This window comes from Chiloscyllium punctatum, chromosome 26 (assembly GCF_047496795.1).
Source record: "Chiloscyllium punctatum isolate Juve2018m chromosome 26, sChiPun1.3, whole genome shotgun sequence".
Classification (NCBI taxonomy): domain Eukaryota; kingdom Metazoa; phylum Chordata; class Chondrichthyes; order Orectolobiformes; family Hemiscylliidae; genus Chiloscyllium; species Chiloscyllium punctatum.
The window spans coordinates 45,008,549-45,069,496 of NC_092764.1; the positions used below are offsets into that span (position 1 = coordinate 45,008,549).

Consider the following 60,948-nt stretch of genomic DNA (forward strand, 5'->3'; position numbering starts at 1 on the left):
TGGAATAATAAACAGGTTACATTAATTTTTAGGTATAATAACTAGGACGAACCAAAGATTGGTAAGACTCATATGTCTGAAACATTGATTCTCCTGCTCCTCAGATGCTGCCAGATCTGCTGTGCTTTTTTCAGCACCACACTCTGCAGTTTGACTTCTTAGTCAACAAGTGGACATGTTGCATGACTCTTTGTCCATTGTCCGGGTGCCTGCACCATGCCCTCAATAAAAGTAGCCCATTTTGAGTAAGCAAAGCACAATAATTTGAGGTGCCAGCTTTGAACATGTTTCCCACTCAAAGTCTGATTCTGTAATAGATTCTGGAATACCTATTAAAATAACAATGACAATGACATCAGATGACAGGCAGCTTGAATATGATGCTTACAAAATGTTACTTATATAAACCATTCAAAGAAACCAGTTAGATAAATAGGCCTGAATAACTTATAGTGAATTATAGCATACTGCAGACCCAGATATTTGAAAAAGATATAAAAGTTTATTTTGATTTATAGATATTTTAAAACTTAAATATACCTTACTACATAAACAAAGTTTTTTTAAAAGGCATTCTAAATAGGCAAGTTATTTGATAATTTGTAAAAGAATTCACACTTCCATTTTTTTTAACATTCTACAGTATTATGAATTTCTAATACATCAATGAAAAAAAGTATTTCTCAACCACAAAAGATGTCATAAATAAGTGCTGAGAGTGCTCATGGTGTTAGATTATGAGTAAAATAGTCTAGGTTAATATTTCCAACTGTCTTTGTAACAGATAAACACCTAGTGCAAAATTCCAAGGCAACTGCATTTTACACAATTTTTTAAAATTTGTGAACGAAGTCAAACATCTAGCTTTCTGTATTTTGAACTCACATACTACAGGTGCAGCTGAACTCTAAGGGAGAGCCATTTCCAAGGCAACTGGATTTTATCACACTTGAAAGCATGAGGAAACAAAAATGACATTGTACATGATCTTTCTGCAGTTTCAAAAAGTGGAGTTTAAAGTTTATATATGGATAAATATATTTTATAACCCTGGCAAATGTATCAAACTTTTAAGTATATTTCTACATTGATCCAATGGAAGTGGCACATTACAATTTGGGCCTAATTATCCAGTCATTTAGCTCAAGTCACCTGATTTATTGGAAATGCTGTTTTTATCCACTGCAAAAGGAGATTGAGTTCCTAGTCCTTAAAATAAACAAGTCACCTTCACAGAATTAAAAGACAAAATACAATTTAACTCTACTTTGAAGCCTACATTCTCAAATGATAATATATTATAAACCTTCATCACAATGGGTAACAGTGGAAGCAAGTAAAAATAGTCACAATCAATGGGGCAAGTGGAGAGGAATTGTAGGAGGTGAAAGATGGTGTGATTTGTTGTATAAGGGTAGGTGTATAAAAAAAGATCAATCTGACCTAACCTTGATCTATCCACTTTGATATATATATATATATACACACACATATACAGCCTCTGGATGGAATGTCAGGACATCAGGTCATTAAGGTAGTCTTGGACAGTTCAGGCAGAAGATTGTTGGTTCCTGACCTAATTTACTCATGGGCGAGTGTGCATGACAGGGACAAAGTGAGGACACTAGATGCTGGAGATCAGAGTCAAGAGTGTGGTGCTGAAAAAGCACAACAGGTCAGGCAGCATCCGAGGAGCAGGATGTTTCAGGCAAGAGTCCTTCATCAGGAATGAGGCTTGTGAACCAAGGGAGTACAGACATAAATGGAAGGGGAGTGGGGCTGGGAGGAAAGTAGCTGAGGGTGCGATTGGTAGATGGAGCTGGGGGTAATGGTGATAGGTTAGAGAGGAGGGTGGAGCGGATAGGTGGGAAGGAAGATGGACATGTAGGACAGGTCATGAAGGCAATGCCGAGTTGGAAGGTTGGAACTGGGATAAGGTGGGGGGAGGGGAAATGAGGAAACTAGTGAAGCCCACGTTGATGCTGTGTAGTTGGAGGGTCCCAAGACAGAAGATAAGGTGTTCTTCCTCCTGGCGTCAGGTGGTTAGGGTGTGGCATTGGCGATGTGTAGCCTTAAGATGTCTTAGAATCATAGAATCCCTTCAGTGTGAATCAGGCTATTTGGCCCATCAAGTCCACATGATCCGTCTGGGTGTGGACTAATCCACCTAGCTTGCATATGTCTGGACACGATGGGCAGTTTAGCATGGCCAATCCATCTAATCTGCACATCTTTGGACTGTTGGAGGAAACCAGAGCACCTCGAGGGAACCCACACAGACAGTCACCCAAGGATGGAATCATTCCCACATCCCTGGCACTGTGAGGTAGCAGTGCTAACCACTGAGCCACTGTGCTGCCCAGTATGTCTTGAAAATGATAATAGTGGAGTTGTGCTTCAGGAGGCAGGACCACAGTAAGGAAATTATCAGACTTTTTTGTGCTATCTTGAAGGATGACCTGCAACTGACCTGAAAATGCCACACTGCTTTACTGTGGTGATGATGGTCACCATTATCCTGATTTATTTTACACGAGTCATTTCAGTCTGGCACTGGTGACATATGCAACATCCCCCAGAATGCTACATGGGCCTGGTAAGGTAACCAGGAAAATGAAACTATTTATCATCGAGCTTCCAGCATGTCCCTCCTAACTGTACTATGGTTGCAGTGACACTCTGAGCAGCAGTTCAAGAAGACAGATCATAATCAATTAACTTCTAACACCGCAATTAAGGACAGGCAATATCAACTACTAATAATAAATAGTAATACTACTAACCTACCAATACCCAAATCCAACAAATGAATAAAGGTAATGTCCTGACTTTCATCTTTCAGGGTATGTCAGTCTCCGATTTGGGAAACTGAGGAATCTGGACCATTGTTCCTTAGTAGACGCTGGCTAAAATCTGTCTTCAAATCAGTCAAGGTTTGCTAAAGCAAGTTAGAATTGGCCTGACTGCTCTCACTACTTTGAACTGGTCCTGACATAAAAGTTGAAGGAATGTCAGACCATTTCTATTTTGTTCATTGCCAGCATGGTACTGATGCTGTCTACTTGCTCATGGAGATGCTGAAGTTCCTAAAGCTGCAGTGAGCTCCCCTCCTGACGATTCTGAGCACCTCCCTTCCCCTAAAATGATATAGTGTCACAGGCCTTCCCTTCCTCACAAACCATTATATTGAGTGCACCAAAAGTCTTGCTACTGTTTAAACCAGAGACATCACTCTCCATCCTGCACAGAAACTGCCATGCCACATGGCTGTGAAGGATTCACCTCTGCATCACCCTCTTCAGGAACCCCAGATGTTACTGTCAACTCACCTCCATTGCCATGGCAACAGGCACATCTACTAGTGGAGAAAGGGTTGCTATCGTTTTTGGTTAAATAAATTAGCTTTCCCCATGGATTAAGCTCTCAGCTGATGGTATCATCTTTTCTCACCCCACATATAACAATTCAGTGAGCATGTGCATGGCCAGCACTGGTTATCATGGGGTTGGAGAGGTGACTGCACCATGAACTATTCCTGCTTTGACAGGCCTCCTCCAGGTAATATAGGTATTCCCTAGCATTCTGGGCTAGCTTTGCCTAAGAAATAAAATTGCATCTTGTGACATATATTATGAGAACATAGAACATAGAACATAGAACATAGAAGAATACAGCGCAGTACAGGCCCTTCGGCCCTCGATGTTGCGCCGATCAAAGCCCACCTAACCTACACTAACCCACTATCCTCCATATACCTATCCAATGCCTGCTTAAATACCCATAAAGAGGGAGAGTCCACTACTGCTACTGGCAGGGCATTCCATGAACTTACGACTCGCTGAGTGAAGAACCTACCCCTACCATCAGTCCTATATCTACCCCCCCTTAATTTAAAGCTATGCCCCCTTGTCATAGCTGACTCCATACGTGGAAAAAGGTTCTCACTGTCAACCCTATCTAACCCCCTAATCATCTTGTACACCTCTATCAAGTCACCCCTAAACCTTCTTTTCTCCAATGAAAACAACCCCAAGTGCCTCAGCCTTTCCTCATAGGATCTTCCTACCATACCAGGCAACATCCTGGTAAACTTCCTCTGCACCCATTCCAGTGCCTCCACATCCTTCCTATAGTATGGCGACCAAAACTGCACACAATATTCCAGATGCGGCCGCACCAGAGTCTTATACAACTGCAGCATGACCTCAGGACTCCGGAACTCAATTCCTCTACCAATAAAAGCCAGTACGCCATATGCCTTCTTCACTGCACTATTTACCTGGGTGGCAACTTTCAGAGATCTGTGTACATGGACACCAAGATCCCTCTGCTCTTCCACACTACCAAGTAGTCTACCATTAGCCCAGTAATCCATCTTTTTATTACTCTTACCAAAGTGAATCACTTCACACTTAGCTACATTGAACTCCATTTGCCACCTTTCTGCCCAGCTCTGCAGCTTCTCTATATCCTGCTGTAACCTGCCATATCCTTCCTCACTGTCTACAACTCCTCCGACTTTCGTATCATCCGCAAACTTGCTCACCCAACCTTCTAACCCTTCCTCCAGGTCATTTATAGAAATGACGAACAGCAATGGTCCCAAAACAGAACCTTGCGGAACACCGCTAGTGACGGCACTCCAAGATGAACCTTTGCCATCAACTACTACCCTCTGTCTTCTTCCAGAGAGCCAATTCCTAATCCAAACCTCCAACTCACCCTCAATGCCATATCTCTGTATTTTCTGCAGTAGCCTACCATGGGGGACCTTATCAAACGCCTTACTAAAATCCATATATACCACATCTACCGCTTTCCCCTCATCTACCTCCTTAGTCACCTTCTCAAAGAATTCAATAAGGTTTGTGAGGCACGACCTGCCCTTCACAAAACCATGCTGACTATCCTTGATCACATTATTCCTATCCAAATGTTCATAAATCCTATCCCTTACAATTCTCTCTAAGACTTTGCCCACAACAGAAGTGAGACTCACTGGCCTATAGTTACTAGGATTATCCCTACTCCCCTTCTTGAACAAGGGAACCACGTTTGCTAGCCTCCAGTCCTCTGGCACTACTCCTGTCGACAAAGAGGACACAAAAATCAAGGCCAATGGCTCTGCAATCTCCTCCCTTGCTTCCCAGAGAATCCTAGGATAAATGCCATCAGGCCCAGGGGACTTATCTATTTTCACCCTTGCCAGAATTTCCAACACCTCTTCTCTACATATCTCAAAGCCATCCATTCTACTTATTCGTGCCCCAGTATTCATATCGACAACAATGTCCTGTTCATGAGTGAATACTGACGAAAAGTATTCATTCAGCGCCTCCCCAATCTCTTCAGCCTCCACACGCAACTTCCCATTACTATCCTTGATTGGACCTATTCCTTCCCTAGTCATTCTTTTATTCCTAACATACCTATAGAAAGCCTTAGGGTTTTCCCTAATCCTACCCACTAAGGACCTTTCATGTCCCCTCCTTGCTGCTCTTAGCTCTCTCTTCAGGTCCTTCCGGGCTACCTTATAACTCTCAATCGCCCCTATTGAACCTTCACGCCTCATCTTTACAAAGGCCGCCCTCTTCCATTTAACAAGGGATTCCAACTCCTTATTAAACCACGGCTCCCTCACACGACCCTTTCCTCCCTGCCTGATAGGTACGTACTTATCAAGGACACTCAATAGTTGCTCCTTGAACAAGTTCCACATATCAATTACGCTCTTGCCTTGGAATCTACTTTTCCAATCCACACATCCTAAATCATGCCTCAACGCATCATAATTTCCCTGCCCCCAGCTATAACTCTTGCCCTGTAGTACACACTTATCCCTCTCCATCACTAGAGTAAAAATCACCGAATTGTGGTCACTGTCCCCAAAGTGCTCACCTACCTCTAGTTCTAATACCTGGCCTGGTTCGTTACCCAGAACCAAATCCAGTATGGCCTCACCTCTTGTTGGCTTATCTACATATTGTGTCAGGAAACTCTCCTCCACACATTGCACAAACACTGACCCACCTAACGAACTTGAGCTATAGCTTTCCCAATCAATATCAGGAAAGTTAAAGTCTCCCATAACAATCACCCTATTACTGTCACTCTTCTCCTGAATCATCTTCGCAATCCTTTCTTCAACGATTCTAGGACTATTAGGAGGCCTGTAAAAGACTCCTAACAGGGTGACCTCACCTCTCCTATTCCTAACCTCAACCCAGAACTCGAGACAGTCTTTGACCTGCATGCAAGGGACTTTTTAAATTAAAGATAACACATGACATTAGCTGTGCAGGTTGAAGAAAGGAAGTGTGGAAGTGCAATAGTCGTTGTTAATTTGATAATATAGGGAACATTGAATAAGAAAAGATGAATTAATAAATTTGTTTTAAAAAACACCCTTCAGTGCATAGTGACCATAGTATGGTGGAATTTTCTGTTACTTTTGAAAAAGATTAAGTTCAGTCTGAAACTGGGATCTTCTATCTAAACAAGGACAATTATGAAGGTCTGAAGAGGAAGCTCACTGCGGTGGATTGGAATGTTGCATTAAAAGGTTTGACTCTCGATAGACAATGACAAGGATTTAAAGAATTCATGCATTTCTTTAAAAAATTCATTTTTCCAAGGCACAAATAGTGAACAGGAAAATTTGGAGAGCCCATCGCTAACAAGGAAAGTAAAATATTGTATCTGTTCAAGGGAGAAGGCTTATAAAGTTGTCAAGGAAATTGTCCTGTGGAAGACGAAGTTGAGACTATTTTTAGAATTCCCAAAGGCAGACTGAGAAATTTTAAAGAGAATAGAATGAGTGTAAAATAGAAAGAAACATTTTTAAAATTGTAAACGCTTCTATAGGTACGCAAAACAGAAATGATTCAGCAAGAGAGTTGTGAATCTATGGAATTCTCTACCAGAGAAAGTTGTTGGGGACAGTTTGTTAGATATATTCAAGAGGCTTTTGCCCGAAATGTCAATTTTCCTGCTCCTCGGATGCGCCTGACCTGCTGTGCTTTTCCAGCAGCATTCTAATTTAGACTCTGATTTCCAGCATCTGCAGTCCTCACTTTTGCCATATTCAAGAGGAAGCTGGACATGGCTCTTGCAGCAAAAGGGTTCGTGGCATATGAAGAGAAAGCAGGACTGGGATACTAAAATTGCATGATCAGCCATTGAATGATGGGCCAGGCTAGAAGGGTCAAATAGCCTATTTATGCACCTATTTTCTATGTTTCTATCTATTTTTCTCAGAAAAATGCAGGTCCATTACAATCAGGGACAGCTGAATTTTGAACAGTAAATAGAGAAATGGCAGACAAGCTAAGGAAGTGTTTATTGAGTGTTGAAAGAGTTGGCTACAGAGATAGTGGATGCATATGTGATCATATTTCAAAACTTTATTAATTCTGCAACAGCCCCTGCAGATTGCAAGGTTGAAATACAACTCCATTATTTAAGGGAGGAAGAGAGAAAACTGAACAACAGACCTGTCAACTTGGCATCAGTATGGGAAACACTAGGATCTGTCACAAAGAACGTGAGTACTGGATATGTAGAAAATAATTGTCTGATTGGATTATTCTCAGGGTGACAGACTATGACTAGTGGCGTACAATAAGGATCTGCACTTTGGCCCCAGCTGTTCACAACCTATGTTTGGTGTGGGGTCAGTAGTAATGCCTTCAAGTTTGTAGATGATACACATTTTGGTAAGAATGTTAGTTGTGAAGAGAATGCAAAGAGGCTTCAAGAGGATTTAGACAGGGTGAGTGAGTATGTAAGCGCATTGCAAATGGAATTTAGTCATAAATTTAAGAAACAAAAACAGAAATTCTGCAGACCTCAGCAGATCTGACAGCATCTGTAGAGAGAAAGCAATGTGAACTCATTTCCAAAACATTTCCAAGCCTTTAGAACAAAAGGATTTGAGCACAGGAGAAAATAACATTTGCTTCACTTGTATAAAATCTGGCGAATAGCATCCTGGACTGTTGTGCGATGTTCTGGTCCCCTTGAAGTTTTGTGAAAGGGAAATCCTGTTTAACCAATTTATTAGAATTATTTGAAGGAATAACATGTGCTGTGGATAAAGGGGAGCCTGTTGATGTATTATATTTGAACTTCCAGAAGGTGCTTGAAAAGGTGCCAGATAGGAAATTATTGGGCAAGGTGAAGGAACCAAAGGACATGACTTCAGAAGAAAAGGGAAGCTATGAGGACTGAGATGCAGAAAAATTTCTTCCCTCAGAAGACCATGAATCTTTGGAATTCTCCAACACAGAGGTCTGTGGAAGCTCAGTCATTAAGTCTATTTAAATCAGAGATTATTAGATTTCTCAGTATTACTTACATCAAGGGATATTGGGGTAGCATGAAAATTTTGCATTGAAATAGATTATTGGCCATTAGATTAGATTAGATTAGATTACATTACATTACAGTGTGGAAACAGGCCCTTCGGCCCAACAAGTCCACACCGACCCGCCGAAGCGTAACCCACCCATACCCCTACATTGACCCCTTACCTAACACTATGGGCAATTTGGCATGGCCAATTCACACAACCTGCACGTCTTTGGACTGTGGGAGGAAACCGGAGCACCCGGAGGAAACCCACGCAGACACGGGGAGAACGTGCAAACTCCACACAGTCAGTCGCCTGAGGTGGGAATTGAACTCGGATCTCTTGCGCTGTGAGGCAACAGTGCTAACCACTGTGCCACCGTGTCGCCCGTGTCGGCCATGATGTACATTGTGGAGCTCAAGGGGCTCTATTCCTGCCTGTATATTCTTATATCCATACAACAACATGTTACATCTCATTAAACTATTACACAAAAACATTCACGTAATACTTCAAAGTTTTTAACTAAAAGGGTAGGATTTTACATTTCAAGAATTAACTTGCATAATACATGTAAAACCTGGCAGACTGCAACAGATCACTAAGTTTCTTCCTGCATTGATCCACCATTTCTTTGTGATCAGTGTCAGATGTAATAACCCTGATGCTGATTGGTAGATTGGGGGGCCATGAATCCTTTCCTCTAACAGATGCACAGGTGTCCATGCTGATGGAGATGAGATGGCAGCAGCATCCAGGATTGGGATGACATTGAAAGAAAAGAAAACATGACAGCAATTTGGCATGGCAGCTACAGTGGAAGAGGGAGAATGTTAGGGAGGATGATCTCTGATTTGAAGAGTAACCGTTATGTTGGTAAGACTTCTGTGGTAATGTTAAATACCGTACTACAGTTTGTGAGGAAGGGAAAGTCTGTGATGCCGTGGCTATCGTGGGGGAGGGTAGTGTGTAGAATGGCTGGGAGGTGAGGAACCCACAGATCTGAAAACAGTGTTATCTCCACAAGCACAATGGACATCATCAGGCCCATCATGGTGGTAACAACATTTTCTCCATAGTTACTACTTTTAATATGCTAGGACACATCCCGACAGATCCAGTGTACCTGTCAGCCTTCAGCCTCATTCATTTCCACCATACTTTTTCTCTAATAATAGTTATTGTAATTATTTCCTCTCCTCTGTTTGTCTTTTGATTATTTAGTTATTTTTGTAATGCTATGAGTGTGTTCTGTGAAGACTGATGTGAAGTATTTATTCTACTCTTTTGCCCAGTTTGCCATGATTGTTTCCATAGCTTCATTCTCTTAGGGACCTACATTCACTTTCTTTAAAAATATTTGAAAACAGTCTTGCTGTTCAACTTAATATTCCATGCAGGTTCACCTCAAGTTTATTTTCTCTTCATTTTTTGGTTATCTGTTGTTGGTTTTTAAAACTTACCAAATCCTCTTAGCTTATTACTGTTCTTTACCACATATCCTTTTTTTTTCAATCTGATGCTATCCTTAACTTCATTGGTTAGTTTATCCTATTCCTACAATCCCTCTTTTTCACGAGGACATATTTTTTGTGAGCTATGAACTTTTTTTCAAACATTCTCCCATTGTTACTCAATCATCTTTTCTGCTAAACTCCTTTACTAGTCCATTCCAGCCAGTTCTGTCCTCATTCCTTTGTAATTATCCTTCTTTGGATTTAGCAATGTTGTTCCTGACACAAGTTTCTCCCTCTCTAAATTCTATCATTTTATGGTCAATGATTTTTTGGGGACATTTCAGTTTGAGATAGTTTAATTAAACCTTATTAAATCTTGAAACTCTTCCCCCTTCTACTGAGTTTGAAGCTCATTCCACAGTCGTTGTTATTTAATTTGTCAGGATTTATGAAACAAAAAAAACAGGATTTATGAAACTAGAAGGTCTATGATAAATAGTCTCATTTACCCAGTAAATGCAGATCCTTGTGGCAGTCTTAAAAATTGTTGGTGGATGCCTCAAGTACCATAGAGTCATAGAGATGTACAGCAAGGAAACAAACCCTCCAGTCCAACTTGTCCATGCCGTCCAGATATTCTAACCTAATCTAGTCCCATTTGCCAGCACTTGGCCCATATCTGTCTCAACCCTTCCTATTCATATACCCATCCAAATGCCTTTTGAATGTTATAATTGTACCAGCCTCCACCACTTTGTCTGGCAGCTCATTCCATACATTTACCACCTCTGCATGAAAATGTTGCCCCTTAGATCCCTTTTAAATTTTTCCCCTCTTTCCTAAACCTATGCCCTCTAGTTCTGGACTCCCCCACCCTAGGAAAAAGACCTTGTCTATTTACCCTATCCATGCCCCTCATGATTTTAGAAACTCTATAAGGTCACCCCTCAGCCTCTGACGTTCCAGGGAAAACAGCCCCAGCCTATTAAGCCTCTCCCTATAGCTCAAATCCTCCAATCTTGGCAACATCCTTGTAAATCTTTTCTGAACTCTTTCAAGTTTCACAACATCCTTCCAAGAGGCAGAATTGCACAAAATATTCCAAAAATGGCCTCATCAATGTCCTGTACAGCTGCAACATGACCTCCTAACTCCGATACTCAATGTTCTGTCCAATAAAGGAAAGCATACCAAATGCCTTCTTCGCTTCCTATCGACCTGTGATTCTACTTTCAAGGAACTATCTAGACTGAAATGATTCCCATGCAAAAAAAAATTAACACTGGTGACTTTTGTTGGCACTGTTAATATACTGTCGCTTTTTCAGGTTGATTTCATTTCATCTTTAACCTTACTGGAAATGTCTGATCACTTCCTTGCTATAACTTTGTCTCCTGACACACAGCCCCTCCAACATCATTTCAGGGGACATCCTCTGTCTGTACATTCTCTGGGGTGGGTAGTTCATCTTCTTGGTCAGCAAGTAGATATGTTGCTTGACAGCTTTCTGCTTATCCCAGTGCCTAAGTGGAGCCTTTAGCATGAGTTGCACAGTTCCAGTAAAGTGATCTGTGATTTCAAGGTGTCGAGGGTAAGGGTGTTTTGTGTTCAAAGTCTTATTCTATAATAGATTCTTGAATACCTGTTAAAGGAATAGCTTACACCAGCTTACAAATGGCTCCTTAATGTCATTTATGAAATGCTGTATTTATATGAAAGATTTTAACAAGTCAGGTTATATAAGTAGACCTTTTATAATGATTGTAACATGCTGCTCTTATATCACAGCTAAAACACTTCCGAAGATTAATGTTGTATAAATAGTCTAAAACATGAATGCATCATGTTGCATAAACAAAGCTCTTTTAAAAGGCTTCTTAGCAATCAAATTGCATCAAAAATGCAAATTAATTCACATTTCCATTCTTTTAATTCTTCAGAGTTACAAACAATTGGAATATCTCACAATCTTCAACTAGTTTTCATTCACAACTATTAATTGTCTCGTAAAGTGTTTTGTGATAGGCCATAAATGCAAATGTCTAAGCAGGTTCCTTTAACTGTTTCTTAATATCCAGGTATTGAGCTCAAGTCTAGGAATTTATGAGCTTGACAATGAGAGCCTTGTTTCCAACAGTGGAAGGAATAGGAGGAGGTGGGTACTGCAGATGCTGGAGATTAGAGTCAAAATTAGAGTGGTGCTGGAAAAGCACAGCAGGGCAGGCAGCATCCGAGGAGCAGGAAAATTGATGTTTCGGGCAAAAGCCCTTCATCAGTACCTTGAAGAAGTTCTCCTCCTCTCTCTACAAGTGGAAGAAATAGCACAGCTAAAAAATACAATTGGAATTTTTGAATTCTTGTGAATCCTTTGCATATCTCTCTATATTGCAATATTAGCTGGGTCCCAATTGATAACTGCTGACTATCCCATTTGTCTGCTGATCTTCAGCTCCAAAGATCTAGGCCAGTAGTTCAGCTGAAGCTGTACCAAGTTCACGATCACCGGTTCATGCTTGTACTCGACACCGTTGTTTACAGGGCTTAGAATCCAATATACCTCATGATCTTCTTTCTCAATTTGCCACTTCAATGATTTTTGTGCATATAGCAGCAGGTCTGTCTGCTCCTGCACCACCTTTAGATATTGTATCCCTTATTTTCTGATGTATCTCCTCCCTAGACTGTATCAGTTTAAACTACTCTGTATTAAATTTAATTATGAAAGTGTCTGCTCAATATACAAGCCAGACAATATTCTTTTGCTCTTTCTCACAGTTCACCATGCTTCCAAACTTGAAGTCAAATTTTATACACTTTTGAAGGTGGAAATTGAACCCGAAGCCTCCTGGCTCAGAGATAGGTACATTACTACTGCACAACCACCCCATAGATATTTTTAATCAATGCATTCAGACATGTTATGGTGCACAACCCTGGAGAAGGTGGAACTTGAACCTGGATCTCCTGCCTCAGAGATAAGGATGCTACCGTAGCATCACAACAGCTTGCCAACTATTCGCAACTACTCTACATCTTATCACTCAATCAATTTTATATCCAGGCTGCTCGGGCCTCTTATTCTATAGGTTTTAATTTTGCCAAATACTCTTGTGTATAAATCATACTGCATTTCTCTTTGTCTCCAATCACGTTTGGCATTATGCAATGCAATTTTTTTTAAAGAATCAGGTAACAACTTGGACAGAAAATGCTGACATAACACTACTGAACAATTTCTACTTGCTTAGGTTTTTTAAAAAAATTCACCATTACCCAGGATTGTCATGTAACCACAAATGTCCTCCACAGCTGAGGGCTCATGTGCATCAATCTTTGAGGGCAGCAGGGCACTGTGTGAATCAGTAACAAAGTACGTGGGGTCCAGTCTTTGATAAATTGAGTAAAAAAAGGAAACTTATGCTGAATCTTTGCAAAACACTGGTTAAGTCACTGCATCAATGAGGGTCACCACATATTGAAAAGGATGACCAACCGCTGACAGATTTATCAGAGTACCCTGGGGATTCTTTCTAGGGTGAAAGGATTTCGCAAGAAAGTGAGATTGGAGACATTAGAGTTGTTGTCCATTGAAAGAAACGGAGGGAAGATTTGTTAGAGGTATATAAGATTATGACAGGTTTGGCCAATAACTGGTACAATTAGATGATGACAAGGATTTGGAATGAAAAGATTTAAGGTTTTGCATAAGAGCTTAGAGCTATGAGCAATATCAGGCTATTGGAAGGGGGAAGATAATCAATCATTGACAGCGAACTGAAATTGGACAGGCACTTTTGATGGCTTTCGGGATAAAATAAGGGACTGCAACTCACTGGCGTGGTCTGCAGTGCCTGCATGGACTCAATGGACCAAATTCTGTACTGCAATGACTTCAACTTAAGCACTGACCATTTTTATCACTATCTTTTTTACTGTGTATAAACTTTCAGATTTCTAAGTTCCAGTCCTAAATAAAGGTAGTTGTTTAGCCTGCAAAGTAATCCAGACTTGGAGCATCTGCAAAATTAACTAATGTTTAACACTGGATCTTGAGATCTTCTCAAAATCTTGTTGTCTATTTACTGTCAAATAACCAAGTTTTGTTAACCATACATAACACAATGATCAACTCTGCATTTCTGTTGATTACAAATCCCACAAAAGTTAATGTTGATAAAAAGCAAAACTAATTTTATCTAAAATTACACTGTACTGTGTAAAGCTAGGGAAAAATCAATAGTTACCAACATCTGGTGCACATTTTCTGAAAGATGGTTTTTGTTTTATCTTCAACAATAGAAAGGGTGACAAGAGAGGAGGGGGGAGTAGCATTTTTGATAAAGTATAGCATTGCAGCTGTACTGAGGGAGGATATTCCCGGAAAAAAAATCTAGGTAGTTATTTGGGTGGAACTGAGAAATAAGGAAGGGATGATCACCTTATTGGATTGTATTATAGACCCCCTAATAGTCAGAGGGAAATTGTGAAACAAATTTGGAAGGAGATCTCAACTATCTGGAAGAATAATAGGATGGTTATGTTAGGGGATTTTAACTTTCCAAACATAGATTGGGACTGCCATAGTGTTATTGTGTTTAGGGTTTAGATGGAGAGGAATTTGTGAAGTGTACACATGAAAATTTTCTGATCCAGAATGTGAATGTACCTACTAGAGAAGATGCAAAACCTGACCTACTCTTGGGAAATAAGGCAGGGCAGGTGACTAAGATGTTAGTGGGGGAGCACTTTGGGCTAGCGATCATAATTCTATTAGATTTAAAATAGTGATGGAAAAAGGATAGACGAGATCTAAAACTTGAAGTTTTAAATTGGAGAAAGGTCACTTTTGACAGCATTAGGCAAGAACTTTTAAAAGCTGATTGGGGATAGATGTTCGCAGGTAAAGGGACAGCTGGAAAATGGGAAGCCTTCAGAAATAACGAGCCCAGAGAAAGTATATTCCTATTAGGGTGAAAGGAAAGGCTGGTAGGTACAGGGAATGCTGGATGATTAAAGAAATTGAGGGTTTGGTTAAGAAAAAGAAGGAAGCATATGTCAGGTATTGACAGGATAGATTGAGTAAATCCTTAGAAGTGTATAAAGGCAGGAGGAGTAAATTGAGGAGGGAAATCAGGAGGGCAGAAAGGGGACATGAGATAGCTTTGGCAAATAGAGTTTAGGAGAATCCAAAGAGTTTTTACAAATACATTAAGGACAAAAGGGTAACTAGGGAGAGTATAGGGCCCCTCAAAGATCAGCAAGTCGGCCTTTGTGTGGAGCCGCAGAAAATGGGGGAGATACTAAACAGGTATTTTCCATCACTATTTACTGTGGAAAAAGACATAGAAGGTATAGAATGTTGGGAAATAGATGGTGACATCTTGAAAAATGTCCGTATTACAGAGGAGGAAGTACTGGATGTCTTGAAACGCATAAAAGTGGATAAATCCCCAGCACCGAATCAGGTGTGCCCTAGAACGCTGTGGGAAGCCAGAAAAGTGATTGCTGGGCTTCTTGCTGGGATATTTGTATCATCGATAATCACAGGGGAGGTGCTGGAAGACTGGAGGTTGGCTAACGTGGTGCCATTGTTTAAGAAAGGTGGTAAGGACAAGCCAGGGAACTATGGACCAGTGAGCCTGACAGGGGTGGTGGGCAAGTTGTTGGACAGAGTCCTGAAGGACATGTATTTGGAAAGGCAAGGACTGACTAGGGATAGTCAACCTGACTTTGTGCGTGGAAATCATGTCTCACAAACTTGATTGAGTTTTTTGAAGAAGTAACAGGATTTAGGAGGGCAAAACAGTAGATGAGATCTATATGGACTTCAGTAAGGGGTTCGACAAGGTTCCCCATGGGAGACTGGTTAGCAAGGTTAGATCTCTCAGAATACAGGGAGAACTAGCCATTTGGATACAGAACTGGCTCAAAGGTAGAAGACAGAGGGCGGTGGTTGAGAGTTGTTTTTCAGACTAGAGGCCTGTGACCAGTGGAGTGCCACAAGGATCAGTGCTGGGTCCACTACTTTTCATCATTTATATAAATGATTTGAATGTGAGCATAAAAAAGGTATAGTTAGTAAGTTGGCAGATGACACCAAAATTGGCGGTGTAGTGCACAGTGAAGGAGGTTACCTCAGATTACAACGGGATCTTGATCAGATGAGCCAATGGGTTGAGAAGTGGCAGATGGAGTTTATTTCAAATAAATGCGAGGTGCTGCATTTTGGGAAAGCAAATCTTAGCAGGACTTATACACTTAATGGTAAGGTCCTAGGGAATGTTGCTGAACAAATACACCTTGCTGTGCAGGTTCATAGCTCCTTGAAAGTGAAGTCACAGGTAGATAGGATAGTGAAGGCGACGTTTGGTATGCTTTCCTTTAATCGGTCAGAGTATTGAGTACAGGTGTTGGGAAGTCATGTTGTGGCTATACAGGACATTGGTTAGACGACCGTTGGAATATTGTGTGCAGTGCTGGTTTTCTTCCTATCAGAAAGATGTTGTGAAACTTGAAAGGGTTCAGAAAAGATTTAAGGATGTTGCCAGGGTTGGAGGATTTGAGCTATAGCGAGGGGCTGAACAGGCTGGGGCTACTTTCCCTGGAGCATCAGAGGCTGAGGGGTGACCTTACAAAGGTTTACAAAATTACGAGGGGCACGGATAGGGTAAATAGGCAAAGTCTTTTCCCTGGGACTGGAGACTCCATAACTAGAGGGCATAGGCTTAGGATGAGAGGGGAAAAGATAGAAAAGAGACCGAAGGGGCAACTTTTTGACGCAGAGTGGTATGTATATGGAAGGAGCTGCCAGAGAAAGTGGTCAAGCCTGGTACAATTGCAACATTTTAAAAGGCATCTGGATGGGTATGCGAATAGGAAAGGTTTGAGGGATTTGAGCCAGGGATTGGGTTGGGATATCTGTCGGCATGGACAAGTTGGACTGAAGGGTCCATTTCCATGCTGTACATCTCTAACTCTGACAACATTGATTTGTTGATTTTGCAACAACCTATAAATTGCTTAACCTGGAAATGGAATGATCAGGTAAACATTAATTCATTGATTTATATTCCACTCATATCAGAAAGCCCATGATTCGTGATTCACAACTGAGGAAGAAACCAAAGCATGGAAATATGAGCATGGTGTATTCCAGTATAAGTAGAAGCTGGACTCTGAAGCATTGGCGAAAAGTCCACATTTATCATTGTCAGGAACAGTTGGCATTTTTCCCCCCCCAAAACAATGAACATTAATGTCTTGCCCATAAGTCTATGCTTCAGTTGTTTAACCACTTAGGTTATTCTGATTCTAAGCTAATTTTGCATGCATCTTAGAGCATTGGGAAAATACTAGTCCATCACAAAAGGATAGTGGCAGGTTTAATAAGTCATCTCACAAATGTCTCTAGAAAACGGAGCATAATATGGTAGAATTTAGCATTTAGGGTGGGGGGGGGGTCACACAAATTGGAAACGACTGTACTAAACCTAATTGCATGGGAATGAGGGCAGAGTTGGCTGAAGGAAGTTGAACAGAAAAGATGGTTGATGCACAATTGCAAATGCTTAAAAAAGATGATTCACATCAAAGATATACCCTTTGATGAAGCAGAATTCCAGGAGAGTGATGAGTCAACCATGGTTGACCAGAGAAAAGAACAGCAAGGACAGCAACAAATTCAAAAGATATACATTTATTTACTAAAGTTTACTTGCAAAATGGGAGGATTGGGAAAGTATTAGGAGCTGAAAGATGATCAAAAGGATGAGGGGAAAAATAAGGGCAAATGAGCAGACAACATAAAAACAGACAGTAAGAGCTTCTTTGAATATATAAAAAGGAAAACTGCTTGACCCCAATAGGTTGCATCCTCGGGAATAGCTACAGGAATAATGGATGGAATAGAATAATCTTCCAAGAATCCTTAGATTCTGGAAAAGTCAAACATAACATCTGTATTGAAACAGGAAGAAAGACTAAAAGCAGTATCTAGCTGAACATCAGACATTGGGAAATTGAGTCATAGAGATGTACAGTGCAGAAACACATCCATGCTGACCAGATATCCTAAGTTCATCTAGTCCCATTTGCCAACATTTGGCCCATATCCCTCTAAACCCTTCCTATTCATGTATACATTCAGATGCCTTTTAAATGTTGGAATTGTACCAGCCTCCACCACTTCCTCAAGCAGTTCGTTCCATACCTGCACCACCCACCGCATGAAAAATTGCCCCCGAGGTCCCTTTTAAAAATTTCCCCTCTCACCTTATACCCATTTTTTGACTTCCCTACCTTGGGAACATTTTCTATAAAGGTCACCCCTCAGCCTCTAACACGCCAAACAGTCCCAGCCTACTCAACCTCTCCCTGCAGCTCAAACCCTCCAAAACATTATAAATCTTTTCTGAACCCTTTCAAGTTTCATAAATCTTTCCAATTGTAGGAGACCTTTCCAATAGCAGCAGCATTACAGAAGTGGCCCAACCAACATCCTGTGCAAGTGCAACATAACCACCCAACTTTTATATTCCATGCAGAAACCAATAAAGGAAAGCGTACCAAATGCCTTCACCACCCTGTCTATTTGCAATGCCACATTCAAGGAACTATGAAACAATATGCACCCCAGTGTCTCTTTGTTCAGCAACACTCCCACAACCTTTTCATTACATGTATAAGTCCAGTCCAGATTTGCCCTACCAAAATGCAGCATCTCACATTTACCTAGGTTGAACTACTCCTCAGCCCATCTGAATAAGGTCCCATTGCACTCAGAAGTGTCATCTGCAAACTTACTGAACCCTCCTATATGTTAGAGTATATTATAAAGGATATAATGGCAGAGTATTTAGAAACAATATAAACATGGATTCATGAACAGAAAATCATGCCTCACAAATTTATTAGAGTTGAGGAGCTAACAAGATAGATAAAGGGCAAGGTAACATATTTGAATTTTTTAATGTATTTGCTAAGGTACCACACTCAAGGCTACATTATACGAGTATCAGGATAGTATATTAGCATGGATAGAAAACAAGCTAACAAATAGAAGACATTTGGGATAAAGGGAGCTTTTTAAGATGGCAACTGTAAGTAGTGGAGTGCCACATATGTTTCAGTACGGAGGCCATAATTATTCACAAAATATATTGACTGCTACAAGAGAATGTAATCTCATCAAGTTTATGTATGACAAAAATGGGAAAACAATTGGTAAGGATGACACGTCACCAGTGATATATACAGGCAGAGAGTGGGCCAAAAGCCTTGGCAGAAGAATATGGGAAAATGCGAAGATATGTAATTTGGCAGGCATAACGGAACTGATTTAAATGGGGAAAGATTGCAGAAAGCTGCAGCAGACCAATTTAGCAAATCAAATCTGTTAATCTCAAAAAACTAGCATACAAATTCAGAAAGTGAAAGGGAAAGCAAATTAAGCTTCAGCTTTTACTTCAAAGGGAGCAGAATATACAAATAGGAAGGTTTTGCTAAAGCTATAGAAGACACCGGTGAGGACACAGTTGGATTGCTCAACAGTTTTGGTCTCATCAAAAGATAGATATACTAACATTGGAGGCAGTCCAGCTGAGGTTCACTATGGAGCGTTTCATACAAGGAGATATTGATTAGGTTAGGTTTGTACTCATTGAAGTTTAGGAGACTAAGAGACCTTTTGAAATATTAAAGACTCCTAGATAGCTTGACAAGGTAGTTGCAGAGAAGTTGTTTTCCCTTGTGGGGAGAATCTAGGACCAGGGGGTATAATCTGTGTAAGGGATAGAGATGAGGAGGAATTTCTTCTTTCAGAGTAGTGGAAATTTACCAGAGGATTGTGCAGGCTGAATCGTTCAAGGTCAGATTTCTAAATATTAAGAGAATCAAGTGTTTGGGGATAAGGCATGAAAATGGAGTTGAATGTTATTAGACTAGCTCTGACCTCATTGAATGGCAAAATGGATTTAAACAACTGAATGGCCTACTTCTGTTTATATCTTATCTACAATAGTGCAACAATCCTGCAGCAAGTCAGAGTGTAATTTGTACTCCAGTTCTTCAGTGGGTCTTGGTGAAAAAGAACATGGGCTAAGAACAAGTTAAGGATTCTAAAAAAATAGTCATCTTTCTCACTGAACTTCCAACATTTAACTCTGGCTCCCTTACAATTAGAACAGAAAACCAGCAACAAGTCCTCGAGCTTCTTTGAGGCTGACTAATGATAAATCAATCCAGAAATTTTAAAATAAGTATTTTTAACAGTAGATATATGCACTATTACAATGTCTTTGCAATTGTCAAATTATACAAATTATCATTCAACTATAGGCCTGAGCTGTAGGGGTAAACATGTCTTGAAATGGATCCAATGTTTACTTATGATTATATTGTAGGGTGGTTGTAAAGAATGATCCTTTCATTATTCAATAACAGAGCTAAGAAATACCAAACCCATGTTCAGTTTCTTAGAAATAAATGCTCCTCACAGCTTGATATAATGTTCTAGAAATACAAAATGCTTTCTCTGTATAGACTAAATTGGCTAATTCTTGTGCATCTGTCTATTATTAATGAGTAAAAAAGGATTGGTGAGGTACTATTATTTTCTGCACATTGGCAACTTTGGAATATAGAACAAATTCTTACTTCCTACAATATCATCTGAAAACTTTTCTTCAGAAATATTAATGCTGGATTTCTCAGTGGAGCATGGTATTCAACCTTATTAATGCTGTATACATGCCTTCTCAAACTGTTTACTTGAGAAAACGGCAATAATATCTTGAGATCTACAGATTGGAACAGCACATTAGTGAAATCTTATGAACATATTACCCAATACTAAAATGACCTGATAGATCTTGGTCCTTTAAAAAAAAAAGAGATCTTTTGTACAAAGACTATAGATTTGCTCTGAAGCAAGAGGGGATGATTCTTCCTAATCTGTTCAAAACTGCTTCTCATTGAAAATACTAAACTGACTTGAAGGCAAAAATGTAAAGAGCTGAAGTCTCAAGAATGCTTTCACACAATAATTTCCAACTCTCTGGCATGCATGAGTCCTCAATAAAATTTTGTAAAGACTCCAAAATCAAGCTCCACCAACCAATTTTGTATTTTAGTTACACTAATTAATCACAAACAAATTTGGAATTAAACAAGAGCTGGGGCAATTCAAATATTAATAAAATTTATGATTAATACCTGATTAGTTCAGTTTCTTTCTTAGGAGTAATGAAAGCATTGGTTGCATACTTTCAGTCACTGGTTAAAATTAACAAGGTACAAGTCCAAACATCAAGCCACCAAAAGATGCAATAAGCAAAACACACAGGGAATCTAAAAATATCCTGCAAATTGTAGAAATAAAAAAAAAACAAAAATTCAGATCCTTTCCTGGAAGTGAGAGTTGCCATAAATTTTGATCTCAATTTCAGAAAATGGATAAAAGTTTATACAGAACGTCTAAAACTTGCAGGGGGGTCAAAATCAAAACAGAAGTCATTACAAATGATTAAAAATAAAGACTGAATAGGGAAACCATTAACTCTATTGAAGGATCACATATTGTGATCACATTATGTCTTCCGCCCTCTTTAAACCAAAGGGATTGGCTTTAAATTGAATCTCAATATAGTATACTATACTAAAATGATTTACATGTTCAAACAAATGCATTACAAAGAAAAAGGGGAACCTTTATTAAGTTCAAACACCTATGTATTCTTCAGTTGTTACAGAAGACATCCCTTCACTTTAAAATACTATCACATTGTAACACACTGAGAACTAACGTTTCTAAAGTGATTGTGGATTTTTCTCCCTCCTCCTGCAAATTAATTAGAAACTTCATTTAACAGAGGTGTATATCAATACATTAAAGAAATTTAATTACTTTAATTGGGATACTGAACATATTGTTTGTCATCAAATCAATGCAGCACTGTTACAATGCTCAGTACAAAAAAAAAGCAGTCAAGTGAACAGTTGTACAAATCTGGCCAAGATAATACTGTATGGTGATATTTATTCAACTTGCTTCTGTTGATATACTTGCTTTCAGCAACACAAAGGAGCGCATGTCAGAGTGCTTTGAGACTCCATAAAAAGGTATCACCATACAATAAAATCTTTTTAAAAAGTTCTCATAAAACAGAATGGAGAAATTTTTTAACAAGCATCTAACAAATGAAACAACCACTGCGAAAGATACATTTACCAAGGTTTTCCCAACCCTTTCAAAACCATTCATGGCGACATTTAAAAGTTACAAAAAAATGGTCCTTTTACATGACATTGGGCATACACCTTCAAAAGGAACTTGAACTTACAATGGGATCTTTCTAAAATACTACAGTTCACAACTCAGTCTGAGAATATTCAAGGTGTTCGTTGTATTCGTTCAGTACAATATCTTGGACTTCTGGTGCTCTTCAAACAAGGTTTTGTTGGATATACAAACTCCTCTCTAAAGCAATGTGCATTCTGATGTGTCAAGTGATGCTCCTTACTGCAGCTGGAGTCTAGCACCTAGTTTTAATGGATGACCTACGATAAAAGAACAAAATATTTACTTCCTGTACAAAAATCACAACAACTTCAGGTTGCATGGTTTTGCAAAATGCTTGTCTTATTTTCTTTAATAGCAATAGGACAGCAGCACAGAGCAAGATCATTTGTAAGAATGGAGACACAAGATTCAGCCATACAGCCCATCAGTAAGATGGCAACTGAAACATATCTTAGCCATCTTCAAACCCTCCCTGCTCCTCACGATGCTTTAATTCTGAGTGTCCAAAAGCCCAACCTTCATTGTGAATATATTTGATGACTGACTGAACATTTACATCACCTTGGGTTAGAGAACTCCCACAAGAAATTTTTCACCTCTAACATTTCATATGTAGAATATTCATTTCACCCACTCAAAGGCAAGTATATCCTTCCTTATGTGAAGAGACCAAACTTTACAGTATTCAAGGTGCAGTCTCACATGATTGCAGTGAAAATCTCAACTTTTAAGCAAATTCCACCACATATCAAATTTCACACTTCCCCATGCTGTAGTCTATTTGTCACCTAATTTAATCTACTGCGTCCTTTGCAGCCTATATGCTGACAACTTCGTTTCCCACCCAGCTTTGCATAATTAACAAAATTGGTTATGTAACATTTTGTCCCCTCAGCTAATATAGGTTGCAAATAGGTGGGGTACAAAATTATTCCTGCCACACTCCCACTGGTTACAGCCTACGAATAAATTTAGACAAAATCAAAAATGACCCACCTAAAATTTTATACTTGATAGATAGCCACGAGGAGAACTTTCATAAGACCAAAGCCAAAAAATTAATTTTGTAGCCATGATATCCTTGAGATGTTCTTTATTTTAATGACCATTTCAATCGGTGTCCACAAATATGTTTCCTCCTATATGCAACTAAGTGAATTCTGTGTTTTGAAGTTGTGCTTTGCCACCATTCTACATTTGTGTGTTAATCCATTTATTCTGAACTGAACCAATGTGACCATATGTATTTTTTTTGCATTTCTTTAAGAAAAGGATATATTTCACTCTGATACACTGCTGATTATTAAATCCATTTTGCTTCAGTCATTCCTTCACATTTCTAACTTTAAAAGACCTAAACCAGACAGATGACCCCCAGTGTTTGGCACAAATAAATTAAAGATGTAGCCCAAATCTTTCCATAGCTAGAAACTGGATGTTAGTTGGAAGATGTACATCAGGACCTGATGGAATCCTTTGGATGCACTGAAGATGTCAAAGAAGTTTAAACTTCAGTTGGGTTGATTTCCACTGCATGGGACCCTCTGCCATTGTCAATGACACGGACCAGACACACTCAAGTTACTTGGAAACATACCACTAGTTAGTACCTGGTCTAAATCAGATTAGCTAGAGTTACTCAATGGAGCACCAAAACTGAAATGTCCAAAATCATCCACACTACTTGAGTCAATCACCCCATGTGACAACATACACATCAATTCAGACTGAAACACTCAATGCTAGGTTAAAACAACTGCCATCTGGTATTGGGTCTTGTTAGCTGTTCATAAAAATTGGAGTTTTACCTTGCCAGAAAATGAATACAATAGCCCCTACACAGGGTTGGCCACGCCCGATAAAGCAGCAAAAAGCCTGTAGCCATAATACTGGAAATTTACTGTATTAACACAATCTCCACGCCATCCAAGTTAGTTTAGTGAGGGTGCGAGTGAGAAGGCTCTCTGCCAGTATGTTTTTTTAAAAGATAAAGTTGCATATTATTTAACTGACTGATGCTGTAAATAAAGTGTAACAGGGATGTGTATACTCCTGCATTACATTTCTATTACTTGGAATGCATTTTTAGATTGGTCAAGAGGTCCACATAATTGATTGGAATAATTATCATAGGTGCCAGGTATTAAAAAGGTTTGCTGCACATACTCAATATTTGGGACAATTCAGAATGCCAATAATATTAAGAGGCAGCTTGGTGGTGGTGGAGGGTTGAAGCAAAGAGAAGAAATGTTAACCTGGAGCAGGCAGAAGAGCCCGGATTGGTCGATCACCCAAAAGTGGAGGTTTTTTCTGAGCAAGAGGAGCATGACCCAAAAGAGGTGGTCTGCCTGGTGTTGGAAGGAGGGGTTTAGGTTTGCTGGAGGGCTGTGGAACACTGCCATCATAATAACCTTCAGTTCCAGTGGGCTGTTGAGCGAGAGAAGCTGGAAAGTAAAAGGTTAAAACATTAGTGCACACTAATAGACAGCTTGCATATCTTAATTCAGATCTCTTAAAAACTAAATACCACAAATGGCCTATTTCTGAGCCTAATCTATTTGTAAAAATGCCTAAATTGAATAATAGCCATATCAAACATTGCACCAAAAGCTTGAAATATGCATACTTACGATCATGTGGCCACTGATAAAGCTCAGTTCCTCCTTCCTGATAGTTTTGCCAATTACTGTTTGCTTCTATAAAAACAGAAACACAATGTGTCAGACTATCAAATTCTAAATCAACTTTGTAACAATTACCAAAAGTAGCACATTTGAAAGTGTAGGTCCATAAATCAAATCTTGAAAATTCCAAACCACATTCCTAAAGCTACCTGTAGTGATCTTGAAGCCAATGCATTTTGGAGCCAGAAACAGCATTAGGAATCTAGGCACTGGTTATTGGTGCTGTTCCATGGAATTATAGCATTCATAATTAACCCTTGACTTCATCTTGAGTATCAAAGGCACAAGGAAGCTAAATACCATTTTTGTGATTGCTGCTTTACCAATCTGGCAGCTCCTTCACTGGCACTGCATTGGTCACAGTTGCAACCATTGTAAGTTCAACTATTGCTCAGATTTTCCCAATTTTGCACTCAAACAGTGCTCAAAAATCTCAAGGTTAACAAAAACAAAACATTTAATACTTATACATTTACAATATAGAACTGAAGAAATAAAACAATTTAAGAGATAGCTGATAAAGTGAGTTCCATCAATATGGACCCTCTGTGCAGACAGAATTATTAACTCAACTAACCTCCTTCAAGGGCCTCTTTTCTTTTGTTCAAATAATCAACCACCTTTTGAAGCTCCTCAGCATACAGATGCTTTCCATCACCCAGCAGGAAAAGGAGATGTCGAATGCTGCTGGGCACAACGTGACTTTCATCATAAGACTCACGATGAAGATAATCATCAGCCAAATTAGCTGCTTTGTGTGCAATCTCAAGGCGTTCTTTTTCCAGAGTTTCACCAAAAATGCGTTGGTGTTCACGTGAAATCAGGTCCAAAGCATCTTCCAAAGGCATATTACGATGTTCTGTTCAAGAAAGGCAATTTCATTTTTCATCTGATATGCAAGCTCTTCAGTGTGTTAAGTACACATTGAGAATAGTTTTCTAAATTATGGCAGTGGAATTTCAAGAAAGTTGAAAAATAGAAAACAACAGAGAGAAATTGTGTGTGGACAAGCTGAGATGGTATATTTGAGAGGAAGGAAAGATGAAAACACAAAGGAGAGCACAATAATTAAGGGGAGGAAAGAGAGAAGAATCTTACATATGTCTTTTCCAGCGTTTTTTGGGGGGGGGGGGGGGGGGGGGGGGGAAGGCACGCGCAGGAAGGTAAACGTTTTAATGCTTTATGTGAAGGATTTAGATTATAAATGCATTAAAACAAAAGCAGTTTGAACATGAAGTCTTAGTTCTGTGTACCATACTCAACCCACAGTCCAGTTATACAATTGCTATCTGCCCCTACCTCACTTAGGGCCCATCGGTTGTAAATTTCAAGTCTTGTATGTCATAAGCAAATTGAAGTGATAAATTGTACATTGCAGACAAAGAATATTATCTTGATATGTTTGAACACAGTATAAAAGACATGAAACAATGATTAAAGTACACATTTTAGCACCTGTACAAAGTATAACAATTTGAAAAGTTAAAGTAATTGATAACCCAAGCCTTGAAGAGTCATTCAAAACCCACAGGGCAAGTTTACTGACTTTAATCATGAAAGAGGAAACAAAATAAAGAAACTTCCTCTAATAAAAACATTGGGTTGAGATATGTGGTTGGCATGGATGGACTGGACAGAAGGGTCTGTTTCCATGCTGTATATCTCTATGACTCTATATGCCCAGTGATATCTAGAACCCCCACTACATGAATAGCATGAGTTTGTGAACAGATCTGACAATTCAAACAGTCTGATTACACTCACTCCTCATTGAATTCCAACTTCAGTTAAGTAATCAAGTACCAAAACTCGAAAAGGAAGAGTGCTTCACTGCAATAAATGCCAAAGAATTTGGGAGGGGTGGGGGGTGGGGGGGAAGAAATTCATGACAATTGAAATAATTCTTTCTTAAAAGCAAACACAGCACTTTGCTTGCCATCACAAAAGAAAATGCTGTGGAAACCACTCAACTTTTTTTTAAAACAAGTTTACAAATAAATAATTTTGCCAAAACGCTTTTCAAATAAAAATCTCAATATAGCTATGAGGGGAATATGGATGTTTGGGATACATGATTTTGCTCATTTCGGACAATGAGCATCAAATTACCCAGGTATACTACCACACAATAACAATGAAAGGAAAATGACATTATTAGGCTTTTGTACATCAAGGATTCTACAAATGTCTTTATGGAAATTGTATATGTACCTTTGTGGCCTGCATACAAAATAATGACTGTGCACGAAGAAAGAGACTGGTGCTCTCCTCCAACGACAACACAAAATGGGGAACCTTCTTCTCGAACATCTTTCAAAGCAGTATCAAGAGCCAACTCTAATTTAAGGTACACAAGATCCACAAGAAGCCCCAGTTCTTGGACTCGTCGCCCTACCAGTTTGGCATAATCCCTGAAAAATTGATAGTGAATATTTTCCAGTTACATACTCAAACAAGATCAGTAAGACTTGAAGCTGCCAGTAATTAACACGATTAAATTTTTCACAAATCAAAGCCCCAGAGTAAGACCCTATCATAAAAATACATTCATAAGGATTTTAAAAAAATTAAAAAGAATTAAAAACTTAAATTCTTAAAATGGTAACATTTAAACTTTTGTCTTTAGAAAGATAGAATCAGACAGAAGAGGCCCTTTGGCCCATTGAGTCTGCACCAATGCTACACTAAATCTACACTGGTCTCACTCCCATCACTGAGCCCATTGCATTGAATGTTCAGACATTAAGTGCTAATTGGAGTACTTTTGAAAAGGTTATCATTAGCCACTTCAACTACTTACCCTTTGTAGCATATTCTAAAATCCCTCCAGCCCTCTGGGACAAAATGTTTTGTCTCAAATCTCCTGCCTTTTACCTCAAAATTATGCCTCCTTATTATTGACCTTTCAATTGAGACAAACAGCTGCTTTCTAGTCACCCATTCACACCCTCAATCTTGTGTACACCTCTATCAGGTGTCCCCTCAACCTTCAATGATTCAAAGAAAACAACCAGTGCTTATCCAGCTTCATAGTGAAGTCTTCCAACCCAAAACAACATTCTGATAAATCACCCGAGTACCTTACTAACCTGCCATACTTGAGTCAGGGATCTGTGGACAAATAACAACCTGCCCCCCCGCCATGTACTTTTAACTTCTTTGAGTTCCCTTGTGGGATAGGGACATAGACTTTGCTGAAAACAGTTCGCAATGCTTTCAGAAGCCAAATTGAAAGCCAAAATGTACTGCAAGCATTGTAAACAAGAAACTAGTCAGAGTTTAGATTAGATTAGATTAGATTAGATTACTTACAGTGTGGAAACAGGCCCTTCGGCCCAACAAGTCCACACCGCGCCCGCCGAAGCGTAACCCACCCATACCCCTACATCTACATCTACCCCTGACCTAACACTACGGGCAATTTAGCATGGTCAATTCACCTGACCTGCACATCTTTGGACTGTGGGAGGAAACCGGAGCACCCGGAGGAAACCCACGCAGACACGGGGAGAACGTGCAAACTCCACACAGTTAGTAATTCAATATAAATTATGTTATTTTCTTAAATAACAGCCTGAAAGCAAGGACCATGGAGGGCTACAGATTCAACTTTAAAAACACAAAGCAATGGTAAGTCACTGAGCATCCAAATTCCTTAACAACTTAAGAATGAATATCAAAGGTGTAGTAAATTGGCTAGTTAGTCAATTCAAAATAATTTAGTCTCGAACAGACACTCATGGAAAAACCTTTTAGACTTTACATAGAACATAGCAACTTCTGTAGACATCAAATTAGGTTAACATAAACGCTGACTTTAGCGAAGCCTCCAACAAGGTTCAGTAAAGTTCGATCACACGGTATCAAGGGAGAGCCAGCCAAACTGGATACAAAATTGGCTTGATGGTCAGAGAAACAGGGTGGTGATACAAGGTTGTTCAGACTAGATGCCTGTAACTAGCAGTGTGCCACAAGAATTGGTACTGGGTCCACTGTTGTTCAGCCTTTATAGAAATGATTGGGATGAGAACATAGGAGGTATGGTTACTAAGTTTGCATATGACATCAAAACTGGTCACATAGTGAACAGTGAAGGAGGTTATTTCAGAATACAAAAGAACCATGATCAACTGGGGCAATGGACTGAAGAATGGCAGATGTAGTTCAACGTAGATAAATACAAAATACTGTATCTTGGTAAGACAAACCAGGCCAAGACTTACAATTAATGGTCGGGCTCTGGTAATCAGACTTATGGTTGCAGGAACACAACTCTTTAAAAGTGGCATCACAGCTATACAGGATGGTGAAGGCAGTGTTTAGCACGTTTGCCTTCACTGGTCAGAGCACTGAGTACAGCAATTAGAAGACCACGTTACAGCTGTACAAGGCATCGTTGAGGCCACATTTGGAATACTGCACACAATTCTGGCCACCCTACTATAGGAAGCATGTTATTAAACTGGAATGGGTGCAAAAAAGATTTACAAGGATGTTACTGATATTGGAAGGTTTGAGTTATAAGCAGAGGCTAGATAGTTTGGGACTCTTTTTTTCCCCCTGGAGTGTAGGAGACTGAGGGGTGACCTTAAAATTATGATGGGCACAGGTAAAATGGCTGGCTAAGATCTTTTCCCCCAGAGTAGGGAGCCAAAACTAGAGGGCATAGGTTTAAGGAGAAAGGGAAAAGATTTAAAAGGGACACGAGGCACAACTTTTTCCAGAGTGGTGTGTATAAGGAATGAGCTGCCAGAGGAAGTGGTGGATGGGAGTACATTTACAACATGTAAAAGATGTTTAGACAAGTACATGGGTAGCAAAGATTTAAAGGAATATGGGCCAAATGCAGGCAAATGAGTCAAGTTCAATTTAGGAAACGTGCTTGACATGGACGAGTTGGACTAAAGGGCCTGTTTCTGTTCTGAACAACAATATAACTTTATCACTAACAATTAAAGGTTGCTGGTCTGTTTCAGCACAACTGAGTTTAAAACTAGATTCCTGCTCAAAAAGAAATTCAGATGGTAGCCAGTAGTTGAATGAGACAGATGACTGTCCATCATAATGGAGTAGTGTGCCACAGTCTTAGAACAATTCTTAGATTGATGGCAATTCCAAGGAGATTCCAATTACCCAGGTTGACCATTTTGGCATTACATAATATTCAGTTTGCACATTTGACACAAACACACAACTGACAAGAACTGCTTAGATATCAGTCATCTTTTACACTAACCTCCAGGGATCCAAAGATCAGAATATCTAGGTTTTAAAAACTTCACTGCAGTTTCCTTCCCCATTCAAGTTTCACATAACAGAATTTAAACATTTTTCAATTCACCATCAAAATTACCTCATTCTTCCAAGTCTCAGTTTATGTAACATGACTCAAAATTCCTTAAAAAATAGTTGACAGCTTTCCCAGTCAAGTGATTGACAGTCACTTCAGAAGCAAATACTTAAATTTTAATCACAGCTGTTGTTATCACAGGCATCCACTTTAAAAAAACTAAATCCCATTCCCTGGCTCTATAAACTGAAATGCACCCACACAATTTGCAACGCAGTCACAGGAATACTGAAATGAAACATGTCATGTCCTCATTGTATAACTATATAAAATCCCAAAGAATGCATAAATATTGGCCCCACAGCCAGAATCAGTTTTGCAGAATACAACTTTTCAAAAATAAAAGCCCACCTTTGCATTTGTTGTAACTGAAGCAGAAAAGTACAAGTAAATGTGATTCACAAGGAACTACTTGCAAAATTCAAAAATCAATTTCCTTATATTTAATCATCCAGCATGAACATTACCAAATATTCTATGAAGTCCTTCACAGAAAGATTTGGCTTTTTCTTTTGTCAATCTTGCTGTTTAAATATTTTCAGTCCAAATGTCACTAAAAGACTTTCAGTGTTGATTATTTCCTAATAAACTTTGCTTCTACTTTAATCTCATTGTACAAATCACCGACTGACTTAAAAGTGACAAATTAGGAACACTGCAGCCTTCAATACGAATATCACAGGGAAGACAACGGCCCAGATTTAGCAGTTGGAATAACAGTGAAACAGTTGGCATTAGCCTCCTTCATTACTCAGTAAAACTGCCGTGTACATCTGCATATGCAGTTCATAATGGACATCCCGAAGTTTCGTCAGTGATTCCTTGCAGCTTCAGTATAATCTATTAAGTCCTGGAAGGTGGAAATCTCAATGTGAATTGAAATGAATTTCAGCATTTTGTGCTGCTTTTTTCATAAAAGTATTCTTTCAAACCTTGTTGAGTGAGGCATAACTGGATTTAAAGAGCACCCAAAAAAGTTATAAATGCTACAGAACACTCTCGCTGGGATCAAAATGCAAATTTTGCTCATGAAATGTCCATATAGACTTCAGTCAGGCATTCAACAAGGATCCTCATGGAAAACTGGTTAGCAAGGTTAGATCACACTGAATACAGGGAGAACTAACCACTGGATACAGAATTGGCTTGAAAGCAGAAGACAGAAGGTGATGGTGGAGGGCTGTTGTTCAGATTGGAGGCCTGTGACCAGTGATGTGCCATAAGGATTGGTGCTGAGTCCACTTGCTTTTAATCACTTATGCAAATGATTTGGATGTGAACATGGGAGGTATGGTCAGTAAGTCTGCAGATGACCTGAAAATTGGAAGTATAATGACAGCAAACAATACCTCCATACAACAGGACCTTGATCAGATGGACCAATGGACCAAGGAGTGGCAAACGGAGCTTAATTTAAATAAATAGGAGGGGCGGCATTTTGAAAAGGCAATTCAGGACAGGTCTTATGCACTTAATGGTAAGGTCCTGGCCAGTGTTGCTGAACAAAGAGACGAAGTGCAAGTTCCTCGAAAGTCACACTTAGGCTAGTGAAGGTGCTGTTTAGTATGCTTTCCTTTCTTGGTCAGTGCACTGAGTGTAAGAGTTGGGAGGTCATGTTGCAGCTCTACAGGTCATTGGTTAGCCCACTTTTTGAATAGTGCGTGCAATTCTGGTCTCCCTTCTATAGGAAGAATGTTGTGAAACTTGAAAGGGTTCAGAAATGATTTACAAGAATGTTGCTGGGCTTGGAGAGTTTGAGCAATAGGGAGCGACAGATTGGGCTGGGGCTACTTTCCTTGGAGCGTCGGAAGCGGAGGAGTGACCTTATGGAGGTTTATAAAATCAGGGGCATGGATTGAGTTAATAGACAAGGTCTTTTCCCTGGGGTGGGTGAGACCAAAACTTGAGGGCATAGGTTTAGGGTGAGAGAAGGGAAAATTCAAAAGGGACGTAAAGGGCAACTTTGTCACATACAGGGTAGTTCCTGTATGGAATGAGCTGCCAGAGGAAGTGGTGGAGGCAGGTAGAATCATAACATTTAAAAGTATCTGAATAGGTCTTTGAATAGGAAGGGTGAGGAGGATATGGGCCAAGTACTGGCAAATGAGACTAGATTAATTTAGGATATCTGAATGGCATGGTCGACTTACCGAAGGGTCTGTTTCCATGCTGTGCATCTGATTATAAATGATAAGTTGCTTCATGATTAATTTAAAAAAAAACTTTTTAGTAAGTATGATATTGCACCTTCTAACATGGGTATGCTCCAATTCATAGTTAACTCTCTCAAAAGATCAGAAAGTGAACAGTTGTTCTGGCTTGCTGTCTGAAATCTTTCATTGTGATTAGCTGCTCAAGCTGCTTTATGGCATCACTGTTCCCAGTGAAACAGTCCCTTCCTCTAACACCAGAATGAATTCTAGAAAAGCAAAATCCATGCTGTGCAAATCAGTGGATTATCATAGACAGTTATTTTCAGAATCCAATAGCAAACACCGTCACTTTGCCATTGACTGCAAAATCTGGACTATCACATGGAGGATCATTGAATATTTGAATGGTTTCAGCCAATTCTGAAAATGATAGATACCATGATACAACTTTTTACACAGACAAGGGCATTTGGTTTCAGATAACAGTAGACATCCTGCACTACGTCAAACTTAAAGTGCAATAGACAATAATAATTTCATGATTTTCAACAGGCAAGATAGTTAAGACAGTAAGACTCTGACTGTGCAAGGCACTATCCAAAGCCCAATTCAGATATAACGCATTTTGGTATAAAAGTCCTAGATTTTATCCATGATCTTTAACAGGGTTAGGCAGCATTCCTTTGGGTTAGATGGCAGAAACTGTTGGGGCTTCCACTCATTTACACTCTGGCAATCAGATAAAAATTCAGCACGTACAAATATATGATCAGGTCAGACCAAGTTAACCTCCACTGTGAAGCATTTCCCTAGCCCACCAAATTCTAACAATTCCACCAAAACCTAACAAAGTGCTTGACAAGCTTCATTGAAAAGAAATGTTAAAACACATCAACAAGGCTGTTAGATACAATGAAGTCTATGCATTTGTATTAACAGAATTGGAGCTAATCATTTTGCAAACTAATATCTGTAGCAATTATTAAGAATATATGCACATGCTTCCAATTAAGTCATAGCATTATTTTCTCCAGTCTAACACCAAATCAGTCTCAAATTGCAGTCATAGGATAGAAATTTGTCTGGCGTGGGTGTGCAATATCCAAAGAATAATAAAATAATAATCCAAAAGAAATTTACCCCTGTTGCTTGCTTAGTGCTATAACTACACAGTCAGCATGTTTTTCTTTGTTGTAGTCATCCTCTATCTCTCTGTAGAACTGCTGATAAAGCTCATCTCGGCGACTGTCTTCTTGTCTGCAACTATCTTCTGTAAACAAGAATATACAATTAAATCAATTTAAACAGAAGTTTTAATTTTATTCTGAAAATTTACAGCCTTGCATTTACATTTGCTTTTTCTGGACTACTGAATATTCCAAAGTTTTTTTTAATTAAGTATTTTCAGCTTAATCACCCTTGCTACCCAGGGAACATACCAGCCATTTTGCACACCAAGGCCTTCTCATATCAAAGTGCACTTAACTTTTTATGTTGTCATTTGAGGGATAGATATTAACCAAGACACCAGTAACAATTCTTCCCCAACTCTAACCTTTCTTCAATATAGTCCAATGAGATCAGCCTCTGGTAGTGCAGAACTCCTGAAGTGTTAGCCTAAATGGCTGTGCACAAGTCTTGGAATGGGACTTAAACCCACAACCTTCTGCTTTAGAAGACAAGAGTGCCACCAAATCAATTATAACTGACATGGCATTGCACATAATTAATCCATATTATCCTTCAACAGTATGCTAAATTAATCCTATTGAGGGGAGAAGCTTCTGTTTGTTGCTTACATTAATGCAACGTTTAATTTTAATCTGATTTGCCTTGAAGTGCTTGGAGAAATGTTTAATTGCAAATAATGTTCAACTTCTCATGTTTAAAATATTTTCATGCCTGAATGAGTGGTTTCAAAATAAAGCAGAGTACCTCTTCACATATTTACAACTGCAGATTATGAGCAAATCCAAGATAACTAAACTTCAAAGCTGTTGTTAAACTCTATCACCCCACTTGACTTCCTGCTGTCAGGAAATTATAATTACACACTGCTTACGTAATTATTGTAGCACAAACTTAATAACCAGATGACTTTGAATTTCTGCCCAGACTGAACAGTGATAACAACAAAAAAATCCACAGTACAATTATTCTACGTTTTTTCTGCTTAGGTCAAGTTTCTCTTTCAGGTTAGTTGTCAATACTGTGACATGTGGGTTGGTAAACATCACCACAATGATCAGCAGCAACTGCAATTTGGCAACAGACACCAATTAAAACTTAGTTGCTTCATGTCCAGCTGATGTGGCAGAACTTCTCAATTTCAGTCAATGGTGTGCCATATGAAGACACCCCATCTGAAACTTGCTTGCTACATGCTCTTACCTTTCATAAATGGAAGGATGCTGGGAACTAACTTAATGCATCCTTTTAACCTGATTGCCTCAGTAGCTATATAATCAGCATATTTCATTCCTTCCTTTCAGGGCCTCAATGCTTTCCTTTACTTGTCAGCACAGCTGACAATTATCAGTTTGATAGATTTATCTGCCAGTCAAAACGAGTGCAAAGCATCAAGGTATAAGCAGCTACAGTTTCAATCAACTTAGTCTCTCAAATCCCAGCCTCAACCTAAACTGCTCAATTCAGTGTGCACTTCTGTCAAATATCTGAAGCAACAGCACCAAAAGGAAATATATAGCTGTCAAACCAGTATATTGATACATGCTGTTTAATTCATCCTGTTTGTTAATCTAAGCAATACAACTGACAGAACTTGGTCATCTATATTAAATGACATTGTCCATTTCTGAGCTGCATTACTCTCAACTCAGAAGTATTTTCTGTTATAGAACCCCAAAACACCAATCACAACATTGAAGCAACAGTTCCACAAACAGGTCAGCAGTCTGTTCATTGTTCCATCAGTCAGTAGATTTCCACGTGCAGCAGAGCCTTCAACATCAGACCCTAAATCCCATCAGCCTGAACCAAAAGAATCCCTGTACTGATGAACATGCCTATCCAGGTACACTACATCCACTGGCTCTCCCATGTCCATCTTCATGGTTACATCCTCAAAAAATTCCAGATGATTAGTCAAAGACAATTTCCCCTTCAAAAATCGATGCTGATTCTGACCCATCCTGTTACTGCTACCCAAATGAGTCATAATGTCATCTTTTATAATGGACTCCAGTATCTTCCCACCACTGATGACAGGCTAACCGGTCTTTAATTCCCTGTTTTCTCTCCCTCCTTTCTTGAAAAGTGGGATATTAGCCACCCTCTAATCCGTAGGGATTAAATGGGAGAGATCTTAGTTTTATTCATAAAATGTGGCTCCTAGATGTAGGTTCCCATGAAGGAGTAGAGCATGTTCATTATCCAGCATCCAACTCATATCTGGAAAGGTTGCATTTTTCACTCATGTCCCCCACAGAATTATTGGTCCTCCATCCTAAGCAAGTTTAACCTCACTGCACGTGTAAACAGTAGACGTGCATCTGAACTTTCTAAAGAATTGATAAAGTTCTTCATATGTGTAGACATATTATTGAACTGTTTAAGTGACACAGCAGCTGGAGTCAGGTTAAGGATTGATTTTTTTAAAAAATGTCTATCTATTTGGAGATGTTAGGACACCACCCTGAAGCACGAAACAAACCCCTTTGCTTCTGGTTCTGGGCACAATCACTGCGCCACAACAGTCCTTCTGAAATGGGAAGCATTCTTATTGGCAGAATATGACTACTTGTGCCTGCAAGGATCTAGATTCAGACCTCAGCTATTCACTGCTTATTAACAATTTTGATGACACATTAGAGCTCATAAGCAAGTTCACAAACGCCATAACGATAGGCAACATTTTGAGTGGTGGAGATGCAGCATAAAATTACTAGAATTAAATTGGCAAACTCCTGGCCAATGCATTTATGCACAGGCAAATGAGAAATCAGCAACTTTAGAAAGGTTATAACAGGGCAATCGCCAACTGAAAAGCTAGAAACAGTGGCATCCATAGAAGCTCTTGTGCCAAAGCATACAAAAGGAATAGAATATCAGAAACAGATGCAGAAAATAATTAACAAGTTAATAGAATGTTGGCATTTATAGAAACATAATTCAAAGAGACATTGTAAATGGCCACACTGCATTACAGGGAGTCATTTTGTCAGCCATGTTTATGTTAACTGTCTGTAACAACAAAGCAGTTTCATCAGTCTTTCACTTCTTTGCTATAGCCAATTATGTTTTCCTTTTTAAAAAATTATCCATGTAAAAGTTACGCTGCAGTTAAACAAAACCCTGGTTACAACCATACCTGAAGTACTGAACAATTCTAAGCAAAAAACCTGAGGAAGAATATTTTGGCTTCAGAATTATACTTTATATCCAAGGGTTAAATTACAAGTGTTGCATAGTTTAAGATCCATATCTATCAAGGAACGGGTGGGTAGATGAAAACTACTTTTCCAGTTATGGAATCAAACACATGGGAGCAGAGTCTAATAATTAGCCTTTAGCGAGTGCAACAGGAAACAATTTACCTGCAAGGAATGATAACAGTTTGGAAACTATTTTTCCCACAAATGGCACTTAAGGAACAAACTGTTCCTTGTAAACCTAGAGTAAAGGAGAGATATTGGGAAGGGGTGGGGACAGGGCAGAGTCCTTAGAGCTGAATCTCAGGTGAATGCTAGAAAAGATTCAGAGGCTAAATGACAAATGTGGCAAAAACCCACTTGAATATGTTTACTTGCAGAGAACCCCATCAATAATTCCAGATGCAAAGCAGTAAAAACATTCAAGACTACAGCTCATTAACAACTAGCTCAAAGCATACGAATAGGGACAGCAAAGGAAGTACTCCAAGAATGGAGGCTGGCAAGAATGAGGTGGTACAACTGGAGGTACCCACAGTGCAGTAATATCAACCAACTGTTCCCCATTATTTCAGCCATCCACTTAGCCTCTTCCTAGCATCTTCAATTATCGCCCATTTCACCATAAAGCTACAATGGTTAATATCCTGCCATATGTTAATATCCTGCTACACTTTATGGTTGAGCAGTAAACTGTTTTAAAATCTTTCCTTTGTATGCACCTCAACATTTCTACAACCAATTTCTACATTGCACATTTATGGAAATTGGCAAGTTAAACACGTCTCCTACCAACCCTTCAAGGAATGGTACATGTCTCGATTTCCAGTTCCTAACCTTTTTCTGCAATGCCCCAATCTCCAAACATACTTCTACTTATCTATACCAGTTAAAAATCATAAACAGAATAATAAGCCCCATTTTGTCTGACAATTGGAACTGGTCTTGACTTGGGTAAAAGGTCAGGGAATCTTTTATTTTAAGGAACATACAATTATAAAGAGGGATCAGTGATGAATACCAAAAGGCCTTCAAGCTAACCAGAATAAAATACATGGCAAAACAAAAATTCCAAAGTTAATGTCAAGACTAAGATGTTTACATACAAAAGTCCTAACATTCATGTAGGCTTCATTACATTTGTGGAATTAAACACTAAAACAAAACTGGTAAAATTTCTATGCAGTTTTGTTCATCATTTGAGCACTCAAATCCATTGTTGCTTCATAAATAATCCTAGCTATGACGTGAAATAAAACTATTAGCAAACATATCTAGGCAGCAGCAGTCTTTTAACATATACAGCTTTACTTGCTTTTACCAGTCATTTTACAAACAAACAGGCTGTATATACAGCAAATATTTTGTATGCTACAAGCAGGTGCTAATTCTCAGATATACCGCTCCAGGTGTAGTTGTAATCCTCTGTACTGTAAGGCTCAGTATAGCCACCATAATATTCCAACACTTCCTGAGTCCTGAAAAGCAAAAGAGAACAGCAAGTATAGATATCCAATTTACATCCACTTATACAATTACTTAGTTTGTTTTCTTTTGATGAATATATTTTTAAGCTTTGGAGTTAACAAATGACAAAACAAAACATGATTTGGACCACCAGTTTAAAGAGTGTTTTGCTAATGCAAGCTTCAAAACAATCACATGTGGATTCCATTTTACTCAGGAGCAGGTACAAAAAATTGAAGATGTTTGGTGGTCAAACATTTGTTTCAACCCCAAACTCAAAACAGTAAATGGCTGGTATGGCAAGACGGCCATAAAATGGTCACCGAGATTCATGGTTACACTAGCTGGCCCCAAAAGTCAGAATGCATCCTCTCTATTCCACATGCTCTACCGCATCCCTCTTCTCCTTTTCCCACTTTCCACCTCATGCTCAAATCAGCCAAAGATGCCTGATGGGATTGGATGTGTGCAGCAAACGTGACTGCCACTCAGGTTTTTAAATTGCCCAAATGCAAAGATGGTCACACACATTTAAGCCTGGGAAGATGAATCCCTGTTTCCAAAGCTGTTGGAATGGAAAGATGGGGGTCTGAGCACTGCACAGATTTGTGTTGCTTCCTGTTCCAATGTTGGTATGTGTTTAGTATGAGCAACTGTACATATAAGAAAGATGCTATGCTTCAGTTATATATGAAATCGCTAAGATCACATCTTGAATACTGCCTGCAGTGTTAGTCTCCTATTTTAAGGAAGGATGTAAACTCATGGGCGTAGTTCAAAGGAAGCTTACTAGACGATATATGGCAACCTGCTCATTCCAGTGTGAGGACAAGACAGGTTGGGCTTGCTTCCATTACAGTTTAAAATATTGAGGGTGACAAGATATTGAACAGTCTTGATGAGATGAATGTGGAAAGAAGTTTCAGCCCAGAAGTGGGAGCACCAGTTTTGGAGCTTCCCTTTTAGGGTAGAGATGATGGAAAGTTTTTTTTTGAGGTTTGTGCAACTTTGGAACCTTTCAGAATGCACTGGGAGTGTGGTCATTGAATACTTTAAAAAGATAGAAGTAGATTCTTGTTAGGAAGAGAACCACAGGGCTATTGGGGGTATACAAGCATGTAGAATTCAAAACACAAATAGATCAGCTATGATCTTATTGAATGGTAGAGAATACTCAAGGGGCTGAATGGTCAACTTCTGCTCCTATTTTGACATACTTCCAAGTATGATTAAAGTCAGATCGGCTTTGCGCATGTACTGTCACTGTGCAATCTAGGGGTTTCACAGCCAGGTAGAACAATAATGCAAGGCAGGTTGCAGACCTAATGTAAGCAACATTTACGCTAATGTGTAGCCATTAGAAACTCATTACAATGCCTTGAGGAAACTCTGGACCTGGTATTAAAAAGGGAAAGCACTATGTATTGACTGAAGAAGTCTTTGCAAGCAAAGTGTAAACCTGGAAGTCTAAGTTTGAATATTTAATACCAAATTGAAAAAGGAATAAAAGGAGGGAACAAATAGATAGAATTAAGATAGATGATTGGCTCTTAAATTTTATGGCTTTAGTTTTTATGATTCCATTCCAGCAGTCTATTCCAGAGGTAAATGATTCTGAGAGCTATTTCTTAATTAGCCCTAAATTTGACTAATTAGTTTGAATCGGTGACTCTACTCATCACAAACCCCCCAAGGATAAAGTTAAGAATCAAACAATAGTCCCAAAAAGCCATCCAAAAAAAGTAAACTCAGTTGTTACTAACCATTTAGCCACAATTGCAAAGTATTCCTAAACCTACAAATTACCATGAACTATGGTATGGTAGATAAAGTACGCTTAATCTACTAGACCTGATTAGAATATTATAACAAAATTTCCATTTGAGATGCAAAGGTTGCAAGTAAAATAAATGTGGACCGCTACATGCCTTTAAGAGTAAATTTACTGACACCCACTAAGACGAAAAATTAACACTCAGGTTAAGTAAAGTTGTCTGCTCTGCAATGGTTTTGATTGGAGCAGAGAACTGAAATGCATAGAACAATACAGAAAATACTGCTCCATTATTTACATTTGGAAATACCAAAAATTTACACCCAAGATAAAAAGCTAAAGCAATTATTGGGATCACCACAAAGTTATTTATTTCACACCTGTAGGGATCAACTCTTTCAGCTCCTAAAGGTGATCGGTCTCGCTCTAGATCTTGTCGAGTTGAAAGGATACTATTGAGAACATAAAACAATAACCAAGCTAGTTAAAGAAAAGAAAACAAACTAAATATCCGAGATATCAATATCAAGAAATCCCTATTTAAAAACAAAACCTGCAGATGACTCCGATAGTAACGTGATTTGAAATTGTGCAGAAATGAACTTCATTTGGGGTGGGAGTGTTTACATATCATTGGAGGGCAATTTACTAAGACTAAAACAAAAGTCTCCTTAATCATGATGACCATTACTGAAATTAAATTCATGCATGTTCAGCTAAAAACAAGTCCGATTGAGTTGCAGGACACCCACTATCGAAGAGCATTCTGATACACTGTATAGATCCAAATCTGGAGCATGGCAAATACTGTGAATTTGAGCCTTCAATTGAACGCATTATTTCCAAGAATTCTTTCTTTGGTTTAAGCAAAATACCATTGAAGGTTTCTTTAATTCAGTTGTATCAAAATACTCATACTAACAATCGTCCTCAAATGTGATAAAACAGGAGTTAAGAGCCTTTTGTGCCCCTGCAATGGGAAAGCAGAGGATAAGGATTATTGGCCACAATTTAGTTTTAGCAAAGATAGAATAGTGACGCCCTGGATTTGAAGCACTGTAATCATCGAAAATTCTCATCCTACTCATTGAAAAAATCAAGCCACTAAGACAACCTTTAAAAAAGGGTTACACTGCAATATATGTAAAATCATTTTCAACGCAACATCATAGAAAAAAAAGCACAGAAACCTTCAGTCCAACTTGCCCAAGCCAAACAAGTTTCCCAAACTAAGTAAGCCCCATTTACCTGCATTTGGCCCATATGCCCCTCAGCTTTTCCTATTGACATACCTGTCCAAATCGTTTAAATGTTGTAACTGTACTTAAATCTACCACTTCCTCTGGCAGTTCATTCCACATACGAACTCTCCTCTGAAAAAGCTGTTCCTCAGGCCCGTTTTAAATCTTTTGCCTCTCGACCCCTAGTTTTGAACTTCCCACATCCTAGAGAAAAGACCTTTGCCATTTACCTATCTACGCCCCTCATGATTTTGTGAACCTCTAATGTCATCCCTCAGTCTCCTGCACTCCAGTGAAGAAAGTCCCAGCCTACCCTCAACCCAAATACTCCATTCCTGGCAACATGCTGGTAAATGTTTTCTCAAGCCTCTCCAATTTACTACTATCCATCCTAGAGCAGGTTGACCAGAACTGTAGACAGTATTCCCAAAGAGGCCTCATCAATATCCTGGACAACCTCAACATGATGTTCCAACTCTTATATTCAATGGTCTGAGTAATGAAGGCAAACATTTTAAAACACCTTAACCCTCCCTGTCCATCTGTGATACAACTCCCAAAGAACTACATACCTGAACCAAGGGCTCTGTTCAACACCACTACCCAGGGCCCTACCATTAACTGGGTAAGTCCTGCGTTTGTGCTACCAAACAAAACCTATTCCTTTTACACCACTCAGTCTTGGGTGAATTGGTGCCCCACATTCCAGAACAAAATATTACTGCAAATGTAACTGGATAATCTTTTTATTATCACAGAATTAATTTTGCATACCTCGGTAAGGATGCACTTGCAACATTGTATTCCGCTGTTGCATAGGAACTGGAGGAGAGAGCAAAAATGAAGTAGAATGTCAATCGATAGCCTCAGTTATCAGCCTTTTCCGTAAGTTAGCTAAAATCTCATTCTTTGCACTACTGCAATGTATACCTTGGTCAGAAATCCAAAGGCAAAACAAGATACAGCTAAGTTAACAGTTGAAAAATGGGCAATATAGATTCATTTTTCAAGACATATGCGAGTTTAATACCATTCAATTATTATTACACAAGTTAGTTTAGTGGTTTGTGACCTCAATCCAAACAACTTTCATTGTAGGACATTTTTTCAGAACTAGCTAGCAATAACAATCTAAAAACTACACATCTTTATAAATCATCCTTACCTTCCATCGGGGCTGGGTCTGTGTGATGGACCTCCCCTCGGTTTTATCCAAGTAGACATGTTTGCCTATGGAAATAGTAAAATGGCTAATAAACTATTGTACTGTTTCAAAGATCTAACAGCTTGTTGGTACATGCTTCATTTGGAAATTATCCAATATCCTTAATTCTTTGTTCCAACATAGCAACACCGCAATTGTAAAGGAGCTTCGCAATATCAAAATGATGTTTAGCCCAAAGTATGTTGTTAAGGAGGAATATATCCAGAGATGCACAAACTCCCAAAACACGTACATAAATACCCTCCTCCCTATTCCTTCAAATAAATTAATATCAGATGTAGTAAATACTTCTGCTTGTATTGTACTGGCACAGTACAAAGTTGGTCGTAGTGCAACACTTTTAGAACACCAACAGTATCTCCCAATCCAAAATATTTACACTACTTCTGATTTCTGCAACTTCAGTGGATGACTAAACCTGGTGACCTAAAATGAGTACAGCATCAAACAGAGTTTTCCAACTGCAAAATGGTACTTAATTATAAACCCAAACAAGGATGACAGAACATACAGATCACAGTGCAAAGGTTTTGACAACTAACACCAAATTGCTTATTGCATGTCAATACACTATCTCCAGTTACTTTTTTCAGTACTTGAACTGGATACTTACTGGAACTGTTGTAGTATACAGGCCCTGAAATACATGTTCTAGGCAATTTAAACTCAACCGTATTAGTCGAATTGCAAATCATGAATATTGTTGTTAAGTTCAAACTTTGGGAAACCAAATAACTGGAATAATTTGCAGCTTACTTTTCCATTGTATTTCCCCCACTAGTTTCAGAGAACCTTCACATGTTTGACTTGTTGGTCCTACAATTTGCATAAATCTCAGTCAACTGAACAATCGTCAGTCTCTTAACACACTTTAATCTATCCAAGACTGGTGTATCCAATTTTCCAAAATCCTCTCTTTCTGTATTTCCCCCCAAACATTAACATTTTGAAATCTACTGCAGGCAGCCTGTGTTTTGTCTGCTCACAAATGCAGAGGCTTCAGTTCTGATTAAGAATCCACACTGTAGTAACACCTTGACCTCTCTTTCCAAGAGCTAATTGATCTATTGTGAATTTCCAAAGTTCCAGATTTAAATTTCAAATATTCAGTTTCAGTCAACAGGAGATTGAGAAAAGTATACTAAAACAGCCACATTTTGAAAATAAAAAAGTTTTCATATTATAATCAACATCACTGGAACCTGGTTATTATCCAGAGTATATCAAGTATTTGCTTGAGTATTAGTGTCTTAGTCATCATTTATGGCACAGAAGCCAGTTAAGCTCATGCCAGCTCCCTAGTTTATTTTAAGTGCTTCATACATCTCCTTGACTGCTTCCATTTTCATCATCCGCTTAATGATGAATTCTTTACCTGCATAAAACGTGAACAAACTTCACAAGATCCCAACAAATTGCATACAGAAAAGAATCTCACTACATTCAAGTCATTTTTCTTTCGACTGCAGTGACAATTAAAACTGTGATAAACAGAACCTTCAAACATTAAAATGTGGATTGAAACTGGGTAAATATTAAACAAACAAATCTCATAATAAAACACTGATATGTCGAAACTCTCAAGCAGCTGGTTTCTCTGAAGGTACTTAGCAGAATAGTACTTTAGGCAATTTTCAAGTCCCTTGGCAATAGTTAACAAAAGGATCAAAGGAACAAAAGGAGGCTCCCTGCCTTCATTCCTGATGAAGGGCTTTTACCCGAAATGTCAATTTTCCTGCTCCTCAGATGCTGCCTGACCTGCTGTGCTTTTCCAGCACCACTCAAATATAGACCCTAATAGTTAACAAAAGCTAATATAAATTGTACACTCATTTAAATTCCTGCACCATAAAAAGTTTAAACACACAAAAGATACTAAGTCATTGAATGTCTTGTTTAAAATTAGTTCTCTTGACTAGAGTTTTTAAATATCTTAACAACCAACGTTGAAATCACACCCAGACAAGTACCTACCGTAACCACATTAAAATATTTAATTTATTAATATAACTTCAAGGCTGTCAAATGCATTTCTCTCCACATGCTCCAAAAAAACTGAACTCAATCCAAAGGATTAAAACTATAATCAACAGAACTTACCCTTTAAGATAGTTATAAATAAGATGATCTTCTCAATTTATATTGCTGAATGATCAATCTTCAAACGATGGAAACAAAAGATGAGTTTACTTTAGTAACAGAATGCAGTACTAACCTACCCTCTCCCCTAAAGTTGACAGACCCGAGTATCCCTAGTGATGTGAGTTTTTATTTCAAATCACCAACATTTGCAATTATTAGGCTTGTAAAATTTAACGTCTAAAAAGGCATTCCTACACTGATTACACTTTTTGAATGCGAATGCAGAATGGTAGGAAAAAATTGTTGGCATTTCGACTACAAGCGTATTAAAAGTTATAGAAACAACCCCGTGCAACGCAAGCCGTGTGTTAACGGCATTGCTTTTGGCATCTGTTTCTCGCTGAGTTTTATAAACTAACCGCAACACGGTGGGTGGAGATGGGGAAAGAGAATGAAAAGACAACACCTGAGCAAGCAGGCGACTTCACAACATGGCCTCCGATCCGGGGGCCAAGTAAAAGTTTGGGATGAGAGAACCTGGGGTCTCCTTCGGCCAGGCGGATTTAAATTAACCGGAACACGGGCCTAGGCAAGCCGGCGGCAGCCTCGGAGCGGAGAGAGCAGCCGCTCGGCCGGGCACTGACGGGAGTCAGCGGTCCCAGGGCCTTCCTCTGCCGGTCGGGCCGAACAGCTGCGGGGCCCCAAGGCCTCAGCGCCGCCCGAACAGAAACAAAGAAAAAACGCTGCCGTCAAAAAGTAAAAACACGAGCGGGCGCAGCGACCAACCACATAAACACAAATAAATAAACCAAATAGAAAATGGAGGGGCCCGCGTGAGGGCGATCCGGCGGAGAGGTCCACCCGCCTTCCCCCACAGCCCGAGCCCGAGCCCGGTCCCGGTCTTTTCCCTCTCCCTCTCTGTCGTCAATCACCTCAGGTTAAATCGAAGCCGCCGTTCACCTCCTGCTCGCACTCGGCTCGGTCATCAATCCGAACCGGAACCGGAAACACCCTCCTCCGTTGCCGCTTCACCTGACCTGCCCGCGGCCGGGTCTCCACCAATCAGGATGCCGGTTACATCATGGGTGCAAAACCTGCCGCGAGGGACCAATCAGCAGCGGTCCCTGGAAGAAGTGCGGGTCGGTTGACGGAGCGGGGCTTAGACGGGCGGCTGGCTGGGCGGCGGTGGTGAGGCGGCCTGGTGCTACTACTGTAACTACGATGATGAATTCTCTGGAACAAGCTGAAGGTAAATGGTGGGGGTTAATGGTCGAGGTGGGTGTGTGTCCCCGGTATGTGGGGCTGCGCCAGTTGTACTGTACAGACCCTCCTTTGAGACGGACATCTTGCCGCTGTCTTGTTTTGCAGATCTCAAGGCTTTCGAGAGGAGGCTGACTGAGTACATCTCCTGCTTACAGCCGGCGACGGGACGGTGGCGAAGTGAGTCTTCCGGGGGGGTCTGACTGAAAAAGGACGCTGGTGGCAGGTTGTCAGAGTTACACTTCCCGATGTGGTTCCAGTCGTGAGGATATCCCCTCAAATATCAACTGGTCCGTGAAACATTCGCACCAAAAATAAAAGGGAGATTCCCAAAGTCAGAAATAAAAATAGAAAATGCTGGAAATACAACCTTAAAAACGCTATCAAAATCTCACTTGAAACTTTAACTCTGTTCCTGTATGCTGCCACGGTTGCAGAGTATTTCCAGCATGTTTCTGTTCCCGTTAAACACACTGTAAATTGCGCCAGATGTGGGGAAACATGATGAATAGAAAAGTCTTTGAAATCACATTGATCTTGCACAACGTTATTTTTATGAACTGAATTTAAGAGCTGAACAGTATGCTAGTCAGGTATACCATCGCCACATTGGTAAACAAAACAAAAACTTCTCGAGGTTCTGGCAACATATGGGTATCTACATTGTCTATGCAGTCAGATGCTAAAAGGAATCCAATCCAATTATCTGTAAAAAAGTTGCATTTTAGTTTCCTTGTTTCTGTTGGAGTAAACCACATACTTTGTTTAAAAAAGAGTAACTGAAGTTTAACCGTTTGTTTGCAGTGATTCTCATAGTTGTTTCAGTATGTACTGCCACAGGTGCCTGGAACTGGTTAATAGATCCTGAAACACAAAAGGTAATTTGAAGCTTTTATACATGTTTAAATTTGTCAAAACATTTTGTTGAGAGGCTATAATTACTTGTTTGCTTTTCAGTGATAGCTGAAGTTCATTGACAAATTGTTCATTTAATAGCAGCTTGGCTAATTTTTCTCGCACATTCCAACAAATTTCAGGAACGAGTTTTATTAGGGGAAACCTTTATATAAAAAAATTAGAATCACCTCATTTTCTAGAACTTTGTAAGCCACTAAGTGGTACTGAGACGGTTCAGGTAAATTTAAGGTCAGGGTGGAAGGCGTTGGTAAAGTGGATGAACTGTTCAACCTCCTCGTGGGAGCACGAGGCAGCGCCGATACGGTCATCGATGTAGCGGAGGAAAAGGTGGGGGGTGGTGCCAGTGTAGCTGCGGAAGATGGACTGTTCCACATATCCTACGAAGAGGCAGGCATAGCTGGGGCCCATGCGGGTGCCCATGGCTACTCATTTGGTTTGGAGGAAGTGGGAGGATTGGAAAGAGAAGTTGTTCAGAGTGAGGACCAGTTCAGTCAGTCGAAGGAGGGTGCCAGTGGAACGGTACAGGTTGGTACGGCGGGAAAGGAAGAAGCGGAGGGTTTTGATTCCTTCATGATGGGGGATGGAGGTGTACAGGGACTGGATGTCCATGGTGAAGATAAGGCGTTGGGGACTGGGGAAGCGAAAATTATGGAGGAGGTGGAGGGCGTGTGTGGTGTCCCGAACGTAGATGGGGAGTTCTTGGACTAAGGGGGACAGAACCGTGTCGAGTTACGCAGAGATGTGTTCGGTGGGGCAGGAGCAGGCTGAGACAATGGGTCAGCCGGGGCAGTCAGGTTTGTGGATTTTGGGCAGGAGGTAGAAACGGGCGGTGCGGGGTTGTGGGACTATGAGGTTGGAGGCGGAGGATGGGAGATCCCCTGACGTGATGAGGTTGTGGATGGTCTGGGAGATGATGGTTTGGTGGTGGGAGGTGGGATCATGGTCAAGGGGGCAGTAGGAGGAGGTGTCTGCGAGCTGGCGTTTAGCCTCAGTGGTGTAAAGATCGGTGCGCCAAACTACCACCGCGCCTTTCTTGTCTGCTGGTTTGATAGTGGGGTTGGAACGGAGGGAGTAGAGGGCTGCACGTTCTGAGGGTGAGAGGTTAGAGTGGGTGAGAGGGGTGGAGAGGTTGAGGCGGTTAATGTCGCGGCAGCAGTTGGCTGTAAAGAGATTGAGGGCAGGTAAGAGGCCAGCACGGGGTGTCCAGGTGGATGGGGTGTGTTGGAGGCGGGAGAAGGGGCCGTCAGAGGGTGGGCGAGAATCCTGGTTGAAGAAGTAGGCGCGGAGGCGAAGGCGGCGGAAGAATTGTTCCTCCCTCCCCTTCCTAGACCTCTCCATTTCTATCTCGGGCAACCGAATCAACATGGACATTTACTATAAACTGACCGACTCCCACAGCTACCTAGAAAACACCTCCTCCCACCCTGTTGCCTGTAAAAACGCCATCCCATATTCCCAATTCCTTCGTCTCCGCCGCATCTGCTCCCAGGAGGACCAGTTCCAATACCGAACAACCCAGATGACCACCTCCTTCAAAGACCGCAATTTCCCCCCAGACATGATTATCGATGCTCTCCACCACATCTCCTCCACTTCCCGCTCCTCCGCCCTTGAGCCCCACCCCTCCAATTGCCACCAGGACAGAACCCCACTGGTCCTCACCTACCACCCCACCAACCTATCGTATCATCCGTCGTCATTTCCGCCACCTCCAAACGGACCCTACCACAAGGGATATATTTCCCTCCCCTCCCCTATCAGCGTTCCAAAAAGACCACTCCCTCCATGACTCCCTCGTCAGGTCCACACCCCCCACCAACCCAACCTCCACTCCCGGCACCTTCCCCTGCAACCGCAAGAAATGCTAAACTTGCGTCCACACCTCCCCCCTTACTTACCTCCAAGGCCCCAAGGGATCCTTCCATATCTGCCAAAAATTCACCAGCACCTCCACACACATCATTTACTGTATCCGCTGCACCCAATGTGGCCTCCTTTATATTGGGGAGACAGGCCGCCTACTTGCGGAACGTTTCAGAAAACACCTCTGGGACCCGGACCAACCAACCAACCCAACCACCCCGTGGTTCAACACTTCAACTCCCCCTCCCACTCCACCAAGGACATCCAGGTCCTTGGACTCCTCCATCGCCAGACCATAGCAACACGACGATTGGAGGAAGAGCGCCTCATCTTCCGCATAGGAACCCTCCAACCACAAAGAATGAACTCCGATTTCTCCAGTTTCCTCATTTCCCCTCCCCACCTTGTCTCAGTCCCAACCCTCGAACTCAGCACCACCTTCCTAACCTGCAATATTCTTCCTGACCTCTCCGCCCCCGCCCCCACCCCCACTCCAGCCTATCGCCCTCACCTTAACCTCCTTCCACCTATCGCGTTTCCAACGCCTCTCCCCCAAGTCCCTCCTCCCTACCTTTTATTTTAGCCTGCTTGGCACACTTTCCTCATTCCTGAAGAAGGGCTCATGCCCGAAACGTCGATTCTCCTGCTCCTTGGATGCTGCTTGACCTGCTGTGCTTTTCCAGCAACACATTTTCAGTTCATGACTCAAATGCCAATGTTGTCTTGAATGAGATACTAAAATGTGTCTGTTAGTCTGAATCCATATTGCAACAATCTTCAAATGATAGAAAAATAAGAAAAGTTTGGGGGAGTAGGTATTGTTATTGCCAGAGTTCCTAAAGTAATTTTTATTGGTCCATGGATAGAATGAGTTAACCTGTTCCATTTTCTTGTCTTGATGTATTAAATAAAACAATAATTGGTGTTGTCAAATGGGAGTTGCTTTCTTTTTAATTACTGTGTTTGCAAAATGTAAAATTTGGTATGAGGAATCCATGCAATATAAGTAACAGATTTGTAACAACGTTTTAAATATTTAATACATATGTTTGTTTCTGTAAATTGCTGATGTTATTGGTACTTCAAATTTGTTTGATACGATTGCAACCTTGCCCACTTGATCTTATTTAGAATTGGAATTGAGAAGCAATGTTCCTAAAATTCTTCTTTTATGTTTTAAATGCTTTTTAGGTATCTTTTTTCACATCATTATGGAATCATCCATTCTTCACGATTAGTTGTATAACACTTATTGGTTTATTTTTTGCTGGAATACATAAAAGAGTGGTTGCACCGTCAATGTATCCTTTTTTTGGTGTGTCCTTCAAATTATTATCAGTGCAATTTTTAGAATTGGGAGGGAGATTGTTATTTCATGGGAGAAAAGTAATGCAAGAGTGGGAGAAAGTCATTCAACCCCTCAAGCCTCTTCCACCACCTTGCATTTTGGCAGATGATCCACTCATTAATGCTTATAGTAACTCTAAATCTTGTCAATCTCTGTTTTGATTTTACTGAATGAGTTTCCATGATCCTTGCATACGAAATATTAGACATTCACCAACCTTTCAGTGAAAATAATGTCTCATTTCAGTCCTGGGTGTCTTCTGGTTCTGGACCCTAACAGCCAGGGGAGACATCTTTTCCACGTCTCCTCTCTTTCTCTTGAATTTTATAAGTTTTCTAAACACCAGGGGATTGAGGCCCACAATTCTCGATCTCCTCACAAAACAATCCCAAAATCTCTGAAATCGGTCTCTGATAAAAGCATCCATCCTTGGGTCAGGGGACCAGGACTACATTCAATACTCCATGTGCAGTCTCGCCAATTTTCTAGACAATTGAAGCAAGATGTGTTTGCTTCTATAAAGGCTAATACTGTTTGCCTTTCAAATTGTTTGTTGCGTTTGCATGTAAATTTTCAGTGACTTATGACGAAGGATACTTGAGTCCCTTTGGACATCAACACTTTCAAATTTCTCAGCTTTTAAAATAACATTGTAAACCTTTATTCCTCCTCCTAAAGTTCATAAACCTTAAATTAATATTCCATCTGCTATGCTTTTGCGCACTCACTCAGCCTATCTCTATCCCTTTGAAACCTCTTTGCATCATCTTTACAACGCTCATTCTCTCCAAGTTTTGTTACTTCTGCAAAATGGCAGGGTAAGTGATGGAGTGTTTACAGTACCTTTAAACTGGGTGAGAGAAAAAGGGTCCAGCAGTGGAGTGGGGGATGCTGCTGATTCCTGTGGTAGTGTTGGGCCTAAAACAGTGAATTGCTCTAAAAGGGTAGAAATGGGTGTCAAGGTTGATGATGGGGCAGGGGTGTTGATTACGTTGTGGGGTCAGGTCCAGAAGGGTGGGGTTTAGTGGTTGTGGGGAGGTGGTCAGGTCTGGTGACTGGAAAAGAGAGCTGGGGGCTGTTGGGTGTCAGGCGCAGAGAGGAAGTGTTGGGTTCCAGGGTATGAGTGAGTGTCACATCAAGGTTTAGTTGACTTTTTTTTTCCCCGAATGTGGGCTGAGGTTTGTTGGGGGTGACAGTTTAATAGTAACACAGGAATTAGACTACATAATTAAAAGTTTAACTATTTACTTTCAGTAGTACTGTCTGAATTCTCCGATTTAAGTGGAGATTTTGAGGTTTCCAAACTTGGGGGAATTATCTCATGGAATCTTCAATTTCCCATGCAGTTCCTTTTGAATCTGCAAAACGGAATTGCCTCAGGGTCCCATGCACAATGTGCAGTTTCGCTTCAGAAACAACTACCTGGCTAGTACAAAGTCTAGTCCCAAATTTAGTAAACACATACCGCATCAGATATATAGCATGAGGTCAAAATATTTCAAATTGGAATATAATAGACACAAAGTTCTCATATTTCACTCAGAGTTGCCGCAATACACTTTCAAACTCTTGATCCTCTTTCGAAAAAAAAAGTACGGTAACTGTAGTCCTAGCTGACCACAGTGTTGCTCTCTCATTACGTCGGTGTCTCGCAACCAATCAAAAGTGAAGGTAATCTGGAGAGACTTCAGGAATTGACATTGTTGCTAGTGAAATGCAACTGTAGGCTTCTCATTAATAAGTAAATCATTATCTTGGATTGTGTTGTAGTACAGAGACGTAGGGGTTCAGGTACATAATCACATAAAGATAGGGTGGTGAAGAAGTTGTTTAGCAGACTTTCTTTTCATTGCTCAGACTATTGAATGTCGGAGTTGGGGCATTATGTTGAGGTTGTACAGGATGTTGGTGAGGCTTCTTCTGGAGTACTGTGTCCATTTTTGGTCACCTTGATATAGGAATGGTATTATTATGCTGGGTTTAGAAGAGATGCACCACGATGTTGCTGGGAATGGAGAGCTTAAGTTACAAGAAGAGGCTGAATAGGCTGGGGCTGTAGGACATTGAGAGGTGACCTGTACAGGTTTATAAAATACTGAGTATAGATAAGGTGATTGGCAGGTGTCTTTTTCCAAAGGTGAGGGATTTCAAGACTGGGGCATAGAGTCATAGAGCTGTACAGCATGGAAGCAGAGCCTTTGGTCCAACTCGTCCATGCTGACCAAATATCCCAAATAAATCTACTCCCAATTCCCAATATTTGGTGCACAATCCTGTAAAACCTTCCTATTTATGTACCCATTCAGATGCCTTTTAAATGTTGTAATTGTACCAGTATCCACCACTTCCTATGGCAGCTCACTCCATACACATACCACTCTGTGAAAAAGTTGCCCTTAGGTCCCTTTTAAATCTTTCCCCTCTCATTTTAAACCTATGCCATGTAGTTGTGGATTCCCCCACCCCAGGGAAAAGACCTTGTCTATCCATGCCCCTCATGATTCTGTAAGGTCACCCCTCAGCCTCTGCCACGCCAGGGAAAATAGTCCCAGTCTATTCACCCTCTCCCTTTCGCTCAAACTCTCCAACCCTGGCAACACCTTTGTAAAACTTTTCTGAACCCTTTCAAGTTTCACAACGTCCTTTCTGCCAATGGGAGACTGGAATTGAACGCAGTATTCCAAAAGTGGCCAAACCAATGTTCTGTATACTTGCGACATGGCCTCCCAACTCCCAAACTCAATGCACTGACCAATAAAGGCAAGCATACCAAATGCCGCCTTCACTATCACATCGAGGAGAAAGTGAGGACCGCAGATGCTGAAGTACCAGAGTTGACAAATGTGGTGCTGGAAAAACACAGCAGGCCAGGCAGCATCCGAGGAGCAGGAGAATCGATGTTTCGGGCATAAGCCCTTCCTCAGGAGGGTGAGAGGAAAAATGCTTAAAAACATGAGGGGCAATTCTTTTTGTACAGAGTAGTTCGTGTGAGGAAGGGGTTATGCCCGAAACGTTGATTCGCCTGCTCCTCGGATGCTGCCTGGCCTGCTGTGTTTTTCCAGCACCACATTTTTCAACTCACTATCACGTCTGCCTGGTACTCCACTTTCAAGTAGCTATGAACCTTCACTCCCAGGTCTCTTTGTTCAGCAACACTCCCCAGAACCTTACCATTAAGATACAAATCCTGCCCTGATTTCCCTTCCAAAATATAGTACCTCATTTTTATCTAAATTAAACTCCATCTGCCACTCCTTGGCCCATTGGCCCATCTGATCAAGGTCTGGTTGTACTCTGAGGTAACCTCCTTCACTGTCCACAACAACTCCAATTTTGGTGTTATCTGCAGACTTATGAACTATACCACCTATGTTCACATTCAGATCATTTATATGAATAATGAAAAGCAGTGGACTCAGCACTCGTCATTGTGTCATACTGCTGGTCACAGGCTTCTAGTCTGAAAAGCAACCCTCCCTTTCTCTTCTACCTTCAAGTCAGTTCTGTATTCAAATGGCGAGTTCTCCCTGTATTCTATGTGATCTAACCCTGCTCATCAGTCTACTATGAAGAATGTTGTCAAATGCCTTACTGAAGTCCACATGGATCACGTCCACCACTCTACCCTCATCAATCCTCCTCTTTACTACTTCAAAAAATTCCTTTAAGTTAGTGAGACACAATTTCCCACGCTGAAAGCCACTAATCAGTCCTTCCCTTTCCAAATTCATTTAAATCCTGTCCCTCCAGATACCCTCCAACAATTTGCCCATCACTGATTCAGGCTCACAGGTCGAAAGGCTTTTCCCCACAACTTTTCTTAAGTAGTATTTTTAGGGTGAGAGGAAAAATGCTTAAAAACACGAGGGGCAATTCTTTTTGTACAGAGTAGTTCGTGTATGGAAGAACTTCCAGAAGAAGTGGTGGATGCAGGTACAGTTACAGTAATTAAAAGACAATCGTAGGCAGGTGGGGCTAGTTTAGTTTGGGATTATGGTTTGAATGAAGGATCTGTTCTTGTACAATATGACTCTATCTCATTTTGTTTATTTTACAGTTCGTCAATAAAATGTATTCTCATTGCAATTTTTAATGTTCTTTAAAATTTTCATTGCTACTTACAAGATGCTTGTAAATATAAAATATACTCCTTGGTTAATTATTATGATGGGACCAGGGTTATGTGACAAAATGATTAGTGATGCATAAGATACGAAAGGTTGAGAGTTACTGCTTTAGGTGATGCTAACATCTTGCTTCAGGGTCCTTTTCTCTCTCACTGTTCTAGGTGCTGCTGACTGTTGCAGATTATTGATGCATCCACTGACTTTGTAATTTTTTCAACTTAAAAATATATGTTCAGTTCTTTTGCTATTTCTTTGCTCCTCTTTACAATTCTCAGCTTCTGACTGTTGTCTTTACTGATATTTTTCTGTTCACCTATATATAGAAGCTTTTACAGTCAGCTTCTATGTTCCCTGCAGGATTGGACAGAGTCAGCATGGATTTATGAAAGGAGAAATCATGCTTGACAAATCTGCTGGAATTCTTTGAGGATATAATTTGTAGAGTTGATGAGAGGGAGCCAAAGGATGTGGACTTTAAGAAGGCTTTTGCAAAGTCCCATGTAAGAGCTTAGTGTGTAAAGTTAAAGTTTATAGCATTGGGATAGTGTATTGAGACTGATAGAAAACCAGTTCGTAGACAGGAAACAAAGTGTTAGAATAAATGATATTTTTAGAATGACCAACAGTTACTAATGGGGTCGTGTCGGGATCCGTGCTGGGACCCCAACTATTCACAACATTGGGTAATTATTTAAATGAGGGAACCAAATGTAACATCTCTAGATTTGCACATGAGGCAAAGGTGAATGAGAGGATGAACTGTGAGGAGGATGGAGAGGTGCTTCAGTGTGATTTGGATAAGAAGAGTTAATAGGCAAGTGCATGGCAAGTGAAATATAATGTGGGTAAATGTGAGGTTATTCACTTTTAGAGCAAAAGTAGGAAGGAGGGGAATGTGCAACGAGATCTGGGCGTCCTCATATACCAGTCACTGAAGGTCAGCATTGCAGGTACAGCAGAAGGTGAATGACATATTGGCCTTCATAGTGAGAGCATTTGAATACAAGAATGGAGATGTCCTGCAGCGTATTCGTGAGACCACACCTGGAATATTGCATGCAGTTTTGGTGAGGATGGATGCTCTTGTTACAGAGAGAGTGCAGAGAAGCTTTGCCAGACTGATTCTGGGGATAGCATGTATGAGGTGAGGTTGAATATATTAGCGGGAGTTCAGGAGAATGTTGGGTGGGATTGCATAGAAACCGATAAAATTCTAAGAGGACTAGACAGGGTAGATGAAGAATGATGGGGAGTTCAGAACCGGGGTCACTGTCCAAGGATACAGTGTGAATAATTTCAGAGTCAGATGAGAAGTTTCTTCACCCAGAGCGTGTTGAGCCTGTGGAGTTTGCTACCACACAGAGTCGAGACAAAATATTGTATAATTTCAACAATGACTGTATATTGTACTTGGGGCCAAGGGGATCAGGTATATGCTGAAAAGCAGGAACAGGTTATTGAGTTGGATGATCAGCCAATGATCAGGTGGAGCAGGCTCGAAAGATCTCTTATTTTCTGTTTCTACATACAGAAGGACTGAGGACGAGGACGAGGAAGAGGAAGGGAGAAGGTATTCAAATGTATATGAATGTATTACAGGAAATACCTTCTGCTGAGTTGATTCTTGTTTTCATTCAGTGCATTAATACTGTGTAATATTTTTGTAATATAAGTAAAGAATTCAACTGAAGTTTGCATATATTTGACTGTCACAAAACCATTTGACGCCAATATGAAACATAGTTTTACAATACAATTTTCTTTACTGTGTTCTGTTGAGGAATTTATCATTCTTGGAATTAATAACTAGTTTCTTACACTGAGCCTCTCAAAGAACAGGACCAATGTCAAGAGTCTCTAGTTTTAATTGATGAATACTTAGCGTTCCTTAACATGTTTCTTGCAGCATTGCTGCAAGATGTCGAACTGTTTTGGCAGAATACAATATGTCTTGTGATGATGTAAGTATTTGTTGCCAAAGCCAGACTGCCTGGGAAATGCATTAAACCCCATATTGTTTTATCTTTAAGTTGAAGTCCTGACTAATTTGAGTTAGACAATCATTTGCTTTTTCTGTATAAGTGAATAAGTATTTGAATTTTGGTTTGTTGCTGGTTTGAAACAAAACTGTTCTAAGACTTAGGAGCATTTTAAGTATTTGTATGGATTTTTAATTTTAAGAAGGTTGTTTTAATCTTTCTTTAACTGCATGAGCAGTAAGCAAGTTAAAGTGGCCAAGGAGGTAAGAAACCAGTGCAGAGCTTAAACATGTTCAAAATATGTGAGAATCGCCACTGATTTGGAAGTGATATTTTTATGTCTTCAGTTTGGTGCCTGGTTGAAAATCTTGTTTTGTCATAAGTTAACAATCAAACAACATCAGGTTTTAGTCCAACAGGTTTAATTGGAAGCACTAGCTTTTGGAGCGCCGCACCTTCATCAGATGGTTGTTTTGTCATTGTAGCAAACGTTGGGAAGACATTCAAAAGTTCCGTAATGTATTCTTGTCGGGGGAAGTTATAAATTTACAAACAGTTACAAGTGCCCTCTGACTTGGAGTTTATAAGCAGCTATAATTAGTCATAGAGTTATAGACATGTGCAGCACAGAAACAGACTCTTTGGTCCAACTCTTCCATGTCAACCAGATATCCTAAATTAATCTAATCCCATTTGCCAATATTTGGTCCATATCCCTCTAAAGCCTTCCTCTTCATGTACCCATCCAAATACCTTTTAAATGTTGTAATTGTACCAGCCTTCAGCGCCTCTTGTGAGTTGATTCCATACACGCAACACCCTCTGCGTGAAAAAGTTGCACCCTAGGTCCCTTTTAAATATTTTAAATCTATGTTCTTCAGTTTTGGACTCCCCTACACTGGGGAAAAACCTTGGTTATTCATCCATGCCCCTCATGATATTATTATCCTCACCCTATGACACACCAGAGAAAACAGCCTCAGCTCAAGCCCTCCAACCTGGCAACGTCATTGTAAATCTTTTCTGAACCTTTCCAAGTTTCACATCTTTCCTATAGCTAGGAGAGCACAATTGTATTCAATATTCCAAAAGTGGCCTAACCAATGTCCTGTACAGCTGCAACATGATCTCCCAACTCCTATACACAATGCATTGACCAGTGAAAGCAAGCGTACCAAACACTGCCTTCACCATCCTGTCTAAATGTGATGCTACTTTCAAGGAACTATGAACTTGCACTCCAAGGTCTCTTTGTTCATCAACATTCGACCATGACCTTACCATTAAGTCCTGCCCTGATTTGCCTTACTAAAATGCAGCACATCATTTATCTAAATTAAACTTTATCTGCCTTTCCTTGGCCCACTTGCCAATCTGATAAAGATTCCATTGTGCTCTGAGATATCCTCCTTCACTGTCCGCTACACTTGTCACACTGTCCACTCTTAGTTAGATTTGTTGAATTCCATCACTTTCACTCTTAGGATGAGCTTCAGAAGTGTATTCATGATTATAGGTAGCTGCAACTGAGTCCAGCTAGCTATAGCAGTCCTGCAACTGTTACCTTTCAAATTGGTCCAAGCCTCAAATCAGTAATTTTAGAGGATTTAATGTAGTTCAGAGCTTTGTATTTTAATTGTTTAAAAACAATATGAATCTGCCCTCTTGTGAACTGCTCAAGAGGTGATTGCTTCATTTGTGTGTTCCTACACCCTTTAACAAATTCCTAGCTGGCTGAATAGGAAAGGAGCAATATCACAAACATTGTTCATCAATGGCTTACTTCATTACTTACTGAATGAGGCATCAAATTGAGTCAGTGACGATTACTTTCAAATTCACTTATCCTTTTCAAAATATCTCCCTAAAATCTGATTCTAATCCAGCAATTAATGTGGAATAAAATCAAAGTCTTAGAGAAATTCAGGTCTGGCATTACCTGTGGAGAGAGAAATAGAATTAATGTTTGTCATCGAATCTGATTCTTCTGTTTTATTTCAGATCTCTAGACTGTACAGCATTTTGCTTTTCTAATTACTAATGTGGGTTAATGACTTGATTCATCTTTGGCAATGAGACTGTTTGTCTTCTCGTATCGTTGGAAGGTTGCATCTGTTGTCCCTAGGTCTTAACTATGCCTTAAGAAACAAGGACTTCATTCTTCTCACACTTGTCTAATTCAGGGGAATGTTTTGTAAGTGGATTTGCTATATCATTTGTTTGAGTTACTGACATAACCACCACCCAGTAAAGTGCCAACATTTAACAATAACTGATCTGTCAGATTTTGGACATACGTATACCATAACTGTAGTGCATAACAATTTCCCATTGGTATCACAATTATAATGTAAAAGGAACCTCATTCTGGAGTCAGGGCCAGCTCTGACCTAACACTAAAGATAATGAGGGAAATTGTAGGGGTTGAGTGAAACAGAAGCAATAGTGGATAGAGGCAGAAACTAAGTAGAAACTATAAAATAGAAAAGGGAACGCAGTTACCAATATCCAAATCCTTGACCTGATGAGCATAAGATTTGTAGAGATAAAACAAACCACTTTGGATGCTGGAGATGTGAAACAAAGTTTTCATTGAAGGGTCACTGGACTCGAACGTTAACACTGTTTTCTCTCCACAGATGCTGCCAGACCTGCTGAGATTCTCCAGCAATTTCTGTTTTTGTATGTTTTAGATTTTTAGAAATACTGGCTTTCATCCAAGAAAAGCAATTAACCTGATTGTCAAGAATAGCTTGAGGGAAGGTACATGGTTGTGCTTGTTTCCCCATTTGACAGTGTTTTGTCCATGATTTCAATCCTTCTAGCTTGAACAACATTACTGTTAGTTTGGCTCATGAATCTGTTTTAATTTGCTGTTCATATCACATCAGGATGACTTTTCAAGCTATCAACTATTTAATGCAATAACTCTTTTTGTTTTCTGAATGTTTGGAACCTTTTTTTTTGTAACTTCAATATTTTTTAATCTGTCTAGACTGGAAAACTAATATTAAAGCCCAGGCCCCATGTCCAGTGATGAATACATGTGCCAGTAGTACCGTGGCATCTCGGGGGAAAAAAATCTAAGTTCAGTTCAACTGTGACACTGCACAAGTCAATAAATGCACTGTTCATTTTCATGTCAACATTGGAATTTTCAGCGAAAGTTCTCTAGAACAGAGAATAATCTACAGCAATAGAAATGCATTTTGTAAAATCTGGTATTGCAGCTAGCAGTTTAGAAATTTAGGATCACTTGGTATGAAATACAATATTAAATTTGTATTTAAATTGTGCCAGATTACTTTAATTTATTAGGTTCTAGGTTCTTTATATTTTAACTTCTGGGTTGGACTGCTCATTTTATTATGGATAAGCTTTTGTAACTATTTTGTGACTCAGACTCAAAGTACAACATTAAGGATTTAAAACTGTGACCAATTCCCATTGTGAATTGGGCTGAACTATATCAGGAATTGTTCTAACAAGATTGCTCAACCATTGTTGCATGCCTTTGTTCTTTTAAACTGTTACTTTTCCTTCTTTTCATGTATAAAGTTGAGATGTTCTGTTGCTACGTTACCTTTACTGTTCAACAGGCATCTGTATCTTTATTTTACTTAGACCGAGTTGATTTAGAAATGGATCAGCAAAGCTTTGGTTGAGACCTTGAATCTTTCAATCTGCTGAATTGTGTTTTGTACAAATCTATTTATAGGAAGGGATCATTTGTTTCATTTGCCATGCAAATTGTTGCATATAAGGTTATAATTTTACTCCGCAATTATGCAGTCTGTATAACCATGCAGTAATGATTGTTTCAAATCTTGCCGTCGTTTATGTTATCTTGCATTGCAATTCTAGATTCTGTTGCAGTTCTACTATTGCCTCTTTGTATTTTAATGACTGATTTAAAGTTTTTAAATTTTAAAAACATCATGACTTTGTAAATGCTTTTCAGGCACTTGAATTTTGTCGACCTGTGTACATAGCAATAAACAATTTATATGAAAATGATTGCTTGATCATAATTCAATTATTGTTTTAATTAATCTGTTAATCTAGAAAACTTAATGAATAATGGATTCTCATTTATGGAAAGCCAGTACTGTTGTGCATGAACTACAGTTAACTCCTGTTGGACACCAGGAAGACTTGAGCAATTGTTTGAAGTATTGCCAAAAGCTCTGGTACTTCCTTCACCCCTTCCTTGGCTGTTCATCCAGGCTTTATGTACTCCATCTGTGTGAGAAGATGAACTTCAAATAATACATCTCATCCATTCTTCACCAAGATTTATTTTAGCATCTTTACAACATTGCCTGTTTCCAACACACTGCTGTCAAAATATATAATGATGCTTTTAAGAACATTTGTCATTTTTTGATCAGCTTCACTAGTACCTTTGCCAGGTGGCTGACTTCTTTCTTCCTTAAACTCCAACTTATTTTAAACTTCACAGCCTGCTTCTTGTCGATTCAGCCATCACCCCTTATTCATGGTGTAATGACACAGTCTAAAACATTGAATTAAAATTCTTAACTTTGCTTGCTTCTCTTTACAGGCTTGCCTTATGCTACTATAGAAACTGCTTCCAGCTTTCCATTCCCTCCAGTGCCCTCATCTTCGGGACTTAAGCACTCCTCCTTCCCTTCAATCCCACAAGTAGTGGCTGAGCTTCCTAATGCTTGGGCCCCATTTGAAACATCTTTACCATTCATGGTTTTGGTTTATCCCTCCATCAATGTATGTTCTCTGAAAATGAATAGCTCCGTTCTTGGAGAATATTTCAACTTTATGTTATTCCTTTAATGCAAACAAACAATCAACATTACAAATTTAAAGACCATGTGGCACAAATTTAGACAAGAAAAAGATTCTTACGACACTATGAATCAACTTACATGAAGCAATCATTTGTAATGCAAACTCTTGCATGTGAAGGCTATGATTTTACTCCTCAATTGAGACTGAAGCAAAG

At 39.8% G+C, this 60,948-nt stretch overlaps 2 protein-coding genes across 6 annotated transcripts; one reads left to right on the top strand and one right to left on the bottom strand.

Annotated features, from left to right (window-relative positions):
• Window positions 1–21,491: 21,491 nt before the first annotated feature.
• Window positions 21,492–45,524, bottom strand: LOC140496481 (nuclear receptor coactivator 5-like). 5 transcript variants are annotated; one of them, XM_072596263.1, is made up of 12 exons: window positions 45,405–45,523; window positions 44,491–44,548; window positions 42,331–42,395; window positions 41,940–41,987; window positions 40,305–40,376; window positions 38,085–38,161; window positions 33,433–33,562; window positions 27,001–27,200; window positions 25,367–25,648; window positions 24,736–24,801; window positions 24,361–24,549; window positions 21,492–22,362 (listed from the first exon to the last, which is right to left on the bottom strand). In XM_072596263.1, exons 3-12 carry the CDS (start codon window positions 42,387–42,389, stop codon window positions 22,322–22,324), a joined length of 1,164 nt encoding a protein of 387 aa, XP_072452364.1. In that variant the 5' UTR covers window positions 42,390–42,395; window positions 44,491–44,548; window positions 45,405–45,523; the 3' UTR covers window positions 21,492–22,321. The 5 variants fall into 5 exon arrangements, with proteins under 5 accessions (XP_072452364.1, XP_072452365.1, XP_072452367.1 ...); XM_072596264.1 differs by lacking the exon at window positions 45,405–45,523 and adding an exon at window positions 44,939–45,220; XM_072596266.1 differs by lacking the exon at window positions 40,305–40,376 and having other exon boundaries at window positions 45,405–45,524.
• Window positions 45,525–45,571: 47 nt separating this feature from the next.
• On the top strand, window positions 45,572–59,968 carry cnep1r1 (CTD nuclear envelope phosphatase 1 regulatory subunit 1). The gene is made up of 6 exons (XM_072547318.1): window positions 45,572–45,721; window positions 45,841–45,912; window positions 46,537–46,610; window positions 49,705–49,814; window positions 55,895–55,949; window positions 58,963–59,968. The coding sequence occupies exons 1-6, from the start codon at window positions 45,694–45,696 to the stop codon at window positions 59,002–59,004; spliced, it is 381 nt and encodes a 126-aa protein (XP_072403419.1). The 5' UTR covers window positions 45,572–45,693; the 3' UTR covers window positions 59,005–59,968.
• The last annotated feature ends 980 nt before the right edge of the window (window positions 59,969–60,948 follow it).

Coding starts and splice junctions, on each gene's coding strand:
- LOC140496481 (XM_072596263.1), bottom strand. CDS start 42,389: ATGTCTACTTGGATAAAACCGAGGGGAGGTCCATCACACAGACCCAGC. Junction 38,162..40,304: donor GAAAGAGTTGATCCCTACAG/GTGTGAAATAAA, acceptor TTTGCTTTTCAG/GACTCAGGAAGTGTTGGAAT. Junction 24,802..25,366: donor AAAAGAGGCCCTTGAAGGAG/GTTAGTTGAGTT, acceptor CTGTTTTTATAG/AAGCAAACAGTAATTGGCAA.
- cnep1r1 (XM_072547318.1), top strand. CDS start 45,694: ATGATGAATTCTCTGGAACAAGCTGAAG. Junction 45,913..46,536: donor GGCGACGGGACGGTGGCGAA/GTGAGTCTTCCG, acceptor GTTTGTTTGCAG/TGATTCTCATAGTTGTTTCA. Junction 55,950..58,962: donor ACAATATGTCTTGTGATGAT/GTAAGTATTTGT, acceptor TAATCTGTCTAG/ACTGGAAAACTAATATTAAA.